We start from the raw sequence: 72089 nt of genomic DNA, 5'->3' as shown, positions 1-72089 counted from the left end.
CAAAAACAAAACGGCATGGCTGTGCGTTCAGGTCAGGAACAGTTACTGTGCAGATTTAAATGGATTATACACCAAATTAAAAGTGCAATGGTTAAAAGCTGAATTAAATATACAGGAAGATAACAAGCGGTGACTGGATTTATGCTGCATCGTGTTGGAGGAGACATTGAACACTGGTTGTGTCGTTGGAACGGTGGAATGCAATTCGGCTCCATTTCAATATCGAGGAAAACGTTCAAAACGCACTCGTTGACTGAGCCCCATATAACGCAGTTCAATTTCATTGATATTTACCAGGTCAGAAGTCTCCACTTGCTCCGTCATGTTATCGATCTCGTAAAGCAGACGATTCATACCGGGAACTCGTGTAATCTGTCTACTTCTACCAGTAAGTGGTCTACGTCATCAAATATTGACTATTCTGCCACGTCATCGCCTAAGTATGTTGTTTCTTTAAATTAATTTGTATTTTATTCATATCTTTAGTTATGCTAATTTTTGATAGCAATGAAAAACAAAAATCAAACAAATGCATTTCGTTATATATAATGCTTGTGTGGAAAATCCCGTTCTATAAATAGCGCTAAAATTAGAACGGGGAAGACGCATTCCAGAGAAAAGTAGTCCCGCGTGCTTAGTGCAGATGAACTCCGAACGAAATTTTGACAGAGAAATCAAACGAATTTTTCAACCAATCAGCATCGTTTATAAGTCATCACTTTAAAAGTTATTAAATGATATATGTTACACAGTGAAGATTTACGTTACAAGGTGAAGTAAAATATTTTGCATTGTTTTCTTTACATTTTAATGCAGTATAGCTTTCTGGTGGACAACCTTGAGTTTTTTAGTTTACACTTACAGTGTAAACCATTTTCGGGTATGCTCTTTCTGCTTATTCAGTTAGTTTTTGCATCGAAGTTCAAATGAGGATTTTGATAATTTAGAATTTTCTCAAAACTCTAAATTTATGCACTAAACTGTAGGTACAATGTGAGAAAAATAATCCTTCATTATTTACTCGTGTGGGATAGGGAAATTCCACCTCTGGAACAAGATTCGCTGTCTAGCACTCGGCAAAGCCTCGTCCTAGACTGCGAATCTTGTCCCCTCGGTGGAATTTCCCTATCCCACACTCGTACTAATGAAGGATTCTATTAATCTGGTTCCATTGATTAAAAATCTTCCTGGCAGAGTTTCAGTTTCAGTATTGGATATTTGCTGAGATGAGTTGTTTACATAGGAAATGGGACTACTTAATAATACAAATCAAGAATGGGAACGGCTGCGGGCTGGACAAGACCCGTCAAACAGTCCAACACAGAAACTTGGCCTGGATGTTATAAAACTTTTACTGAACTCAAACTCAGCCATGTTTGTTTTGAGTACAACTCTGAGCAAGCTCCCAGCATACACGAAAAATCTTGAGCATGTACTCCATTTGAGTATGAGAAATATTTTATAAAAGTTTTATAACCTTCACTTTTGAGTATGGGTATGATTTAGAACACGGAGTTTGAGTATGAAAACATGCTCATAAAAGTTTTATAACCACCAGGCCTGGAGTACAGTGGATTTCGAATTAAAAGCAAAAAATTAATAGCTGTGTAAAACTGTGAGAAACTACCCTTTTTGAAAATTTTGCCTTCATTTGCATTGTAAATTATTTTATTTATGGAATTATAATATGCGAATGGTAGAATAAAACTGCAGTACAGAATTTCTAGTTTTCACTTCTCATGTAGTAAATATATTAGAAATTGTATGAGATATTCATTAAAATCATTTATAATATGTTAACTAATTTATAATTGATATTTATTTTTTCAATAATATATAAAAAAAAAATTAAAAGAAAATCAATCATATTGTTCAGAAAACAAACAGCAAGACAACTGTTTCTTCCTTTTTTTTTATTAAAGATGTAATTATATGAATTAGGAATGTCTTTTTAACCATACAATCACCCAATAATCAATAATCGTGTCACAAAATATCACTTGATACCGCCCAATGACTAAGTTTTTTTCGTCAGACCTGAATTCTTTTAAAAACTCATCAATTGTCTTTGTAACCCACCTAACATGGAGCTGAGTCTCAGGTCGACTTTTCTGACTTTCTGGTTGTTAGAAATAAGATGATAAGTCTCTGAAAGTCTGAACTCACAAATTTGTGTTTGTGTGATTTGCATAATTAAGTATTCATGTAAAATAAGGAATGTACAATTTTTACATGTATTATCACTTACCTCCCAGAAATCTGGACCTGTTTATTTGTCCAGTTATGTTTCATACCATCCAAAATCAACTGAAAAGTAGAGAAACAAATGCTGCACATACATGTACAAACAAACATGGTACATGTAATGTAAAGAAAAAACAGTTTTGAATACTACACTCATTATTGGTTTTGTCATTTCATAAAATACATAATCTAATATAAACAATGTGTCATAGTGATGTTTGTGGAATTTTTGTTTGTGTAGATAATTTAAAAAAGATATACGAATGTCTGTACATGGACAATAAAAAACAAGCAATTTTACTATACAGTGTCTGTGTACTGTAAATCCTTCATGTTTCACAGACAATTATTTTTGCAAACTTGCAAGTCTAAAATGCACTTTTTTTTATTTCTTTACATTTTAAATTTCGTCATTTTTCGTTATTTTCCGTAAATACATTTCGCGGGTTTTTGAGCTTATGCATGGGTGCATTTGCGCTTAATATATATACTACTACTGGTCAGTTTTCGGGCAGTGCGAAGTTCGTTACAAGGTCGCTTTTGTATTTCTGTGCCTTAGCCTTCCCTCCCACCCAGCCTATTTTCAGTTTTGAATTCAAATGCTTTCATTTGTGATTTTTCAGTTTTGTCGATTTCATGTTTGCTTATTAAAAGCGATCTTGTAACGAACACAACCAACCTATTCACTTTTTTCGTTATGTTTTATTATTAAATAGTCAAGAAAATATTTATTTTTGGACGAGGGCACTGAGGGAGAAAATAACTAAACATAAGTACATGTATACATTAAGTATCACATTCTATATCCTTGATAAAACAATTGTTGGTCCTACCTCCAAAGCCTGACACTGGTCATGCACTTCCTCGTACCGAAGCGTTTGAAAAAGGTGATTCATGGCTGATGTTAAGAGATGCTCTTTATCCATATAAATGCGCAGTGCTAACAAAATCTGTGCCTCATTGCCATAACCTGTCACCTACAAAAAGCATGGACATCTATAAATACATTGTACTGTACAATTACATGTGAAAAATGTCTAAAACATTGGGTGGACATTTACTGGGCAAAGTTCACATAGCTCACTTCAACAAAGACAACCATAAATGATAGTTACCAACACCAAATACATATTCAATAACATGATTGTATTATTTACACAGTATTTGTATAGAACTGTTGTATAGAAAATGTTCCTAAATTCTACAGAAATTCTACAGTTAATGACCAGCTTGCAATACCTGGGCCATTATTAAATGCTAACTCTTCATGAAATAATACAATCTATACCGAAACATTTCAGGCACACGTTAACTTTACTGCACTTTAGCTGTAAAAAAAGGATGCTGGACAAATTATTGTTTGGTCAGCTCTGGTAACCAGTTTTTATGTTTTATCTATCAATCATTAAGTCTTGTAAAATTTCCAACCTGATTTACAGTTAATGACCAGCAAGTCTCATTATACATAGTCTGAAACATTTCTCTCACATTGATACGGGCATTTGGGTGAGCACTAAAATGTAAGTGACTGTAACTTAAACCTAGTCAATCATCCATAAAATATAGGTCACACTTAACACCCAAAGCATACATGCTGGTCATTATTCCTTGATGAAACTTTCATACAAGTGTGGTGTATATTGTTATTTGAGAGTGTGACATGAACCTCTCCAAAACATCCAGATCCCAAGGACCAAATAAAACTGTAACCACTTCAGCAGATCTTAAGAACCACATAAAACTGTAACCACTTCAACATCCAGATCTTAAGAACCACATAAAACTGTAACCACTTCAACATCCAGATCCTAAGAACCACATAAAACTGTAACCACTTCAACATCCAGATCATAAGAACCACATAAAACTGTAACCACTTCAACATCCAGATCCTAAGAACCAAATAAAACCGTAACCACTTCAACATCCAGATCCTAAGAACCACATAAAACTGTAACCACTTCAACATCCAGATCCTAAGAACCACATAAAACTGTAACCACTTCAACATCCAGATCCTACGAACCACATAAAACTGTAACCACTTCAACATCCAGATCCTAAGAACCACATAAAACTGTAACCACTTCAACATCCAGATCTTAAGAACCACATAAAACTGAAACCACTTCAACATCCAGATCATAAGAACCAAATAAAACTGTAACCACTTCAGCATTCAGATCATAAGAACCAAATAAAACATTTTGTATCTAGAATAGTAGAGTGCATCCTTAAATCTTATTTCCATTCAAGTTTGGTTTGGGTAAAGACTATAACCATTTGGGATTAGAATTGAGTCTAAAAACCAGTATGCCTGCACCAAAGCTGCCATCACCAGAGATAAGCTCTCCCAAACATCATCAATGTGGGCTACAAAGTGACATATATTGACAAAAACTACACCAACTGATGCCACAACCTCAGAATTAAATACAAACCTTCATTACTTTATAGTTGCTTATCAATATCAGACATATCATCAGATGGCTGCAAAACTTGAAAGTCATGCTTTGCACAAGGAAATAACCTACCCTTTTTACAGGTATGTTTTGTGAGGAAACACACCTACCCTTTTTGCAGGCAAGTTTTGTGAGGAAACACACCTATCCTTTTTGCTGGCAAGTTTTGTGAGGAAACACACCTACCCTTTTAGCAGGTATGTTTTGTGAGGAAAAACGCCAACCCGTTTTGCAAGTATGTTTCGTGAGGAAATACACCTACCCATTTTGCAGGTATGTTTCATGAGGAAATACACCTACCCTTTTTGCAGGTAAGTTTTGGCGCTCACATGGACTATCAGGACAGTCCAGCAAACCTAGGAATTCCAACTGCTTCCCTTCAAGTCCAGGAATACAACAACCACTTGAATTAAAGAAGATCCATTCATTATTACACATATTTCCTAGCTATTCTAGTAGTGCAGATGAAACAATGACTATATTTTCAGTTCCTTACCCATCATCTGCCTGCATTTTAGAGCTTGCCAAATTTGTTGCTGAAATATCCAAGGAGGTAAGGTTGGGCAAATTGTCCACTATGTATTTCAAACACTGGCTAGGATGATTGTGGAAGCAAACAGCTTCCTCTGCCCCTGATAAATCTAGGTGTCTAAAGAAAAAATTACTTCATTAAGAACTCCACGCACTCAAAGGAATAACAATCAAATATTTTTTATAAGAAAAATACTAATAATTCTGTTTCAAAAATCAATTATGTAAACTTTTACCTGAGTTTCTTGGCTTTGCAAATATTTTTCAATGCCTCCTGCATATTTCCAATGTTCACACAACTTAAGTCTAGAGACAGTAAATTTTTCAATTCCTCAAGGCAGTCCATGAGTTCAATGTCAAAAACACAGGATGATAAATCTAGATATGTCAAATTTTTTAATGGACACAAAATGGCAGCCAACACAGTGTGACCGCTACTTGCATCATCTTGGTCATCATTTTCAAAATATGCATCCCTTATCACCAGTTTCCTCAGATTGGGACATTTAAAGACATAGTCAAGACAATACTTATCATCAAAGTCTTCAGCTTCTGGAGTATAATTACAATCCATTAAATGTCCTTTACCAATCAAATCCTGCACCAGCCCATAAGCATCACCAATAATAAGTGATAAAAGGGTGTCACTGAGTTTGTTAATTATTCTCACACAACTTTCATCAAGATTGCAATGTGACAAGTCTAATTCTCGGATTGGATGTCCACAAAGAGATTTCAATGAGTTAGCATCTACTGCACACCAAGACAAATTAACTCTGGTTATTCTTGTCAAAGACGAATCTCTCAAAATTGACAACCATGACATATCCTTTCGGTATTCTTCATACATGGACTGAAATAATTTATCACATAAGCTGGGATGCTGCAAGGAGATGCCTTCCTTCAGTCTGTAGCCATCAGAGAATTTGTCGGCAAATGAATCGAGGTTTTTTACGACTACCTTCAAGCACAGATCCTCCAAAGATTCTGGATTGTTCTCAGGCCAAGGGCTAGCCATCTTGATTTTAATTCTACATCTGATAAAAATGAAAAAAAAATTATATTCTTATAAAGCAAATTATGTATTCAACTCATGGACTACTCAATAGGCAAGAACATTTTTGATGATTAACTAGCTCAGCAAGAAAATGGAAGATTATTTCTCTCTCCCAGGACCCTCTCTCTTTCTCATACACTCAACATATGTTCTGAACAGGATCAATGGTTTTAAGCTTCAAAATCCAAAATGAAGGGTGATATATGAAAGACTTCTACTTATGGGTTCTATTTGCTATGTGTTTGCATTTGTACAAAGTTACATCCATATTTTGCAGCATATGAAAAAAATCAAATGCATAGTATTGCTTATAATCAATTCTTTTTATCACCTCTAAATTGTTGATAGTTACACATAACATGCTTACCTAGATTTACAGGTATCTTATATACGAACGCAACTTTGATATTTCACCGGCAGTCTAGTACAACTTACAAAATTATTTATCATATCATCAAGCAGACAACTCAGCAGAAATTAGGAAATTACGTTGTAGTACGAGTGAAATCTGTCCACACACTTGTGTTTACATGTATTTACACTGTTGCTCATGGTATGCATCCTTGACATTTCATTGTTTTGATATTTCCTCCAAATGCAATTCAGTGATACAGCTGATGACCTTCATGTATAATAAAAATTTCCTCACTGTTGTTTTTTGGGGGTTTTTTTTTTTCATCATTTGGACCATTTCAAGATGGTAGATTCTTTTGTTCAATATTTTCTCAAATATGATTACTTTAATTGCCATCTTACTGATTAGAGTCTGGGATATTATGATCTACTGCTGGAGGAAGTTTTTTAGAGACCCAAATCCACAAGTCTTCCGGAAGATCATAAGAGAGCACATGTATGTTACTCACATGTAATTGCCAACCTTATGTACATGTACTATCAAACTGTGGGACGTGATCCAGAAATTTACAAGTGGCTAATGTAGAGTTTACATCCTTTTAAGCTATCCAAACCTCTATTAAGATTCATCTTGAACCTCGATAAGACCCAAACAAAGATTACAAGTTAATCTGCATCATGAGAAGAAACAAGAGGCCCATGGGCCAAAATGCTCACCTGAGGATAACAGCCTATTAACATGACTAATCATGGCAGAGCTGTTTGAAAGAAGAAGATTGTTAAGATTTATTATATATTCCCATGTAAAACTTTGTTCCTGTATTGTGGTCTCATCAAACCTCCAGGGGCCACAAACTGACATTGCACTACCTCAGGATGATTGCATATGAATATGACTTATCAAGTTCCTGTTGTTCTTGAGAAGATTTTCCCCCCAAAATATCCACATGTAAAACAGATCCACTACTTTGACCCCACCCCAAGAGCCACAATTGACTACTCTGACCCCAAACTACCCCGAGAGCCACGACTGACTACTTTGACCCCACCCCGAGAGCCACAACTGAAACACTTTGTCCCCACCCCACCCCGAGAGCCACGATTGACTACTTTGACCCCATCTTACCCCGAGAGCCACGACTGACTACTTTGACCCCACCCTACCCAGAGAGCCATGATTGACTACTTTGACCCCACCCCGAGAGCCACGACTGACTACTTTGACCCTACCCCGAGAGCCACGATTGAAACACTTTTGAATCTACATTTTTAAAGGAAGCTTTCACATAAGTTATGTCTTTTCTGGCCTAATGGTTCTTGACAAGATTCTTAAAAGATGTCATCATATTTTCAATATTTCTTGATTATCTCCCCTTTGAAAAATTTTGAATTCCCTTTACCCAAGGTTGCTTTATTGGCTAAAATTGGTCCTTTGGTTCTGAAGAAGAAGCCAGAAATGTGTAAAGTTTAGAGATAGACAGACAGATGCCAGACAACAGGTGATTATAAAAGCTCAGATAAGCTAATGAGTAATCATGGCCTTGCTGTTCATGAGAAAAAGGTTTTTACAGTTTTTTCTTGTACATTCTAATATAGAAATTTATTCCCCTAGTGTGCCACCCACCCAGTCATGATTTAAGCAAATTTGAATCTGTATTACCTGAGGATCCTACCCTCTGGGACCATGATTTGTTCAATTTTGAATTTACATTCTGTAAGAAAGCTTTTTACATAAGTTTTATATTTTCTGGTCCAGTGGTTCTTGAGAAGAATATTTTTAAAAGATGCCACCATATTTTCATTACTATAGTATTTCTTAATCATTTCCCCTTTGAAAGGGAGGTAATACTTTACCCAATGATGCTTTATAGAAAATTTGGTTGAAATTGGCAAAATGGTTCTGGAGAAGATGATGAAAATGTGAAAAGATTATGGACAGATGGACAGACAAAAGTTGCCAGATCAGAGAAGCAGGTGATCTAAAATTATAAATGTTACCCAGAAATACATATACTCCATCAGGGCTGACCAATTCAAATCAACCTGGGCTTGATGAACATTATTAATTTTGTAGATAAAAATATATCAAACAAGAGGCCCATTGACCACATCGCTCTCCTGAGTCACCTTGGACGATATTTAAAGATTTTCTCTATGTGTATTTACATGTAAAACTTTTATCCCTATTGTGGCCCCAACCTACCCCCTGGGGCCATGATTTTTACAAACTTGAACCTGCACTATGTCAGAAAGCTTTCATGTAAATGTAAAATTTTCTGGCATAGGGGTTCTTGAGAAGATTTTATTTCAGGTTACATTTGATGTGAATCATTTAGGGCTGAAAAGATTCACCAAAATATGTTCAATTCATTGCCTCGACTCTCGGTTCGATACGTTTATAACAAATGAGTTCAGTGAAATACATCAGGCTCAAACTGTACTTATTGATTTTACCTGCATGAGGAACAATATACACTGAGTGGCCAAAAGTATTGCAACAAACATGGCTGACGTCATCACAATTTTACTCGCTTCAAATTTTATTTTTATTGCTGACGCGTAACAAAGTAAGCTTGGGTCGTGATGTCAGGTATGCGAATTAACTAGGGTATGAATTATATGGGGAACCGTTTGTAATTCAAAGTAGCAGACGATTTCCGGTAAGGTATCGAATGAAAACAATGTCGAAGAATGAGAGAGAATTGTCAAAGGACCTAAAGGAAAGGATTGTAATTCTAAATTCAAAGGGATTTAATGACAACAAAATTAGTGAATCATTGGGAATCCATCGAAGCACTGTTGGACGAGTTTTGAAAACATTCCGTCAAAAAGAAAGTGTTAAAAACGATACCCGGAGAGGAAGGCCCCGAGTGATAGATGGGAGGGGTGATCGGAAACTTTATCGCTTTCTGAAAACTAACAGAAGACAATTTCTTCAAGACATTACATCAACTTTTAAAAGGAATGAAGGTACAAATGTGTCCATGAGAACTGTTCGTCGTAAGTTACACCAGGAAGGATACAGGAGGGGCAAAATTCAGAAAACGCTTACAATCGCTAAAGTCAACAAACAACGCCGAATTTTGTGGTTCCGAGGAAAAGACATTGGAAACCTGAACAGTGGTAGAAAGTTATTTTCTCAGATGAAACACAGGTAGTCATTGGACTAAATAACTCTGTAAGTTTGTGGAGAAAATCGTCCGAGAAGAGGAAACCTTACCATCTGAACCAACGCAAAACGCCCGTGAGAGTAAGTTGTATGTTTTAGGGGTGTATTACCTATTATGGTATTGGTGTTCATGTACCTGTTGATAGAAATCTAAACTCAGCAAGGTATATTGAATTGCTGGATAATCACTTATGGCCCGTTGTTAGCAAAAATTTTGGAAATCAGCAATTTATTTTCCAAGACGATAATTCCACCCCCACTCCTCTAGACAGACCAATACTTGGAAACAAGAAAACGGTATTCCAAAATTCAACTGGCCTGCACAGTCCCCGGACCTTAATGTCATTGAAAATGTCTGGCGTTGTATCAAAATCAAACTGTCCCGTGAGTTTGATGATTTTAAAAACCGGGATGACCTAATGGCTGCAGTGACAAAAATTTGGAATGACCTCTCTCAGACATATATCCGTAGCTTCCATGCTTCAATATCTTCAAGACTACAACAAGTTATTATTCAGAAAGACTTTGCAACAAAATACTAGAAAAAAATGGTAAACAAATAATGTTTTTTTCATTGAAAGTTGGTTTTTTCCAAGCAGCTGTTATTTACATTGTGATGACGTCAGCCATGTTTGTTGCAATACTTTTGGCCACTCAGTGTAGCATTCGATAATGGTCAGACTGTTGCAGGGTTCCAAATTACCGCTCGCCCACTCGCATTGGCAACTAAACTTTGCTTGTGGGCAACCAAAATTTCTGTTCTCGTTGCCCACTTGGCGACAGTAATTGTCCGATCAACTTTTTTTCCCCCGACCGATCCGAGTTGTATTATGAAGTTCAATTTCCGGTTGAGGTTTTGCCACTGGGCGAGACATTCCTGGGGTATCGACCCTTCCAAAATGTATTTAAACCAGAAGTTGAACAACGCAAGGGTTACTTCATAGGAAAAGAAAGCGTCTGCTTTTACCAAAGTGGAAAGAAGGGGAGAATATGGCTCGATGACGGCGAAAAGGGGATGATGTACTGTGTGTACAAAACATGACACGAAAGGTCCAATCGTTGTGACAGCTTTCCCAAGTTATCAACTTCGTAAAGCTGAAAAATTTTGAAATCACATAAAAAGTCAGAAGAAACGTGTGTTAAAGTTAGACGCCACGAAGATCATAAAGTCCATGAGCTCTGGTATTTTTGCTAGGTTGAAGAAATGAGAGTGGAAATGAAAGAGGTATTTTTAAAAAAGAATTACGGAAAAGGAAACAGAATTTAAATATTGATATTTTAATTTTTTAAATAAATTGCAATGTGACCTGATATTTCTTTTTTCTTGTAAAAAAAAAAAAAACAACCATGTTATTCAATTTCATGATATGTGTGGGCTACTAAAATTTCATGTGAGCTAACAAGATTTCTTATTCAGGGGCCCACTTGGCCCCTAAGATATTCAGTCAAAGTTGGAACCCTGCTGTTGTTAGCCTCAAGTCTGACAAAAACAATGAACTTATTAAATTAAACAGTTTAAACTACAGAGCCAACAGGCATCTTATCATTTGGCGGTTTGGAAACATTTTGCTTTTAAAACTGCGGTGTTATCATTGGTTTGTTCTATAAATTCTATCGTATTGAAAATATTGAATCGTGGCATAAGTATTGCAATATGTACGGTATTGTGAAGGGGCGTATCATTTCAGCCCTAGAATCCTTCAAAAACTTCCATGAATGATTTCAATTTTCAGCAAGTGAAACCATTTAAAACCATTCAATATTCCACAATAAATTGACGATAATCATTGTCATTTCAAATAATACATCCTTTCGCTGTGAAATCCGCCTCCATGACAAACAATGACTTAAGCATGTGCAACACCTCATTTTGTGAGACATCTAGAAATGCCTTACTTTCAGTAAATCACACAAAAATCTAACTTTTTCAGTTTATTTCTTATCACACGCATTGTACTTCTGTGAATGCAGGTTTTCTTCTTCACTTGCGGAAAATAATTCATGGATTGATTTATATAAGTTTTAGAACGATTCACATCACTTGTACCCTGAAATAAAATCAAACCAGAGCTCAACTGATTTTCCACATACCTTATGAAGGCTTGAAAAAAAAAAAACGAGGGGATGGGAAAGACCAAATATAAATAACCCTTTCGTTTCCACAGAAATTAACGCTGTCGATACATCAGGTGCCTGTGGTTAACTCCGATTTTGCTGCGCTCGAGCTTACGGTAGCACCATTGACATATTAGTGTAGCAAAACAATGAATTTTTGTTCAATGTTAAATAAACTTAAATACCAAACTATGTAAATTAGATGTTCGTAGTTTAAAATCCATCTGATGAAACCCAAAATTTCTTCTCCTCTTTCGCCATTCTAGTAACTGGAATTGGAATTATTTCGGAAAATTAAGAATATTTAGAGACGGAAAATATATTTCCGGCAGTGGAAATTAAGGGCAGGGTCTATAAGCCCGTGAACTGATACAATCGGAAGTTCCGTGAACTCAAACACACACAAATTGCATACGTCATACAATTTACTTTCGTTTTTACTAAAGGCCTAGTATTAACTCGTACCCGAGATGCATATTAAAAAATTTTTGTAAGTGGAGGTACAGAATCAACACTAATAAGGATTTGATTGAGTTCACAGGGTTCTAATTAGGATGTGATTGAGTTCATGGGCTTCTAATTAGGATATGGTCCACTTCACCATCGTCGGAAACCCACGGTTGATGGAGAGAGGAACGAAGCGTAATCAACCGTGGGTTTCCGACGATGCACTTCACGGGCCTGTCTCTAACACTAAATAAGATGTGATTGAGTTCACGGGCCTGATTCTAACACTAATTAAATGTGATTGAGTTCACGGGCCTAATTCTAACACTAAGGAAAATGTGATTGAGTTCACGGGCCTGATTCTAAAACTAATCAGGATATGATCCAGTTCACGGGCCTGATTCTAACACTAATTAAAATGTGATCCAGTTTACGGGTCTGATTTTAACACTAACTAGCATGTGATTGAGTTCACGGGCCAGATTCTAACACTAATTAGCATGTGACTGAGTTCACAGGCCTGCTTCTAACACTAATTAGGATATGATCCAGTTCACGTGCCTGATTCTAACACTAATGAAGATGTGATCCAGTTCACGGGCCTGATTCTAACACTAACTAGCACGTGGTTGACTTCACGGGCCTGATTCTAACACTAATTAAATGTGATTGAGTTCACGGGCCTAATTCTAACACTAAGTAAAATGTGATTGAGTTCACGGGCCTGATTCTAACACTAATTAGCATGTGATTGAGTTCACGGGCCTGATTCTAATACTAATTAGCATGTGATTGAGTTCACGGGCCTGCTTCTAACACTAATTAGGATATGATCCAGTTCACGGGCCTGATTCTAACATTAATTAAAATGTGATCCAGTTCACGGGCCTGATTCTAACACTAATTAGCATGTGATTGAGTTCACGAGCCTGCTTCTAACACTAATTAGGATATGATCCAGTTCACGGGCCTGATTCTAACACTAATCAAAATGTGATCCAGTTCACGGGCCTGATTCTAACACTAACTAGCACGTGGTTGACTTCACGGGCCTGATTCTAACACTAATTAAATGTGATTGAGTTCACGGGCCTAATTCTAACACTAAGTAAAATGTGATTGAGTTCACGGGCCTGATTCTAAAACTAATCAGGATATGATCCAGTTCACGGGCTTGATTCTAACACTAATTAAAATGTGATCCAGTTCACGGGCCTGATTCTAACACTAACTAGCATGTGATTGAGTTCACGGGCCTGATTCTAACACTAATTAAATGTGATTGAGTTCACGGGCCTAATTATAACACTAAGTAAAATGTGATTGAGTTCACGGGCCTGATTCTAACACTAATTAGGATATGCTCCAGTTCAGGGGGCTGACTCTAACACTAATTAGGATGTGATTAAGATCACAGGCCTCTAATTAGAATTATAGCATTATTATTTATTTCCACAAATCACATTTTCATACAACTCTTTATAGTGAAATGTTACACACATCTATTTTGATTTAAATCGTATCATTGATTATTCATCTATAACTTAGACTTTTGAAATAGTTTATTATACCCCCCGCAACAAGTTGTGGGGGGGGGGGTATACTGGAATCGGGTTGTCCGTCTGTCTGTCCGTCCGTCCGTCTGTCCGTCCGTCTGTAGACGCAATGGTTTCCGGGCTCTAAAGCATTATCCTTTCCACCTACCGTTACCATATCATATATATGAACTACCCATGGGATGAAGATGTTCCCTATCGATTTTGGGGTCAAAAGGTCAAAGGTCACGCGCACTGGACATCAAAGTAGCAATATGGTTTCCATTTAAATTCTTTAACGGCTTTTTTCATCGCATGGAGATGCTGTGTTCCTAGATACCTTTTGGATCATAATATTGAAGTTTTACCTATATATTTCCAACACCCTTTAGGAGATTGGGGTAAGCGGGGGGTATTCTTAGTGAGCATTGCTCACAGTACCTCTTGTTTTAACAGTTTTTTGTTTTTTTTTACAATAACTATCGGAAAAGACTAACAAAATTTATGTTCCTATCATGCATAAATCTAAATAAATCATTGATTTTGCAAAATCTGATGACATCATAGGAGGGTGAAATTACTTTAAGTTATGTTTAGTGCTGTGTGTATATAAACATGCACTCATATAATTATATCTTCCCTCTTCCAGGGGGAGACATATTGTATTTGTACTTTCTGTCCGTCCTTCCTTCTGTCACAAAATCTTGTGAACGCTTCTCCACCTATATGGCTTATCAGATAGACTTGAAACTTTGTACAATGCTTCATTGTCATTTACAGATGTGAATATTGTTGGGACGGGAGGATCCAATTGTTTTCCTAAGAGTTATAGTGGATCTAAGAGGGGTGGAAGATGTAAAATAGCTTATGAACTCTTCTCCTCCCATATGGCTTATTGGATAGACTTGAAACTTTGTACAATGCTTAATTGTCATTTGTAGATGTGCATATTGTCGGAATGGGAGGATCCAAAGTTTTTCCTAAAAGATATAGTGGATCTAAAAGGGGTGGAGGATGTTAAAATACCTTGTGAACACTTCTCCTATATGGCTTATCTGATAGACTTGAGAATTTGTACAATGCTTCAATGCCATTTGTAGATGTGTAAGTTGTAGGGACAGGAGGATCCAATTGCTATCCTTAAAGTTAAAGTGGATCTGAGGGGTGTAGGGTATAAAATAGTTTGTGAACGCTTCTCCTCCTATATGGCTTATCAGAGTTCATGTCTATCTTCCTGCCCATGCTTTCTCCTTCATACTATTCAATACATTAAGGGGGATGTTTCCTATATTTTACGAATTAATTGGTTGATTGACAACAAACTTGGTACACTTGTACAGCATATATAAGGAGTAGATGACCCCTATTGATTCTTAGGTCACATGGTCAGTCCACTCTTGACATAGGAAGGTATTGTCTGCTCAATATTTTGAATTGGTGATACTACTATCAATTAAATGAGGCACGGGTATAACCCTTTCAATTTTGCAACTTGGGGGCATATGTGTTTTAGAAACATCTCTTGTGTTGTATTATATGAATTACAGGTTTTAGTGTGCTCAGTTTAGAGAATAGCATAAAAGTATTTGATAATTAAATATCTTGCAGATTGGCAGTTTACTCCATGCACCGACAGGAATGATAAACTGTGATATTCGTAAATGGTGAGCATTTATATTTTTAGCTCACTTGAGCCAAAGGCTCAAGTGAGCTTTTCTGATCAAAATTTGCCCGTTGTCTGTCGTCGTCGGCATCATAAACGTTTTACATTTTCGACTTCTTCTCAAGAACCGCTGGATCAATTTCAACCAAACTTCCCACAAAGCATCCTTGAGTAAAGGGCTTTCAAGTTTGTTCAAAAGAAGGGTCATGTCCCTTTCAAAGGGGAGATAATCACAAAAATGCAAATATAGAGTGGGGTCATTCAAAAATCTTCTAATCAAGAGCCACTTGGCCAGAAAAGCTGAAATTTACATGACAGCTTACTGGCATAGTACAAATTCAAGTTTATTAAAATCATGGCCCCTGGGGGTTGGATGGGGCCACAATAGGGGATCAAAGTTTTACATACAAATATATAAGGAAAATGTTTAAAAATCTTCTCAAGAACCACTGATCCAGAAAAACTGATATTTACATGAAAGCTTTCTGACATAATGCAGATTCAAGTTTGTTCAAATCATGGCCCCCGGGTGTTGGATGGGGCCACAATAGGGGATCAAAGTTTTACATACAAATATATAAGGAAAATGTTTAAAAATCTTTTTCTCAAGAACCACTGAGCCAGAAAAGCTGATATTGACATGAAAGCTTCCTGACATATTTCAGATTTCAGTTTGTGAAAATCATGGCTCCCAGAGGTAGGATGGGGTCACATGGGGGATCAAAGTTTTGCATACAAATATATAGGAAAAATCTTTAAATACATATGTATGAGCCAAAGTGACTCAGGTGAGCGATGTGGCCCTTGGGCCTCTTGTTTGTATGTGGTGTGGTAGACAATTTTTAGTTCATCCTAGCTCCTAATTATTCAAATCCATTGTTATTAAATTTGGACCGTTGTATGCTTTACAAAAACTTGAAAAATGAAAGAATATGTTTTGGAGGGATGTAAGTAAATCCTGGAAATGGTTAATATGTCTTTTTGAGAAAAAAAAATCTTCTGAACGTATGGTTAATAGTGTTTTATGGTACAATGAAAACATAAAGGTAAATAGAAAAACTTTATATCTGAAAGAATGGTGTGAAAATAATGTATATACAGTTAACTCAATGTTAGATGAGAATGGAGATATCATGAATTATAATCAATTCATGGAAATGTATAAAGTAAAATCTCATTTTTTGGAATTTTTTGGTTTAAGACAAGCATTGAAGAAAGCAATGAGAGATAATGGAATAAACCAGTTTATAAAAGTTCAAGAACCTACTATTCCCATACATATAGCCCCTTTCATATATTTTAAAAGAAACAAGAAAAAACTGTACCAAATTTTTAATCATAGTGAAGAAAAACCTACAGGTCAAAAGAAGTGGGATATACAATTTGATATCTCTCAAGAAGAGTGGAATACAATTAATAAAAATGTTTTTACTATTACAAAGGATACAAAATTACAGTGGCTACAATATCGTATAAATCAAAAAATTTTAGTCACAAATTTATTTTTGTTCAAAATAAAGAAAATAGACAACGATTTATGTTCGTTTTGTGTAAAAGAAAGGGAATCAATAGAGCATGTTTTGTATGACTGTGAAAATGTTGTTTTATTTTGCAAGAATGTGCAGTCATGGTTTAGGGATTTTTTTTCCAGTAAATATTGTTGTTGATAAAAAAAAAAACCTTTTTGCTGGGTAGCTCAGAAAATGAAATGATCAATTTGATTAATTATTATTTAAAGTACTTTGTGTATGGTTGCAAATGTAGAGGCAATCCGCCTTTGTTAAATAACTTTATTACCACTTGGACAGATGTGTACAAAGTAGAAAGGCAGTTAGCATGTAAAAATGATTATGTAGATGTTTTTGAGAAGAAATGGAATACATTTCATAAATTAAAAGATTTATAGATTTTAGATCATCCAGAATATATAATATGTAATTGTATATATTAATTAGCCTATGTATATCATCGGAAGTTATTATCAATGTCATAACAGTACATTTGTTATACATTTAAAACCTTTAGTTTGTGACAACCTATTAGATTAATATTATTTTGTATAGTGTACATATGATAAGCCAGAGTAATTTCATTCCTTTCTAATTCTCTTCCTTTTTTCCTATCTTTGAATGAATGCCTATTAGAGTGGATGTGTGAGTAAATGGTAGATAAAATACCCTGTACCCCCTAGTCAGGTGGGTTTGTAAGGGCATGATGTTAAAACCCTGACTGTCATAATGTGAATAAATGTTGTATGAACCTAAAAAAAAAAAAAAAAAAAAAAAAATCCATTGGCCAGGGGTTGTGGGGAAAACATGATATACATCTACATCCTTACTTCTGAAAACAATGTCCACTTCAAAACCATGTATGAACAAGACAACAGTATTTTTCCAGTGAGGAAGAAGACCATGAAAGACACCACCAGTTTATAAAAAAAATCCGTTCAATAAATATATTAAACTTTACTGCTTTGGGGAAAGTATATTGATATATTGGTAAGAAAGTAATTTTCTAAAGAATCAGCAGCTCACATTTTGATTACTTTGATATGATAGGAATTAGTCAATATATATTTTGGGTATGGATCCAAAATACACATCTTTATGAAGTTGAATGAACATGTTTGCTCAATTTTTACACAAGTAGTGCATCACATAACATATTAAAGCTTTCTAATCCGACTTTTATTTTTAGGAACTGGGACACGTTCTAAATATACTCAGGGACAGAATGATGTGCAGCAAGGCTCGTCATGGGTAGAGATACTCCCATTTAATATTGATACTTTTCATATCCAAGCATGTATATGGCTAGGTTGTATAATGTTTGTTATAATTATCTAAATTATGTCCTTCCTTCCATCTATTGTTCTGTGTGTTGATTTCTCACCACTCTGCAAGAAAGGGCATTCATGTCTATTTCATAGACGATCCTACATGTAGTTGCAATTGAATCATAAATTATTCCCAAAGAGTTCATGATTTCATCATGTTTTGAATATAATATTTTTTCAATATCTATTTTAGATTTTACCAAATACAGAACACTGCAAGGCTTGCAAAATGAAGACCTCAGTAAAAAAAATTCTAAATTATCCACTGTAAGGCTACTTACCAGTAATTCATATCTAGAACTTAAACATATCATCCTTGAAACAATAAAAACTAATTTAATATAGTATATTTATGTATGTTATGCTTTTTCAACCTTTAAATTTTTTAAAGACAGTATAGTTTATTATGATTGCACAATATTTAAAGTTTAAATTTTCATAGAATTTTGTTTGCTATCCAGAATGGCAGCTCACTACCTGCCCCTAGTGATGCTAAAAGAGGCCGTTGTTCTCATTTGTTCCAAAACAGGAATGGCATATGAGGAGGCCAACAGAAGATGCACCTCCACTGACCTCCACTGAGTGTGCACTCACAAAACGAATAAATTATTATTATTTCTTTTGTTTGTAATTGTATATTGTCAACAAGGTCAAAGGCACTTGATCCGATGCCAAACTTTTGCATTTCTTTTGCTTTGTGGTAAATTTTCTTCAGCAACATTAACATTGTTTAAATTGTTTTCTTTGGAGAGTATACATGTACACATGGATCATTTGTATATTAGAATTATAGCATTGTTTAATTCAACTCATTCTTATCCTAGAGAGGTTATTATATACTGCAGGCAACGACTTGTAAAGGGTATACTGTTTTAACTCACGTGCAAGGCAAGGCAGTATTATGAAACTCTGTAGTTGATAAGGACATATATCACATATCGATATGCATATTTACAGGAAACTCTGATGTATTTTAAATCTGAACGTTAATTTAAAAGTGGGGAGAAATAGCATTGGATGAAAAAAGACACATATGAAGAAAATTATTCCATACGTAAATACTTTTTAGCTCACCTGAGCTGAAAGCTGAAGTGAGCTTTTCTGATCGCCTGTTGTTCATTGTCTGTCCGTGATTAAACATTTTATATTTTCTCCAGAAGCAATGGGCCAATAATAACCAAACTTAGCCAAAAGTATCCTTGGGTAAAGGGCTTTCGAGTTTGTTCAAATGAAGGGCCATGCCCTCTTCAAAGGGGAGATGACCACAAAAATAGGGTGGGTCATTTAATTTTTTTTTTTATCAAGAACCACTGGGCCAGAAGAGCTAAAATGTACATGAAAGCTTCTTGACATAGTACAGATTCAAGTTTATTGAAATCATGGCCTCCAGGGGTTGTATGGGGCCACAATAGAGAATCAAAGTTTTACATACAATTATTCAGGAAAAATCTTTCAATATGAGCCAAGGTGGCTCAGGTGAGCGATGTGGCCCATGGGCCTCTTGTTCAACATATAGAATAAATACATGTAGTTATGTTGTATTTCCCATGGAACATTGAAACGTTTAATGCGTTTACCAATTAATCACTGAAAGAAAGATAAAATTGTTGTTTCATATGTTTTATGAAAACTTAAATTTTTTTTCATTTCTTTTCATGAAAGACCCCTTAATTACCCAGTAATATATAATCAATTCTTAACAGATTATGTAAATTTGATTTATATTAAGGATGTTTGATCTGATTACCCATCATTATCAATCTGTCTAATATAGCCATCATGTGTTACTATTGCTACGCAATCTTGTACATGAGGTAGAATGCGAGCCAGCTCTTTCATAAGTACATGCATCTGGAAAATATATTTCAATGTCAAAGGTTACAACAATGTGATAATGTAATCATTGTATGTCTAAGGTCTTGATAATAAAACTGTTATGTGTTCAACTTTTTCTTCTTAATTAAAATCAAGACTAAGTACCAGAGGAAATTGTGGAAAAAAATGTCTGTCAAATACGTCAAGCTCTTACATGTAGTAGTTGCAGATTCAACTATTTATAGGGATACTGAGTTATGATGCACACAAAAATGGGTCTGGCACAAAAATGTTGATTTAGCTCAAGATGACTGGTAAAGTCTATAACACAGAGAGACCGGGTATTTATTCAATTGTGATTGATTGATTGAATATTGTTAAACGTCCCTCTCGAGAATATTTCACTCACATTGAGACGTCACCACTGCCGGTGAAGGGCTGTAAAATTTAGGCCTATGCTCAGCGCTTATAGCCATTGAGCAGGGAGGGATCTTTATTGTCCCACACCTGCTGTGACACAGGACCTCTGTTTTTGCGGTCTCATCCGAAGGACCGCCCCATTTAATCGCCTCTTACGACAAGCAAGGGGGTACTGAGGATCTATTCTAACCCGAATCCCCACGAGACTATTCAATTGTGCCTGATGATTAAACTAATAATAAACATGTATGGAAAATTTATTATCAGTGAAATACGATACTGTTGTACAGAGACAAAGTTGCATTTTATAGGTTAAGACTGTGTAAGGCTCTACAGGGACTAGGTTAGGATCTACAGGGACTGGGTTATACTCTACAGGGACTAGGTTATGCTCTACAGGGACTAGGTTATGCTCTACAGGGACTGGGTTATGCTCTACAGGGACTAGGTTATGCTCTACAGGGATTAGGTTATACTTTACAGGGACTAGGTTATACTCTAAAGGGACTAGGTTATACTTTACAGGGACTAGGTTATACTTTACAGGGACTAGGTTATACTTTACAGGGACTAGGTTGTGCTCTATAGGGACTAGGTTATGCTCTACAGGGACTAGGTTATACTCTACAGGGACTAGGTTATACTTTACAGGGACTAGGTTATACTCTACAGGGACTAGGTTATACTTTACAGGGATTAGGTTATGCTCTACAGGGACTAGGTTATACTTTACAGGGACTAGGTTATGCTCTACAGGGACTAGGTTATGCTCTACAGAGACTAGGTTATACTTTACAGGGACTAGGTTATACTTTACAGGGACTAGGTTATGCTCTACAGGGACTAGGTTATGCTCTACAGGGACTAGATTATACTTTACAGGGACTAGGTTATGCTCTACAGGGACTAGGTTATACTTTACAGGGACTAGGTTATGCTCTACAGAGACTAGGTTATGCTCTACAGGGACTAGGTTATACTTTACAGGGACTAGGTTATGCTCTACAGGGACTAGGTTATACTCTATAGGGACTAGGTTATACTCTACAGGGACTAGGTTATACTTTACAGGGACTAGGTTATGCTCTACAGGGACTAGGTTATGCTCTACAGGGACTAATCTATGCTCTACAAGGACTGGGTTAGGGTTTACAAGGATTGGATTAGATGCACGTGAACTGGATCATATCCTAATTAGTATTAGAGTCAGGCCCGTGAACTCAATCACATTTTTGATTAGTGTTAGAATCAGGCCCGTGAACTGAATCATATCCTAATTAGTGTTAGAAGCAGGCCCGTTAACTGGATCATATTCTAATTAGCGTTAGAGTTAGGCCCGTGAACTCAATCACATCCTAATTAGTGTTAGAGTCAGGCCCGTGAACTGGGTCATATCCTAATTAGAGGCCCGTGAACTGAATCACATCTTAATCAGTGTTAGAATCAGGCCCGTGAACTCAATCACATGCTAATTAGTGTTAGAGTCAGGCCCGTGAACTGGATCATATCCTAATTAGAGGCCCGTGAACTGAATCACATCTTAATCAGTGTTAGAATTAGGCCCGTGAACTGGATCATATCCTAATTAGAGACCAGTGCACTGAATCACATCCTAATTAGTGTTAGAATGAGGCCCGTGAACTCAATCACATCCTAATTAGTGTTAGAATTAGGCCCGTGAACTCAATCACATCCTAATTAGAGGCCCGTGAACTGAATCACATCTTAATTAGTGTTAGAATCAGGTCCGTGAACTGGATCATATCCTAATTAGTGTTAGAATCAGGCCCGTGTACTCAATCACATCCTAATTAGTGTTAGAATTGGGTCCGTGAACTGGGTCACATCCTAATTAGTGTTAGAGTCAACCCCGTGAACTGGGTCATATCCTAATTAGAGGCCAGTGAACTGAATCACATCTTAATTAGTGTTAGAATCAGGTCCGTGAACTGGATCATATCCTAATTAGTGTTAGAATCAGGTTCGTGTACTCAATCACATCCTAATTAGTGTTAGAATCGGGTCCGTGAACTGGATCACATCCTAATTAGTGTTAGAATCAGGCCCGTGAACTGAATCACATCCTAATTAGTGTTAGAGTCAAGCCTGTGAACTGAATCACATCCTAATTAGTGTTAGAAGCAATCCCGTGAACTCAATCACATCCTAATTAGTGTTAGAGTCAGGCCCGTGAACTGGATCATATCCTAATTAGAGGCCCGTGAACTGAATCTTATCCTAATTAGTATTAAAGTCAGGCCCGGAAACTGAATCACATTTTAATTCGTGTTAGAATCAGGCCCGTGAACAGAGTACAGCATCATATATAGGAAAACGAAAGTAGAAGGTATGACGTATGCAATTTGTGTGTGTTTGAGTGCACAGAGTTTCCGGTCGGATCAGTTCACGGGCTTATAGCCTTTCCCGAAATGAAGATCCCAGGGGCGGATTCAGGGATTTTTGAAAGGGGCTCTACCAGACCTGGGGTCAATTACTTTAAAATGTAATGCATTAAATTACAATTACATTGGAATTTTCACCATTACAATTACCATTACTTTCATTCATATAAGTAATTAATTTTAAAAATTACAATTACTTTGCTAAAGTAATGAATTACATTACACATTCCAACAAAGAACATTTATGAACATAATTTATTTGAAGTTATAACTTTTAAATCAGATTGTGAATAAGTATATTTGTTATTTTTAAAAAACTTTACCTAAAGTCCTTCAATTGATTTCATAACTTTTTATTAAAAATTTCCATTAAAAAATCAATTGAATTATTCATAAATGACCATTGAATGAACACATTAAAAAAGGGAAATATGTCTTTATTTTTTTTATCTTAAAGAATGTATTTTTATTGTATCATGTTTTAAAAATTATTAATCACTTTCATTGAAAAGAAAAACTTAAATTATTTCATGAAATAAGAAATGACATGTAATTGAAAAGTAATGGTCATTACTGGCATTTCTATGAAAGTAATGCATTACATTACAATTACTTGTAATTCAAAAATGGGTGCATTACACATTACACCCCATTACTTTTTTTTAATAAAATGTAATGATTACAATGCATTACCATTACACATTACCATTACCCCAGGTCTGGGCTCTACCATCAGCTTTGGTTTTCAACGGAGGTCCACCCTCGAAATGCGTTACTTTTACCTTTTCTAGCAACTTTTTTTTAACGAAAAGGGATTCCGATCTCGCAACCCCACCCCCTCTGGATCCGCCACTGAATCCCAGAGAGAGAGAGAGGAGAGAGAGAGAGAGAGAGAGAGAGAGAGAGAGAGAGAGAGAGAGAGAGAGAGAGAGAGAGAGAGAGAGAGAGCGCATACACTGCCCATGGAACCTTGTTTGATCTCACGACCTGCGGAACAAAATCTCAGTCCTGGCAGCGTGCGACCAGCACTGATCATCTTGGCAAGTAAAAAAAAAAAACTTGCTTCGATCACAGGTGCTTGTGGACAGGACTTCCGGTACCCCCCTTCTTGTATTTTTAAATGTTTAATTCCTTGGGTATTTCGGACGTATTTTTGATAAAATATGTAACTTCAGAGTTTATGTATTTCAATGTAAATACACAAATTTCGCATAGAAACCGTTTTCAAAAATGTCATATCTCCGATCATAATATATGAACATATATTATTATCAGTCAAGAAGGGGGGGGGGGGTTGGGTTACCGGAAGTCCTGTCCACAAGCACCTGTGGCTTCGATTACTATGGAATTCTCGCCACGCTGTCAATGAGAAAGGAAATGGGATACAGTCATTTGACGTAAATTTAAGAAGATCACACACTAGAATACACACTGCTTTGAAATATTTTATAAAGCACAACTTAGATTGCAGTGAACTATTTGCCAAGACGGTCGAGCAGTATAGCGCGGCTGGTCGCATATAGTTCTAGGAGATTTGGTTCCGCAACGGACATGGGCGAAAGTGGGTATCCAAATCATAGTGAAGGCAATAGCAAGTGATTTTTTTTCTTCTCATGTAGGTCTAAGATTTTGAATGAAAGGTGAAGATAACGAACATTGATCAATCTCATAAATCCTACTATCAATACAAAATAGGGAGTTGGGCAAACACGGACCCCTAGATACACCTGAGGTGGGATCAGGTGCCTAGGAGGAGTAAGCATTCCTCGTCGACCGGTCACACCAGCCGTGAGCCCAATATCCAGATCATGTAAACGGGTTTATCCGCATTCAAAATCAGTGTGCCAAGAACGACCTAACAATCGGTATGAAACACGTCAGACAGGATTTGACCCAATGCTAGGTTGTATAGGCAAACTAGATTGTTATAACGACTATAGAATTTGTGAAATGCTGACTTTAAACGAGACTGTTGAAACCCCTGCACTATCAACTTGTTTGTCAGTAGCCTGCCTCGATTAAAAAACTGATCATACGCAGAACAAGCTCTTGGGCATCGAATCAGTTGTGAGATAAAAACAACATACGTGTGAATAAATTGTCTCATAAGAATGTAAAGACATGTCAGCTAATAAAGAGGCACAATTCGTGCCCATAGGAATTCCAGCAGAAGACTACGTAGGTATTGTCAATCTCTACCTAAAGTTATTGAGGTATTGTAAATGAGGAACTCCAGTATCTTTTTAGTATCAAATCAAGAGTATCGTACTTGTGCGCAGAATCAGTGATATTTAACATCGTAATTTTTGGATGACTGAACCAGATATGATTTTTTTTCCCAACTTTCATTTCTAGTGATATAAGGCAGTTGTCTATAATATCAAAAAGTCTAGTCTTTAATTTATCGTGAGGAATGGTGGTGTAAAATTTTGATGCTGTTGATTTTGGAAAGGTTTTCTCAAATCAGATTTACTGAAACTTAGTGAAAGTCCTTTGGAATTTTTGAGAATCCACGTTTGATTTACACCACTTCTCAGATACGATGCAACACATTCCGCCTGACGTTTCTCCTTTACAGCAGTTAATATATTTTGTGTGAGGAGTAAAGATGGGGGAGGAGGGGGGCTAGAACATCTACTGGATCCTGCAAATTCATCTCAGTTTGTGAGGGTTTTCAGGCATGCAGAATCGGGGCAGTTTAAAAAAAACCAAAAAGACAAAATATATACACACCATTTTCTGTTACTTACATATGCAAACAGAGATATATTTGGTGAGTGCCTCCCTCCCCCTTTCTTGTATAGTAGCAGTGAAGGGTCGAAGTTATGAATTGAATTCATGGATTCAAAGGGTCGCCATTCCCTACGATTTAAGAAATTGAAGGTTAGTTTGCTGGTGGTTTTTTTTAGAGGTAGTGCCGAGTTGTAACTCACTAACCCCCCCCCCCCCTCCCCACTGCACAAATTAGGATTTTGAAGACCACCTATTTTATTTTTATTTTGCTTGTCAAGAATTTTAGACAGTAACTGATGTGAAATCGTCTTTATCGGTAATTAATTTTTATTCATTCGTTCCATTGACTGAGATATAAAATGTGTTCAAAGCTGAATCGTGGTTTTGAAGAATTTCGTCAAGTATGTGAGGGAACAGGCCTTAGATAAGCTTACCAAATGTGGACTTAAAAGCCAGGTTCGTTTACAATACAGTTGTAATCACGAACGTTCCAAAGAAAGACAATGTTATAATTACAAGCTTTACCTGATTGTCAGCTCTAACCATCTAGAACCAAACCGAAGACCATATAGGAGAATTCTCTTCAAGGTGGTCTATATCTATAGGCGGTGCAAGGTGTGTTCGTAATGAAAAATATTTGGATGCAATGATAAAGAGTCAATGAACAAGTAAAAAAAGGCGAAGACAGAAAAGCCAGTGAAAACGGTAGCATGCCATACATCGGATACACACCCAAAATTTATATATATTGTATCAGTCTACACAAATGATGTTTAAGGGGCGGGTCTAGAAAATTTTCAAAGGTGGATGTAACAACAACAACCCCCCTCCCCCCGACAAATCAAAGACCCCAAGATCGCACAAAATTACAATTGTTGTTAAAAATATTCAACCAAAGGGGAGGGATATAATGTTTTAAACAAACAGTTCTCCCTTTTTTCCAATAGAATATTATTTTGGAAAGGGTCTTCTCGAACTCAATTCACTTCACTCTGTTCAAGACGAGCTACATTTTTTTTTTCTCGCTAGCGGATCAAATTCGACATTCCATTTTATTTGTATGAATTATTCACTTTGGCTAATTCACACCTATAAAGTTATTTCAGGTTTATATAGATTGAATTAAGAAGTACCAAATCTTTCTACGAAGAACTTGCTGAATCAATCTGACTACAGTACAGACCTATATTATTATATATAATAATATAGGTCTGTACTTTAGTCAGATTGTTGCTGAATGCATTTTGCAACTTTGATACATGTATATAAAACTTTTGATTCTAGATTTTCAAAGGAATTATAAAATCTAGAAGTTCTTCAGAAAAAAAAAATAAAAATGAAAGTGTTCCCGACTTTCATTTCTTCTAATGTTTAGAAGTCCGTGTCCGCGTGACAAATCATGGTCTGGACAGATAATTCTCACAGTCAGGTGTCTTCTATGCTAAACAATCTGTCCATTACAATAAAATTATGTTCTGGAACACAATAGTGTTTGTCCAAGTATGAACTAGCGTCTAAGGTATCCCTCCATTATAAAACGATGGCCCAGATATATGCAGTGGTGTATTTAGGGAGGGGGGGGGGTCTGCCCCACCTCTATAAATTAACAAATTTAACATAAATCATGGTCTCTTATTTAGAAAAAAATGACAAAGAAGGAAAAAAATTGTCCACTCTTAGAGAAATACATGACAAGACTTTGATTTATGTTTACTTTTATTTGGAAAATGTATATCTTATTTTAACACCCCCCCCCCCACCTTGTGTCATTTACTAATTTCACCTCATTGAAAATGACAGAATATAATAAAATTGACTACATAGGAGACAAATTTCAAGCCCTATAAAATCTTTAATATCTAGGACCCCAGACTTTCTGCCTCATGAAGTTGCCCCCCCCCCCCTTCAATTCCTGGATCCGCCCAATATGGGCTTAGCACACCTGAGCCAAATGCTCAAGTGAACTTTTCTTATTAGAATTTATCCGTTGTCTGTTGGCATCGTAAACCTTTCACATTTTCATCTTCGTGCATTGATGTGACCTGTAAAGTGTCGTAACTTTAAGTCTCTTGCAAATTAAAAAAAAAAAACCGATATTCCTCAAGTGAGTTGTGGCCCCTGGGCCTATTGCCAACTCCATTCTTATGTTGACTTTGGCCAAATAACCTTGATCAGGGTCATGACACACTGTGTGCAAATAAGCAACCTGTGCAAAGAGTGAGTTTCTCAGTCTCTCACTCTTGGGGCTCGGTGGTTTCTTTAACCAGACTGTCACAACACTGAACCAAGGTCCTGTGCCCAGGGCCAATGAAAATGTCCCTCACGTCTCTACATCAGTGTAAAATTCTCGAATAGGGTGTAAAATGACATTACAAACATATCTAAGATATCTCTCTCTCTTGCAGCCCAGGCAAAAGTTGAGACAAAAACAGTACTTGATTCTTAAACATCACCAAGATACTACTTAATGCCTTGTTCCTGCTGCATATGTTGTAAGTGAGAGGGGAAAAAAAGTTTATAATCAACAGAAACAACATAACGAAAAGAATAGCATTTAATCTTCCAACTAATACTTTCCACATAGCTTGTAGGTGGTGGTTGTGACTGTGGTGGGGTAGAGACCTAAATGGATCTTCTTATTCTTCTAAGTTGAAGGTGAAGGTCTTGGTCATCTTGATTACAATATTATAAAATGGTTGTGAATGTTACTCATTTTTAACGATGCCATATTGTGAAGGGATGTTCCAGGTACACAAACACTGTATCAACAATTTATTTCAATAATCAATACAGGTGACCACTGGTTGCAGGTGGCATAAATATGACATTTTATACATGTGTAATGAATATCAGAATAACAAAATATTTCAACATAAAAAGATTAAATACCACATATTAAAGACTAAAATGTGCTAGTACTCTATGAGAAAGAAAAGACTCATGATTTGAAATACTTCGGAAAAAAAATTATAATAAAAAAAAATCATCATAGCGGTATGGAATTGGAATGATGGACATTTTCATAAATTCAGTTTCGTATGCTTTAAATCAAGAGATGCAGAGATTTCCTTTAATATCACATTGTTTCCCCGTCTTTCTCTTTCCAGATTGGATCATCACAGTCATGTTTGATTACATACACACTCTAATCCTGGTTTAATGTATTGCTGTGTTTGACTGTTCGTGTGAGTGTGTGTGACATCATACATTCTTCCTGTCTGTTAGAACTCTGATGATGCAGCCAGAGCCTCCTACAGCATACACCTGTGAGGGATAACATTATAATTCACCTCAAATAAAACATATAACCATTTAAAACTATTCCAAAAGTAATAAAAAAAATGTATAACATTGTACTAAGTGGCACAATAAAAATTTAGTACATTTTATAGTGTGTCTTTCATCCCGTCCACAAAAATTAATTAACATCTGCTGGTTATGATGGCATTTTCCTAAATCTTTTCTTCATATAAATCAGAATGTTGAAATTAATTATACTATCAGAGCCAACATGAAAAACCTTAGAATAACATTATCATTAATCTGAACATGTGTTCTACAAACCTTTTCATGCCATGTTAAGAGGGCCGCACTACTTCCTTCTGAGGGAAATTCAAATCCTCTATAAATATATTTCATAAGAATGTCCAATGCATTGCTGTCAAGTGTACTAACTCCCTTCTCAATTTCACTGGTTTTAAATGCAGTCAGCACTCGAACTACCAGCTGCACTATCTTATCCTGAAAGTATACAAAAAAGTTGACCAAATGTTACTAAGACTGCTCATGATTTTTTTGATGTTTAAACAAAATTGTTCAATTTATAGATAATCTACCATATGTATCCAGCACTGAAGAATTTTTTTACTTTCTTGTACTCATAACATTTACAGTATACACACATGTAAGCTACTGCAGTATATTGAATTCCTAATACTCCAACTGAATTAACACAAGGTAAACAATACCCAGTTAAAATATAGACGCCCTCTGATATTGTTATTTTTTTCAATTTCATAAATAGGGTGCATGTTTGAATGTATAATTTAAGAAATAAATTTCATTTTTGCAAAATACATGTGGGTATGAATTGCAATGCTTCAAGCCAGCATACTTCAAGAAGCATGTTAGCACTTCATGAAAAGTATGCCTGCATGAAGCATAGCAGTTCATTTTTTCATGTATTTTTAAACAAATGAAATTTATTTCTTATATATTTCTCTTGGAATTCCCAGCCGTTATAATAGACATACACATATGTTATTTATCAAGATTCATATGTCCATTGGTAACAAATGCAGCACATTCATGAGGAAATGTCTCTCATTACAATCTGTAGAAGTATCAAAGGCAAAAAACATTAGAAATGTAAATATTCTCCTTTGAATGATATATGGTGACCATTCTTCAAGGAACATCAGACAATCATGCAGTCAACATCTATAAAGACACTGAAAGTATGGTCAACCTTAACTTTTCATGATGAATTGAGTAAACATGTTAACACATGCCTTAAATGCGGGCTTTGTCTTCATATACATGTACAGACACTTAATTTTGAATTACATAACTAAGATGTGGGTGAATCACATGAGTAAAAGATAAAGGATCTTTGTAAAGCTTCCTTTTCTCATAATTTACTGAGGTTTAAAGTCAATGGATAGATGCACTTATTCTTTATATAAAATAAGTCCTTCAAAAGTATACCAGAGCACTTGTGATTTTATGCTCTCACAAACTGAAAATGACTGGAGACTATGCCAAATTAAGTATGTACATGTGTTGTACTTGTATAATATAAGGAATCTGAAGTACTGGCAAATAAGTAAATTAATGCCAATTATAAAACTTGAAAATCTTATTGAAATAAAAATTGATGCGAGATCAGCTGTGCACAACGTACAAAGTTCATGGTCACTGATAGACAAAAAGTCTACAGAAAATTGTTTCTGTCTCTAGCACTTAGAATTATTATGGACCAAATTGTCTACAGAATGCACCCAAGGAAATAAAAGTTTAGCAGAGTCCAAAACGGTACTGTCAAGGGTTAATAAGATTGTAAAAAATCCCTTTAAATTCAGTCAATCTCCAAAGCAGACATGATGAAGTTGTCAGTTTATTTTAATTATGGTGTATGGATATACGTGGTGATCTACAAATAATAATGAAACTAACTCGCGTATGTTCTGCAGCATTTCAAATTACAAAGTGAAAATAATTTTACTAATCCAGATTTTCTATATAGGTAAATCAATTAATAGAATAGTTTCATATTGAAATAGTTAATATGTGAGACAGCTTACTGGTACATGTATATAATACAGAGTATTTTGATTTGTCACAAAATGAATGAATGCTGTGAAGCTGACTGGATTGAGATTTCCCAGAGCTCCAGATAATTTTTTACCACAAAGAGTATTTACCCCCTGATTTTCAAATCAATGAGTATTTTGCTTTTCAGAAAAATTCAAAAGTGTACTTTGTTAATTTACTGATTATCTTTGCTCTTTTGCACAGATGTCACCAGATAAACGATACTTCTTCCGTTAAACTTGAACTTAAAGTTTATACTAAAAGACCGCTCCAGCTACATGTATTTACGGGGAAAAGCCTTTGTAGTTCTTTTTATTAAAACTTTTCATTGTCATTGGGAATTTGATATTTATCATTGATGCATTAAATTTGAATATGTCAGACACTCAGTCACATGATTATGATCCAATTCTGTATATCATTCGTCCACGATTGATAATACAAGTTTTTTGTTCTGTACTTTCGACCGCACACTAACTTTTTAAGAACGAAAGTATAACAAGTAGGCCTATATGATAGTGTTTTGAGTTAACTCTTCCAATTTTTCAAAATTGTGATTGTCATCAAAACGTATTTCATAGCGGTAAATATCATGGATAACCTCAATTCATATAAATAGATAACTCATATTTAGATCATACTACATGAATCACAAATATGCGGACTAATACGCATTACTTTGGGAGTGTAAAGCGTATTTACATTTGCTAATGCGTAATTGTACGCATGATTTTCAACTTAAATGCGTATTTGGTAAAATTTAAGGAGTATTTACTCTGATACGCACCTTATCTGGAGCTCTGTTTCCAATGGTAAAAACAATTGTGTAATGTTAAATATAGCTCACTAACAAATGTTAAAAAACCCAGTCTAACACACCTCTCCTGGGCATTCAAGGGAATCAAAAATAATGACTGAAAGCCGATTTGTCAAAAAACACTACATATTCTATTATCCTGCACTATTTGATCCACATTATAGCATGCAGATTATAGTCCTTGAACATGATTACACTTTTTCAATAAACTGAAATCAATATTTTGATATTTCAGTAGAAGTGTATTCACTTAATTCATTTTTGGTTTAGAAGATACTACCGTAGACCAGTTGTCCTTAGAACTTCAGTTATTGATTCCACACACTACATACAACCACATGACCCAAGTCCATCTATCACTTCCAATAAATGCACAGTCAGGTTATATACAATCATTTTCATACCAGCATTACTTACTTTCATTCTTTTATCTTTGCCGCCCTGCAGGGGGTTTTGTAAGACAGCTTTTAGTGCGTCAACATTTTTAGCTTTTAGGTGTTAAAGAAAATAAAGTCCAACAAAGAGTGGTGGCAAATCAAAAATTTCTGTTTAAAGTAGATGAAAAGAAATGAAATCATCACACATGTATATACATTTTTCATGAATTACAACGAATTGTGTTGTATTTTATACTGGATTACAGACATACTGAAAGTACTTTGAAACACTAATGGTTTGGTTCTTAGCATGCAAATATGGGGAAGTTTCTAGTATGGCGGTCCCCAATAGCACACAACTGTGCACAAGCAGTTATTTCCTTTGCCATTGCTAAGTGGACTGTAAATACACCGTTGCTTGCATTTTCACCTCGGATGCTGAGACGTGAAACTCGCCAATGTTTCATGAAATAAAATTGATTAGAAAGCCTAGAGGCGTTCGAGTTAACATTCTATATAGATAAAAAAAATTATATCAATAAAAGCAAGGATGTTGAAGGCAGCCCCATTTCAAAGTGTCCATGGGCTAAAATATCAATAAAAACGGGTTTTTAAAAGTTTTTTTTTTTCAATGCCATACTTGCTCAATATTTTTTGCAAAATAGGAAGAATCATTATTCTTTCTCACTCCCAAATGAGTTTCAGTTTGCTCACAAGTTTGCGAAACTAACTTTTAAATCCTGTAGACATTCGGTCCGCAGTCATTTCATTTCCTAAAGATCACAACAAATTCCTATAGAGCACCAAAATTACAGTTGTAGCACATGAAAACTGCAATTGCTGAAGATGCAAGAATTTTACTGCTGAAAACTGTGCAAATATTACAGCTGTTTTCATCAATCTAAAAGAACAATTAAAGCCTCTAAGAGTTTGCAGAAAAGTAAAAATGTGTCCATGTAGAAAATGGCCTCCTAGTCACTTAGAAATTACAAAAACTATAATCAACAGCAATTAAATGGGATCACTACTGGTAACAAAACTTGGATCTATATTTTTAACCTGATACTAAACGCAACAACAAGGTTTGGAAACTGACCAAAAGATGCACGAAGATGAAAGTGAAAGTACACATTGAGTTAATTGTGTTCTATCCCCCCTTGTTAAAAAATGGAGTACTCTGATTCAAATAATTTATCATTAAATTGTAGAACATTTTATCATAGCAAAGGGTGGGTAGAAACAACCCAATGTGACACAGATGTTTATATGACTTGGTCAAATTTCCTTTAGACAAGTCGGTCTATCGCTCTTTCCATCAATGTAGACCCGACAAGATTGTTTTTACAGACGTTGTCTATTGGTACACCATTAATTTCGCAAACTGCTTTCATCAACATCAGTGATGTGGATATTCAGGAGAATATTTAAAATAACGCACACATGAAAATTTTCTAAACAACGGATTCTATCTACTTTGGAGCATAAACTGAATGTCTTTTAGAATTCTGTTTTTATTTCTAATTACAGTTTTTTAAACTTCAGTTTACACAAAGAATTCAAATATGGGTTTTACTTTAATTTTGTTGTTTTAATAATTTAACCAATTGTGAAACCACTTCAGTTTAGCACCATATTTTGGGAACCGATATAATAAAAGTGTTTCCAAATATTTACGTACATGAATCAGTACAATAAAATTTGCATGCTAGATTTATACTATTCTCTTGAGAGAAGTGGAAAGGCATAGCCTACATCCACTTCTCTTCGTAAACCTTTATGTTTCGATTATGGAAAATGAGTAAATGCTGGAACCGATGACGGTTCAAACTTCGACCGACGTTTCGACTCAAATGTAGCTGGATTTACTTAACAAACATGTTATATCCACAACTTTAACATTAATGAATGCAACTGACATAAAGAAATTAACACTTACTAGCTGTTAATCCATTTTCACATGTTCCCAGTCCCGGGTTTGAGTGATGTGCTAATTTGTATTGTCGCTAGAAAAAAATTGAACATCCTGAGTTGGATAATTTGAAAAAATTAATAAACATGCATTCTGGTTCTCGAAAACCTTTTTTTGGTTTAATAAAAAAGATTATTCTTGTTGATATCAATAGGAAAACATGTTTGAATATTAAAAAATGAAATGTCAAAAAAATTTACGAGAAGCAAAATGCGTGTTTACTTTTTTTCCACTTTATCAGACTTTGGGTGTTCATTTCTTTTCTACCGCTAATAGAGAATTCAAACCTGGGACTGGAAACTGGATCAACAGGGTGTAAGTGTTAATTTCCTTGTGACAGATACATGCATTAATGTTAAACAGGTTGGGAACACTTCCCCTATAGCGAGATATTCTCGCTAAATCGCGATTATCCCTCTTTAGCGAGAGAGAGTAAACATTACCATAAACAGGCGTTTTGGCGTCTTTATTGAAAATAATGGCGAATCCCGTGTAACGCTGAATAAGTGCGACACATACTCAACATGATGCGAATTGTTCCTATGAAATTGACAACATAGTCAAGAAACTGCATATCAAAGTTTCTGCGTAAGAGGGAAGCAGTCTGAAATCCAATACACATCGTGAGTGTTTTTGTTTTGATTGATATATTTGCAGAAGTATCAGACAGTTTAGCACTTTTTCTTCTTTTCACGTGAAACATGAAGAGATGTACTCCACGGGTGTTTTTCTTTGTTGTACAGGATATATTTACTCACACTAGAGAGGGATAATCACGTTTTAGCAAAAATATCTCGGGGTCCCAACTTCGACTGAATACCTTAGGGGCCAAGTGGGCCCCTGAATAAGAAATACTGTTAGCCCACATGAAATTTCAGTAGCCCACACATATCATGAAATTGAATACCATGGTTTCTTTACAAGAAAAAAGAAATATCAGGTCACGTTGCAATTTATTTAAAATATAAAATATCAATATTCAAATTCTGTTTCCTTCTCCGTAATTCTTTCGAATACCTCTCATTTCCACTCTCAATCCGTCAACCTAGCAAAAATATTAGAGTTCATTGACTTTATTATCTTCGCGGCGTCTGACTTTAACACACGTTTCTTCCGGCTTTTTATGTGATTTCAAAATTTCTCAGCTTTACGATGCTGTCAAGTTTATAACTTGGGCAAGCTGTCACAACGATTGGACCTTTCGTGTCATGTTTTGTACACACATCACGTCATCCCCTTTTCGCCGTCATCGAACCATATTCTCCCCTTCTTTCCACTTTGGTAAAAGCAGACGTTTTCGTTTTGTTTGAAGTAACCCTAGCGTTGTTCAACTTCTGGTTTAAGTACATTTTGGAAGATTTGATACCACAGGAATGTCTCGCCAAGTGGCAAAACCTCAACCAGAAATTGAACTTCAATTATAATAGGACTCGGATCGGTCGGAAAGAAAAATGTTGATCGGACAATTACGGTCGCCAAGTGGGCAATGAGAACGGAAATTTTGGGTGCCCACAAGCAAAGTTTAGTTGCCAATGCGAGTGGGCGAGCGGTAATTTGGAACCCTGTATCTCGCTATAGGGGAAGTGTTCCCAACTTGTTAAAGTTGTGGAAATGGCTTGTCTGTTAAGTAAATCCAAGCATATTTGAGTTGAAACGTCAATCAAAGTGTAAACCGTCACCGGTTCCAGCAATTACATGTTATTCAGCATCAAAACGGGATGGTTTGCAAAGAGAAGTGGGTGTAGGCTATGCCTGTCCACCTCTAAAGAAAATAGATCTATACATGCACATTGTAAAATGATAACAGACTTGAAATAAATAAACGTTGTTGCACTTTACGATTTACAGAAATGTGTGGATTCTGTTGCTGTTATTTAAGCTGTTGTTTGACGTGTAAAAGGATTGCAAACATAGGCATGCAATCTCACGGAAGAAAGTTTATAAAAGGATACATTGGTTCAAATAGTTGACAACTTCGTTTTCGTTGGGGCCAACTTCAGAAACATCTGTGTCTTCATTATCTTGGAAGTTTTCTTCATCATATTCATCCACATTTACCTTTCTAAACTTGCTAGCACCCGTATTTTTTGACATTGTGCTTTTTGGAGTTTCCTTCTGCACCAACACCCCGGAAGTTCTTCTTTCTTTCCGGCTTACCACTTTCCTAAATATATGCGTATTACATGATAAGTCGTTCCATAAATAAGTCAAGATGAAATAGGAGTTAGTAAATACGTACATTGCTTAATTTTTTTCCCTATTTTATTGAATTATTTACAAGATTATTCTTATGCCCCCTAGTTGCAGAAGAAATGAAATTAAAATGAAATTTTCATTTGAAAATTTCATTCTAAGAAGAAGAAGAGGGATCGATATAAAACTGTATTTTAGATACACACACATACATCGTATATGATAAATTTTTTATATAAAAACGTCCGTCTGGGCACTAATCCGGATTATGTTTCATCTCAGGTTCGTATTATAACCACCCGATATTTTGGGAATGTGGTAATATAAGCGCCCTCTATCGTCGCCGTAGTATTTGTCAACATGGTAAAATTTTCGCATCTGTAATAATCCGTTATCATCGAAGCTGATAAATGTTATTTTGAGATACATCGTCTTTTTTCAAATAAATAAATCCCTATTCTTTCAGTTACACCACAAAATTTCTCATTTTATCCTTAATGTTGCACATAATGTCCGTTTTATATCGACTGGTTGTGCATCGAAATAGTACAGACGAGAAATATCGTGTTGGATCATACCAAAAATATACTTTTGAAGTGATACTATGATGTGATAAATGAAATATAACCTGGGTAGATGTAAATCATTGTTTTTTGGAAAGTTAGGACAATTTTATAGTTGTTTCCAGATCTATTTACCCGAATTTCCTCGTAATGAAACTGTAACCCTTTCCCTGTAAATGCAGTTGAGAAGACATAGCATTCATTATTTTATAGACAAATAAAGAAACCTTCGTGATTTTTTTTCAGGCAAAGGTTAAGGCAAAGGATCTCCGTGGCAAGAAGAAGGAGGATCTTACCAAACAGTTGGATGAACTTAAAAATGTAAGAATTGAAACGGTTTATAATCTGAAAATGCAAGTTAGGTATCAAATACAACTCCTCAGGATATCCGTAATGGTGCAAATACGGGAGTGATTCACTCCCGCAACATTTTCAATCACTAAACATTTGCTGACTTTCTTTTTGTAAATATAATGATATTCTATGTTTCTTAGTCAATATATATAAATTTACAACCTGCAACTTACAATTTGTGTAGCTCTATTCTACCGTTTTCAACAATTTCGATATATTCCAATTTCTCGATTCATATTTGTGCACCATGTTTGATGTATTGAAGTTTCAACTTCCGATTGTCAAGTTATTTGCATATGTCATATAAGGTAGTATTTACATCAATGGACAAGTACGGAGGAGAAAGCTATTTCGTCGGTACTTAAAAGGTTTAGATTTAATGTCAAGTTAAAAATGAACAGCAGAGTGTAAATTCTTCCTGCAACCATATGATTTTCCTTTCTTTGTCGGATTGGCTCTTTGAAAGTATCTACATTTTCGCTCAGATAGTTAAATAAGTCAATGTTTAGGTTTTTCAGTAGATCCACCGACCAGATCTCGCGATAACAAGGAGACGAAGAATTTTGCATGCTGTACATGATATTTAATGAAAAACACCTTTATTAATAAGCATGCCCAAGCACAGAGTTGGTACTCCTTTTGATGTAAACAACATTTGGGACTAACACACGGAGCTTTATTATTGCTTATTCATAAAAATTATTTTGCACCATTATGGAGATCCTATGGAATTGTAGCCCTATCCAGAAAACTTCAGAATAAAAAAATCGGATAGGGCTACATTATTGCAGCTATAGGTTGTGTTGCCTTAAATGAATAAATGGTCATATTTCCCATAAAATTGATGCAAATAAAAAAAAAACTTAAATGGATTCTTAAATTGATGTATTATTATTTAACAAGATGTCTTGTATAAACATATTCTCTTTTCCATTTTGTTTTACAAAACATGTTCTGTGTTTCATTATCGTAAGCCATCTATGGAACTTTCTATTTTCTTTATTATATGAACTTGTCGATTCCACATCACTTTTCATACCTTGTAAATTGGCATCTTTAACTTTAACATTGTAAACATCAACTGTACCTCTATCATAGCTGAAATATTGCTGAAACAGCATAAAACACTTAACAATAAACCTTCCTTGGGACCTGTACCTGATTTACTATAGAAATCGTGATGTTATGTTGCATCTGCCAGCCTTGTCGGCATGTTGACTATTGTTCGGGAAGTCTCGAAAAATTTTATTTACCGTGGAGGGAAGTTTTCGATATCACCAAAAACAAACTGTAAAAGAATGTGTGCATGCAATTTTAGAAATATTTGGGAATGTACATAATTTTCGCATTGCATCAAAGTATGTGCACATGGCCCGTCCCCTTCCCAGGCCCTGCTACAGAGAATGAAAATCACTGAAAGTGTAATAATTTCAAAGTTGCATTTTAAATGTCAGGTTTTAAAATTTGTCAAATATTTATACTAATGAATTTTCAATTTTATCAGTGTCTTTCTAAATTAACCAGGGATACCCAGTGGACTGGTGCATTTATGAAACCACTACATTTAAATATTGGATTTCTGTTCAGAGATTGTGTAAATTAATTTTTTCAGGAACTGGGTACCTTGAGAGTTGCAAAGGTTACTGGTGGTGCAGCATCCAAACTGTCAAAAATGTAAGTTAATAAGTTATCATTTTCTACTGCTACATGTATTTTTACAGAATAAAAGACCTGTGCTGTACTTTTTCCATTTTTTTTTATTGGAGTAAAACATTGTGCACATGTGTTGGAACAAGTATTGAACAAGCACAAGACACTGCATCAATTAAGCCGGCAGACTGTGATCATCACAAATCTGTGACATACGATGCAAAGAGAAATTTTTATTCAATTACTACATCCTTCCTGTGTGGAAGCATGCTCTCATTGATGAAAAACAGATACCATTATGGCATTTCTGAAAAATGCAGCAGTGGAAATGATCCCATATGCAGTGGATTCTGATTTCAGCTGGGGATTGTTTTTAGTGAATTTTGAATGTCATTTATTGGTATGGAACATATTGGGTAAGAGAAATCAAAATTTTAATATCATAGTCACTGCACCCCTAGGACCTTAGGAGTGGGGTAAAAACCAGCAACAAGAAAGATAATTTTGTTTTAAAAATTGAATAACCAGTCAGCAAATGTTTTTCATGTAACACTAACATGGTGGCCGAGGAGAAGGAAAGTGAATCCTGTGGAAGTAGTAACAATAGAAAATAATTATTATACTAGCAAGAGCTGTGCATATCTATGGAAAATGAAATCAAAAGTGTGGGATTTAATATAAAAATCAAGTAGAAAGCTCTGTTAGAAATGAATCCTTGATATGACGCAGACTGTGCAGTTTGTAGTGGGTGCGACAAGGAGTATACTGTAAATAATAAGTTGCATCTCTGATCAAAACTACGAACTATTGACTGATTTCGATAAACTAGATTGAAATTGTATAATAAATGAGTGTTCATTACTTTATTGTAAATACCCAGGGTCATATGTGAATGAGTGCATTTATAGACACTACCTCAAGTGGAAAGTGTTGCAATAGGAACAAATAAATGATGCCTTGTTTTCTAAAGTCCTGGACAGCAAATTCATACATTTTATTCTAGCATACAGAGATGCAGACTGAATGCATGCCAATTAAAATGGGTTGCAGACAAACTTAAATACTTTTTTCAATTTTTTTTTATCAGAGTAAAACAAATTGTGCATGTGTTGGAACAAGTATTGAACAAGCACAAGACACTGCATCAATTAAGCCGGCAGACTGTGATCATCACAAATCTGTGACATACGATGCAAAGAGAAATTTTTATTCAATTATTACATCCTTCCTTTGTGGAAGCATGCTCTCATTGATGAAAAACAGATACCATTAAGGCATTTCTGGAAAATGCAGCAGTGGAAATGATCCCATATGCAGTGGATTCTGATTTCAGCTGGGGATTGTTTTTAGTGAATTTTAGTGTCATTTATTGGTATGGAACATTTTGGGTAATAGGAATTAAAATTTGAATATCATAGTCACTGCACCCCTAGGACCTTAGGAGTGGGGTAAAAACCTTGAAAGAATTCTTTAAAAATCTTTTATGTATGTGTAGTCATGATTGAGGATGCTTCTACCAAAATTGAGAAATTTGTTGTCCCCGGATGAGAGGGTGTGGAGCTAGGTTTAGACTTACTGATGTAATGATTAGCGTTAACAATCAATTAGCGGTTGTCCTAAGTACAGCAATTGAATTACCAGTCAGCAAATCCTTTTCATGTAACACTAACATGGTGGCCGAGAAGAAGGAAAGTGAATCCTGTGAAAGTGGTAACAATAAAAAAAAATTACTAGCAAGAGCTTTGCATATCTATGGAAAATGAAATCAAAAGTTTGGGATTATAAAAATCAAGTAGAAGGGCCCTGATAGAAATGAATTCTTGCATCTCTGATCAAAACTACGAACTATTGACTGATTTTGATAAACTAGATTGAAATTGTGTAATAATTACTTTATTGTAAATACCCAGGGCCATATGTGAATGAGTGCATTTATAGATACTACCTCAAGTGGAAAGTGCCGCAACAGGAACAAATAAATGATGGCAGATGCCTTGTTTTCTAAAGTCCTGGACAGCAAATTCATACATTTTATTCTAGCATACAGAGACACAGACTGAAATGTCATAGTAAAATGGGTTTTAGACATAAACTTGTGATTGAAATTTCTGGTCCCTGGGTCAAAACTTCTTATTTTCTCTTAAATTTTGTACCCCTGATAAGGAAATTTTGTGTAATTTGTAGAAATAATCAAAATACAAAGGAACTATTTAATGTTGGTAGCTCAGGCTACTTCCTGAGGTGCACTCCGGCTGTTTACACACGTGAAAAACACGTGGATTTGAGGGTAGTCTTGTTTGTGGATTATTTTTTTCCGTCTCGGGTAGCATACCCGGTAGAACATTTCCAAATGTGTTATTTGGCATCAATTTTGCAAACTGATTTTCCCCCCTCTAAAGTAATATATAATGAAAATAATTACCGGTGATACCTTGAATTGGTCCCATATGACGTGTGTTCAAGTATATATATATATATATATATATATTTATTTTTTATTTTTTATTTTTTTTTTTTTTATTTTTTTGCTTTAATACAAGTACTTGGGATTGATTTTGTGATGGTGATTCCATGCTTTCTTGTTGCAGATGGATGATGAGATATTTTTTTACTTGAAAAATACCAATTGTGGTTTATTTCTTAAATGCATAATATACCATAATATAGCCTGTGTTATGGACAATGTCTTAAGCTATGTAGGAAAATTACATCCTGATAATTTTTATTTCAGTCGTGTAGTGAGAAAATCTATTGCTCGAGTTCTGACAGTGATCCACCAGACACAGAAGGAGAACCTTAGGAAATACTACAGATCTAAGCGTCTAAAGCCTACAGACCTCCGCAAGAAGAAGACTAGGGCAATGAGGAGGGCCCTGACACCATTCGAAAAGTCCATCAAGTCACGGAAACAACAGCGCAAAGAAAGACTCTACCCTATGAGAAAATTTGCTGTCAAACAATAAATCTTGTGAAGAGCTAACAAATGGTTTGTTTTGTTTTAGGAAGGACTCTGTCTCAAGTCCGCTATAATCTTATTGCAACTAGTGTGCAGAATCAAAATATGTTATTTCCAAGCAAATGAAACATAGAAAGACATGAAAGCATGCCCAAAAAAAACCCCAGAATTTACATTGAAATAGGAAAAGAAGAATGAAATTGTTTTATAAATAATTGTATTGACAGGTGGTCCTATGGTGTAGATGTTCATATATCAATGCCAAAGGGGATCTCTTTTATCCCATTTAGATAGAGTTCCAGACAATGTTTGGAAAGAGGCCATACTTATGCCACCTAGTCAAAACCGTGGTGGTTGGTGCATAATAGGGAGCTACAGGTCCACCAGTGTGGAAAAACCATTGATTTCCAGCACATTTTTCTGCGCACGGTTGGGGTCTTGTATCATAGAATTCTTGCAGCACATTCTCGGAATTTTAACTTTTAAAAAATGCCATGCTTATTTTCCCATTACACATGTAAGCAAACTTCAAACATTCATGAAAGCCTAGTTCGAACCTCGACTGTATTTCATTATTCTATTCCTCTAGACGTAAAATACCTATAAACTCTTGGTGATATAAGTGTGGTCCGTGCCTTCCACTCCGTTTTCAATAGCAAAATGTAAACGTAGTGGTGGGGATGGGGACTAAAGGAAAGCTGTGCATTAAATATTCAAACTATTCGAAATGATTTGTCAATAAATGTTTGCGGAAATCACAGCTGCGGATCCGTAGCTCTCGTGGCTATGTCAATAAACGGAATAATTGGAAGCTGGGTTTTCGAGTCGCATGGCGGTATAATATGCATGTTAAGAATTTTTTTAATATGAGACGGTGATGCTAAAATGTAACGATGTAAAGCCTCAATCGTGCATTTATTTTAAATCGAAGGTTTTTGTAAGGGGTGGATCTGAAGCTCTCTGGTCTGCCCCATTATTTTCACCGAGATCTGAAGCTAGAGAAATCATAAAAGAAAAATAAATTGAAACATGTTAGCATGGAATTCAACGTGGTTCGATTTAGCTGGTACCGCAGTAACTACAGCAAAAGGAATTATTTTTCTTTCGGAGAACGGCAGCTAGCTCACGGGTAGTCGGGAAATATTATGCAGCCATTGATTCACACTATTGTAAAGATACTTAAAATCTAACAATTTGTTGAAATTACATTAACTACCGAAATGTGCATCTTCCAAAAACTGAAATGATATGCAAAATAAAATTAACCTAAACTCAAATAATTGAAGATATCTTTAATTATTTGAAGAATTCATCTGATGCGCACAATAATTCAAAAGCAGGTCTCTTCAAATAATTATGATATCTTCAATTCTGAATTATTGTGTGTATTGAATTATTGATAGCATTAATTGTTCTGTTTAATTGATGCGTGAATATTTGCTTTCCTCAAATAAATTAATGATTTCAACAATTGAATTGATGAGAGCATTAATTTATTTGATTCGCATGCCATAATTGAATTGATGTTATCTTTAATTACTTGAGTTTATGCTAATCATGAATATGGGAATCATTTTAATAAAAACCAAACCTGAATGTCTTTCACAGAAATTAAATATAAAGAAATATTTCAACACTGAAACAAAGTGTTTGATCATTTTCCATTGTTTGATATATGGAGCGCCAAATTAACATAAACTCAAATGATTGAAGATATCTTTAATTATTTGAAGATATCATCAATTCATTTGATACGATCAACAATTTAATTAAAGATCTCTTCAAATAATTAATGATATCTTCAATTCTGAATTATTGTGCGCATTAATTGAATTGATGATAGCATTAATTCTTCAGCTGAATTGATGCGCGCTTTAATTGAATTAATGATCTCTTCAAATGAATCAGGGCCGTAAATTACATGGAGGCGGAGGAGGCAGCTGCCTCCAACTTTTGAGCCAAAAAAATTTAAAGTTCATTAGAATTTATGTTGTTTCCAATAACTAAGAACATGATACCTCCCTTAAAAAGCATTCCAAATATTTCTTTTAGAATGAGTTAGTCAAGTAACATCTTAGAAGGCCCTAGAATCAAGGATTTTGCACGAAACGTGTTCAGTGTGCACAAAATGTGCTCAGCGTCTGGGGGCCTGGGCGGCCCCCAGACCCCCGCCTAATTTCCTGCCTCCTCCAAATTGAAGGTTAATTTACGGCCCTGTGAATTAATGATATCAACAATTGAATTGAGGTGCTGAAAGAATTATTGCTCTCTTCAGATGAATTAAAGATATCACTAATTCAAATGATGAGAGCAATAATTGATATAATGCGCGCATTATATCATTTGATGAGAGCAATAATTGAATTGATGCGCGCATTAATTCATTTGATGAGAGCAATAATTGATTAATGCGCGCATTAATTCAATTATTACTCTCATCATTTGAATTAGTGATATCTTTAATTCATCTGAAGAGAGCAATAATTCTTTTAGAGAGAGCAACTATATAAGTAAGGGATACAAAACGAAGATGGTCTATTATGTCAGATACGGGACTGGCACGAGCCGCGTAGCGGCGAGTGATCAGTCCCGTATCTGACACAATAGACCATCGAGTCTTGTATCTTACTTAAAACATTGTTCTATCTAAAAACAAATGCATTTAAACTCACACAAAAAACCCACGTACAAATAATCATTGGTATAGACAAATATATTTACACCTTTCGTTTCTGATTTGTTTTTAATAATTTTGATATATTAGGAATTCATAAACTTTAATGGCACACGAGGTCAAATCTTGTCTTAAATTCACAAAAAACTGTTAGCTCATCATTTCAATTGTCATAATACGGTACTCCTCAAAACAGGGTTTTGTTCATGGAAAGCGATTCGAACGCTTCTATTGTCTGAAGACTGTACTCAACAAAACATGTTGGTTTTTTTGGGGGTGAATGAGGGGACGTAAAGGGTGTTCGGAAAGAATGTTTTAGATAAAACAAAACATTGATTTCCTACGTTCCTTTCTGGGAACCTTCATAATATGATACTGACACGTAGGCTTATAACTGGTATAAAAACAGAAGCCGCATCCCTCTTTTAGCATTTAGTCCGGGTGCCTTGAAGAAATGGACTCAGATGATGACTACCCTCTTACTCAAAATAAATTTCGCGATACCACTACGGATTTAGCAGACGAGAATTCTGATGCTATTTTGAATGATATTCTGGATTTAGAGGAAGAAAGAAGGAAGAAACCAAATTTTAAATTGAACTTTGACCTTAAAAGTGACTGTTTTTCTGATATATCAGATGCAGACAATGACCTTAGTTCAGGCCTCACAGGAAATAGAGAAAGTGGACAATTTCGAGCGATTTGCATTGCCTTTACAGGAACACGATGTACAAGACTTTGTTTTGAACTCCAAACCTGTCAATACCATTAACAAGACACGTTGGGCAGTGAGTGTCTTTAATTCTTGGAAAAACGCGCGGAAATGGCACGGCGAACTTCTGACTATGTCTAATGAACATTTGAATTCGGCATTGAAATTCTTTATTCTTGAAGTACGAAATAAGGCAGGAAAAGAGTACTATCCGAATACAGTGTATGAAATAATCATATCACTGCAGCATCATTTGAGAGCAAATAAAAGATTCGTCAGGTCATCTGCGATTCACAACTACAAACGCACCTCCGATGAACAATTACAGAGTGTTAGTGATTTAATTCAGAAACCGTCCACAGTGTCCCCGCCGGAGCCGAAAAAAGTGAAGCTCAATGAAAGTGTTTCCTTTAGATCGAGAAAAGAAATAAACATCACTGCCGGGGATGTAACAGTGAATTTGCGACTTTAATGTGCATGTGTTTAAATGAATGATTGTGATATGGATTTATAACTGTGGTGCCTTAACGATTTCATATCCGGATTATTCATGAAACACTCATTTCGTATAATTTACTGGAATATTTCATGCCTTGAATATTGTATTTGATAAATAATAAATATGTTTTCTCGAACAACAAAGAGAGGTCTTTGTTCCTGGTTTTTACTGTCAGTCCAGTATTTCTCATAATATTGGCCTGCTCTTAATAATACTGGACTATGTTCAGTACAGTATGAAAAATAAAGTACTGTCAAAACAATGAACTGACGTCACAACAATGTTTTAATTAAAGATATCTTCAATTCAACATATCCATAATTGAATTATAATGATCTCTTTAATTGATTTGTTGCTCTCTTTAAATGAATTGATGCGCGCATTAATTCCTTACACAAAAGCATTGTAAATGATTAAAGATATCTTCAATTGAATTAAAGAGATCATCAAATTATTTATACCGAGCTCTAAATTATAATTATTGCGAGCAATATTTCTACGAAATTGATGCTCTCCTCAATTGAATTGAAGAGAGCAATAATTGAATTAATGCGCGCATCAGATATATTATTGCTCTCATTAATTCAATTGATGTACGCATTAATTCAATTGATTAGAGCAATAATTGAATTGAAGCGCGCATTAATTCAGTTGATGAGAGCAATAATTGGTTTAATGCGCGCATTAATTCAATTAAAGAAAGCAATAATTGAATTGATGATATCTTCAATTATTTGAGTTTATGTTAATGTGGCGCTCCATATTGATATGCCTATTATTTTCTCCAGATTATTTAAGAAACGTTACCAAATGGAAATCTGCCGACAATAACGAGATAGCAGCCTTCAAGAATACACGTGGCAACATTTTAATTTTAAACTCCTGTTATCTAAGGAAAATATCGATATGCTCCTTGTTCACCATATCAACTCCTGAAGAACATAGTATGATATACCATATGGAAAATTCAAACCGCATCTTAAATCATACTGGAAAAAATTTAGAACTACAGGACGCCGATTACGAAATGCGGAACTCAAAAAAGATCAAGAAATCTGACGGATCACCAAGAGACACATATATGTAACCTACAAAAATACAAAACGTAAATTTAGGAAGCTGCATCGACTTGCACAAAAAGATTGGAATCATACAATTTTTTTTTTATGAATTTGAGAAAGCCGTCGAAATTGACTTACAAATGTATTGAGTATAAATTTTTTAAGTATTTTTAAAGCAAGTTTCTGTGTGCATGAGGTTCATATTTCTATCTTGAAAGGACACCTGTACAATGAACTGAAATGTCAAAGACTTGAAATTGTGAATTTCTCCGAGGAGAAAGATGGTTGAAGCACAGGCAATTGCATCGCTTGGGGTCGAATTTACTATAGTAAAGTTGACCCCAAGCGATGTAATTGCCTGTGGGTTGAAGCAGATCTATTGATACATGAATGTGTCTATAGATATATATCTTTGTATTGGTGATGTGTGTTTTTTTTACTAGATATTTTTTTCCCTCTCACCCGTTGTTATATGTATGTTATAATCTATTAATTCTATCGTGGTGCAGTTTTCGAAAGGTGGTCATACATGTACCTTGGGAAGGTAATTGTGAATAATACAGTGATATATATGGTACCTGTAATTTCGGGGTATTGGAAATCATTGATAAGGAAAATGTAATGGCTAATTCCCCTTATTTCACCACAAAAGACTTCTAGAGAGATTATGCTTTTTTTTGCAACAGTCTATCGCCAATACATGTACAAGCATCACGTCATGTTTTAGTTTCTCACTGTGTCATTCTCTGGGGACCATTAAGACCCAGGAATCTATTTGTTGTGCTACGGAGATCAAAGAGGGGAATATTGTTGTGGAATCGTCTGTTTTTCTGTCTTTCTACAACTTTATGATGAAATAATCATAGATCGATGCCAAGATCATAATTTTAATGTATGCACATTCTGGTGCATTGAGCTATATAGGACTTCTGATGTCCACCGTTTCTTGAGTCATTGTTTGAAGTTGAAGCTTATAGCAGATAACAAATAATGTTTTCAATTTTCATTTAAAAGAAATCTAAAAAATTAGAACGTCTACCAGAGTCATTAATGCATGCTTTATTAGATATTCAAATCATGCATCAAATCACAGTTTGGACTCTAGAATATCTTATTTGCAAACAAAACACCTTTTTTATCATTCCGGGAAAAAAAATCACACAAAAAATCATATAGAATAATTGAGAGCAATTTAAATTTAGTGTATTGAGCCATTAAATACAAGTTTAGTGTAATAAGTCATACAATTTTATTGTAATGAGCCAACACACGTATTTTACAGGAGGAATAAAACTGACTTAGATTTAGATATAACTATCAGCAACACATGTACTATTGTATTTCTATCAAATATGATAGCCTCGCCGGAGAGCCCGGTAGGTTCATTTGTCAGCTGATGATCTGCAGTTCGTAAGTTCGAGACTAGCAGGTGTTTTATTTTTTTCTCAGATTACATTCTACTAAAACTGCACCCCCCCCCCCCCCCCAACTAAATGAATTAAATTTGACACTTTCCAATTTCAAAATATTGATGTTTCCATTCATGTCATATTTCTCTGGTTTGTTATTCCTCATTAAACTGCTTTCGCATCTCTGATCTGTCATTATAAGAATGGTTGTTTCCGGGAAGCTCTGTCAATTATTTTCATTTATTCAAACCGAACGCTTTGATGTGTCAGATAGATGTTGAATACGATGCTTTGTAGAAAAATTAAAAGATTCATATTCAAGAACCACGATGAAATTTGGCAACAGAGAGGAAACAGCCATCTGAATTAATTTCCGATCATCAGGATGGTCTCCGCCAATCAAAGCACACACTGAGTTACCGCTAGAGGTATTGACGAGTTTATCAAGCATATATATATATATATATATATATATATATATATATATATATATATAACAATACATACGGATTGAAAACAGCTACTCGACTCGGAGTCTCGTTTCTGTAAACACGTTATCGGTAAGTATAAATGTGAAAATGAATTTCATTCATTTTGCAGTGTATACTATAGTATATGAATTTTATCAGAAACCCTATCAAAAATTCATTGTATTAACATAGGTTGCGGGTTTACCAACTGTTTTTTTTACTCGAAAACTCCAAATGAAATTTTGACAGGTGTATGTTGACAATGTACAGTGTATATACTACTGTGTGAAAATTGTTTTTCATTGAATAACAGTTTTTATTTCATCAATTACGTCTTAAAACAAAGCATTGTTTTAACAGTAATGTGTATATCCAGGGGGGGGGGGGGGGTTCCAGGGGGACCGGCCCCTTTTTTCGCCGACCAAAAAAAATTAAGTTATCAATTTTAACGAGACTTTGAGTGAAAATGATAAGAAAGATGGATACTTGCATGTGATCGCATCATTATATCATTTAATTTTAGGATAAATAAGACGAAACACTGATATATATTTACGATATTTCGTCAGATACAAGTATGACTAAAGAATTCTTAAAAAGTATATTAATATAAAAGTTTTGTTCAAGAAGCTGACAATTTGAAAGTGGAAAAGAAGTGCCAGGAAATGCTCAGATACAGGATTTTGCACCATATACCCTAGAGATTCTGGGGACCTAGGCGGTAAGATGTAATGGGTCTTCGCTCGTCTCAACGGTCACACCGTATACATATTAATCAGATTTCAGTATGGCTATGACAATGACTAGAACTTGGGGGGGGGGGGGGGGTGAATAATAAATAATCAAAGCATTTTTATGTTTAAAACTATCTTAAGATCTCCCTAAGATGTTATGAACACAAGCAAAAGGTGTGAATGGGGTGGGTTAGAGATTGTGAAAAAATACCGAAAAAGATCAAGTGCTACCCCCCCCCCCCCTTCTCAAATTCCTGGATCCGCCTATGTACTCATTACTGCATAGGTCAATTGTGTCAGATAATTGTATTCTGAAATCTTACGTACATCATTCAAAAGTTTAAATTGTTCTTTATAAAATGTGACATCTATTAGACATTTTTATGCTTTCTTACAAAAATTAACTTGTTCGATTAATTGTGGTATTTGCTTTTTATCCACGCGAAGAAGTTCTGGTCTTTAAAGTTCTGGTTAGGTAAACATTTCAATGTCGTTTTCAAATTATTTTGGTTCCAGTCAGCACTAACTACACAGAACCAAATGTAAACAGTTAAATTATAAATTCGAATTCACTTCAGAGATTGTGGCAGAATTGGGGTCCGAAACCGCCGCCATTAAGAATTTAGAAAAACAGTATAAATTATGAAATTATGAAATACCAGAAATAAAACATCAAAGACAACTACGTGCACCGAGCAATCACATGAAAAACATTTAAAGTACATTGATGGTTTTTCTTTTATTAGAAAAAAATACTGGAGGGGAAAAAAGATTCTGACGATGATTTTCACTTATAAATTTTTTTAACAAGAGTCCAGATCCATCAGGGGCTCAGTGTTAACTTAAAAAAATGAAACACCAGCTCATCCACTTAGTTAGAACCAGTGCTGCAAGTAGGTTTTGTCCTCTTCTTTATTGTCTCAGCTGGGTTGTCTAATCTCTGTCTTTTGTGAGAGGGCCGTTTCTAAAAAGATCAATTTAGTAAATGGGCATGGTCTTTTACATAATTTCAAAAGTTTGCGTACTCTTATCCCAATACTTACGTTTTCTGCTTTAGGTTCCTTATGAGACTGAGCTGCCGCTGATTCACTCCCCTTCTTTGACATCTGTTTATAACACACACACATATAAATACAGTCATTGTTAATATATTCAGTTTCATTGAAAATTGATAGTATACACTTATAAATTATGTGATAAACTTGAAAGTGTACTTAGTGATTTGAAAAAAAAACCCCACGTAACAGGAGGCCCATGGGCGACATTGCTCACCTGAGTCACCTTGAGTCATATTTAAAGATTTTCCTACATATTCCCATGTAAAAGTTTGATCCCTATTGTGGCCCCACCCTACCCCCAGGCACCATGATTTTTACAAACTTGAATCTACACTATGTAACGATGCTTTCATGTAAATAAAAAAAAATCTGGCCCAGTGGTTTTAAGAAGATTTTAAAAGATTGTCCTTATATGATTGTATTCAAAACTTTGATCCCCTATTGTGGCCCCACTCTACTCCCAGGGACCATGATTTTATAAACTTGAATTTCCAATATATCAGAGAGCTTTCACGTAAATATAAACTTTTGTGGACCAGTGGTTATTGAGAAGATTTTAAAAGATGTTCCCTATATATTTGTATGTAAAACTTTGATCCCCTATTGTGGCCCCATCCTACCCCGGGTGCCACTGTTTAAACAAACTTGAATCTGCACTATGTCAAGAAGCTTTCATGTAAATTTGTTCTTTCCAGGCCTAGTGGTTCTTGAGAAGAAGAGTTTTAAAAATGTCCCTATATATTTGAATGTAAATCTTTTATCCCCTATTGTGGCCCCATCCTACCCCCGGGGCCATGGTTTTAAGTAACTTGAATCTGCACTATATCAGGAAGCTTTCATATGAATTTCAGCTTATCTGGTCCAATGGTTCTTGAAAACAAGATATTTAGGTCACCTGAGTAAATTCAGGTGACCTTTTGCAATTGGTTGTCGTCCGTCGTGCGTTAACAATTTTAACTTCTTCTTGATAACAACTATTCCAATTCTTTTCAAATTTGATATGAAGCATCCTTGCGACAAGGGGGACATAAATTGTAAATTTCAGGACTCCTGCACCTCTGGGGCCCTAGGGGCGGGACAAAAACTGTCCAAAATTTACCAATTTTCTAAAATATTCTCTAGAACTGCACATGTTTAAGAAAAACTAAATGCATTATAACATGTAGAGAAGGAAGATTTTTAATAGAATAATAACTTCCATAATCCCCGGGGTAGGGTTTTGACCCCAGAGCAGGGCCAAACTTAGTATATAGTGTTTATGTGTAAAACATTAAATTAACATCTTCTTTAGTGCTTTTGATACTAAATTGAAAGTAAATGGATATTTAGAAGGAATAGTAGTCCTTACCAAAATTGTAAATTGCATGATCCTAGGGCTAAGGGTTTGATTTCAGGGTGGTGTCAAAATTATAAATTTAATGATTTGAAGGACTTATTTTAGTTTGCTGATACTGTATTTAAAATCTAAATGCATACTTAGTAATGACAAAAAAAAAGATGTACAAAAATGGTGAATTTCACACCCCAGGGTTTTGACTCTAGGATTGGTCCAAATTATTCATATCTTTTACATATATTATATTTGATGCACCTAATCCTGCACGTTAATCAAAATGCCGATGATGACGATGATGATGATGTGAAGCCTTTCATCAGTGTATACACTTTTGAGGGTAGTGAAGTTTTAAGAACACATCTTGTTTTATGTTATTGTTGAACATTAGAATTTAACTTAGATATTCAGAACAGAATTGTTTTTTTTTTTTAGATTTCGTAGCATTTGGGAGTAGTGATACTTTTTCATTAGTACCCAGGTGACCGATAATGCCTGTTGGACTCTTGTTAAATGACCCCACCCTATTTATGTGATTATCTCCCCTTTAAAGGGGGCATAACCCTTCATTTGGAATAAACTGGAATCCCCTTCACCCAAGGATGCTCTGTACCAAGATTGGTTGAAATTGGCCCATGCAGTGGTTCTGGAGAAGAACATGAAAATGTGAAAAGTTTACGCCTATGACGACGGACAACGGACAAATTTTGATCAGAAAAGCTCACTTGAGCCTTCGGATCATGTGAGCTAAAAACCGAACATGACATTTCACACAATTTGAAGTGCACTTTTCAGAATTTACTGGGGCTAGGGACACAAAACTAAATAATATTAATTTCATTGATAGATGACATCATGTACATTGTCGGGCATATTAAAAACAGCAGATGAATCTCTGCAATGAAGCTGAAGGTAATAACATGCCACAAAATTGATTCCCCATAATTCATCACTCCTACTTTTTTATATCCTCATTCTCCCACCCCTATATCATTTAGCCAAAAACAATGTTTTCTGGGGAAATTCCTACCCATATAGTAAGTCCAACTGGCAACGGAGATAATTTTCAATGACTCCATTTACATGAATTCATCATACGTATAATATACAGCGTATATCTTACAATTTATGTGTAGAAAAACCTTCTATGGTAATATTCTATACAGTTGGGATGATGTGCATTATGCATATATAGAATATCTTTATAGAAATTGCTCCAATGGATTCTATGTAGTAAACATTTCAAAGATATCCTAGTTTCAGGGGGGGGGGGGGGGGGGGGGGGGTGTCACCGGTATAAACTTTGAATACCTAGATTGAATAAATGTATATATGTAATCCTGAAAACATGGTACAAGAAAAAAAAAAACACGTTCATATTCTACGTATCTGTTTCATATTGAGGAATATAGTTTGGCGAAAAATGTCACGGGGAGACATGTTTTCTTGGGAGGTGGCTATATCTATAGCAGTAGTATTACATGCAGTAGTTACTTACGGATTCTCGTATAGATGTCAGCATTGCTGAAACATTTTGCTCTATATAATTGGACCACATGGGCAGATCCTAAAAGATTAAACCATCTGTTACTTAACATGTATAGAACATATTTTTTTAGAACATACATTTTTATTTTCCAATCAAGGGCCCTCAAGGGGCAGCATGAAAATACATACAAATAATGTACATATAAGTATGTACCCCTACCCCTGGGATCATTAAATTTACAATTTTGGTAAGGGACTATCTGCTCTTACTAAATATCCATTTAACTTCAATATATTACCATTAGCACTGAAGAAGATGTTACTTATATATATGTATATGCATAAAATTAGGATAGATCAAACCATCAAAATAAAAGAAGAAAAAAAGAATTAGACAACAACAGACCTTTGGATGACTTTTGCCATGCTCGCCACTAGAGGCGCCTGGCCGTGGGTGAATCTGAGGACTGCGTCTATGAGTGTACACACAACAAATATCAATAGAATAGTTAAATCTAATTCAGTTTCCTACTTCCTATCGACATAACTATTTCGTTCCGATTTCCATAATGATCATGATCCACCCCCAAACTAATTATCTTACAGCATACACAGATGTATATACACGTACCTGTATTGTACATGAATCTATATAATTTACCTTCGTTCGTCGAGGTCGAGTTTTTCGACGCCTTTTACAATTCTGTGTGGCAACCTACAGGATATAGAAATAACATTGAAATTTCAATATTTTATGAAACTCTATAAAAAAAAATTACAACCTTCCTTCAACATAATTATTGTAGTAAATGATCGAACCTCGTCTGGCGGACAGTGACAGGTTCTGAAAAGCCGATGTGGCCTTCTTCGATAGCTGCGTCATCAGATTTCTGAAAAGGGAAAACATTATTCAGTACACATTAATGTGTTTAAATCATGGACTTGGGAAATAGGTCGTGATCAAAACCGAGACTTTCGGTAAAATTTTACTCCTGGGTGTGTGATGCTCAAAGGTATTTCATTAATTTATCACGGGAGTGAACTGTTATAGACATTTATGAATCAAGACTGGTTATTAATTGTCTACAGGTATTCCAAAGACAAATTAACCTTGAATATTTTGGTTTAAAACATAACAAAAAGGAAATTTCTTAGCGATATATATCTTTCACATTGTGGAATATTTACCCTCTTGTTTCCTGAATTCGTCATCTTTGTGGAAGATATTTCCCCAATATATACAAGTATCGCCACACCGTAAAATGCGTTTGTTTCCTCCGAATGGATGCGTTGGAAACTAGCTGTAACTCTGCAACGTCATAATTGATAACGGTCATTATGTAAACGTCATAATCCATCACATCAGCCAATAGGAATGTTTCCCAACACATGCAAATAGACGTTATAAAATATTTTCCTGATTTGATAAACAAAATTTTAAAAAATTTCGCGCTTCGTGAAAACTATAACTATGTGAAAGGTTTCGCCGTTCTTGCACTGTTCTTGAACACCTCTTGTTGTGTAAATACACAAAAGAATATACAACTTTAACACGAGATCTTTTCCTTATATAAAGTTACACACTACTATGATCGGACTAAATCAAATAAATTATCCACCGAACAAACTTTTCAAAATCTGTTAGATTTATTAAGACACCACAGAGTCGTCCATTTCTGCTTCATACTTAGATATTTTATTGAAAGTAGATCTATACTAAAGGGACTGATTCACGATTTCCCCCAAAATTTTGTTTTTCACTTTTAATAATCAAAATCTATTGTCTAATGATTTACTGTGTTTAAAAGATTTCACATCAGAATTAAGGTTATACATCATCACAGAACCTCATGTTAGAGAGTTTATTATTTGTTTTGTAATAAAGATTGCGGCATGTTATTGTTTACGAAATTTTCAAAAGAAATGGATATCCATCTAAGTTTATATCTTTCACATTTCAAGCATTCTTTGGGTAAAATGTGTCATCTAAAAGTTAAAATTTGTGACTATGCAAAATTATTATGCTTTATATTACAAAATTAACATTTCACTGGTTTGTTGAAAAGACTCGAGTCTTTGTTTACATTACGCAGATCTTTAAGTACTTTTACACCCTAAAGAATAAATAACAGCCATTTATAAAATAATCAGGCAATTTCCATACACCAAAGTCACAATGAAGACTCTTGATGATCGTCTTAAAACATATTTAGTAAGATATTTAAAGAAAAACTAACATATAACGATAGATCGGCGAATATCAATATCGGACATCGCGGGGACATATGTCCCGGACTACATTTACACCCACCCCACTCCCGATGAACTTTTTTTTAAAAATGAAAATCTCTATCAAAGTACATTGAACATAAATGACGTCTCGGTCAAATGTAATTAACTCGGGATTTTAAAAATAAATTATTCGATGGTTTGTATTTTTGCTTCTATTAATTATGTAATGAATTAATTCCAATTTGTTAATCACCGACAATGCTCCAATTTCTATATTGGATCAAGTCATATGCATATTAACACAATATGATGGAAGTAATTATGTTAAACAGCGTATTTGCCAGAGAGAGAGAGAGAGAGAGAGAGAGAGAGAGAGAGAGAGAGAGAGAGCACATCGGTAATTATTGAATATCCTATTACATGTAGTTGCACATGTATGTATTTCATTTACTGAATATATTAATTCGCATTCAAAACAGAATTGTCTGCAAGTACGCATTATTTAAACATAGAATTTAAGAATATTTTAATGAAGAAAGAAGACTAAAAGAAAAGATTTCAAAACCAGGTTTCTCAAAAACATCATACAGTGTATATATAGTGTTTGGTATCGTTGGAATGGCTCAAAATGCTGAAAAACAATACAAAGGTATGGGGGGGGGGGGGGGGGGATATTGACATTTTTTCTTTTCTTAAAATTCCACCTTATCATGATTTAGCCTGCGGCACATTTTCACATCTCCTGCAAGGCACCCTGGCCAGAACAAAGTTCATAGAAGCTGTGTGTATTCGTAAATAACACACACCGATGGTGTATGGGGGTGTATAAAACTCGTGCCGTGTACTGTAACATCCTCGGCGGACGAATATGCACGTACCTTCACGGTACTAGTCCGTTTGGTACATATACTACAAATTGTCCCTGACGTTAATGAATGCGCTGAGACAAGGCATATTTTTGGCATCACGGTACATTACTGTCGTGGGAGACAATAAACATTGGAATATATTGTCGCTGGTCGCGATAGATGGGAAGGAGGGGGGTTAAGATAACTATAAGTATCTCTGTAGAGAATATTTAGCTGTGGTTAAATGCTGAATTGTTTAATGCGAATGAATATTTCCAATACCAGATCGCATTATTGTTAATCTCATTATATGATTACATGTTTGACTTGTTTCATTTTATATATTGATAAATTTCAATTTAAAATATCTATAATATGAAAATATCATTATTTTAACAAACCACTATCTAGCGCTTTAAGTGTATGCATCTTTTGTTTTTACTTTCTTAGTAACATGCATGTTCAGGGACTAGTGCCATCTCTCTCTCTCTCTCTCTCTCTCTCTCTCTCTCTCTCTCTCTCTCTCTCTCGCACTCAATATCTTTTAAGTAACCAGTACGAAATTATTTGATCATTAAAGATATATGATGGCATTGATCAATAAGAAAGAAAAATATTGCATACATTTGAGCGGTCCTACTAAACAGAGTACGATAGAGTACTTTAGAGTACGCTAGTAAAATTTCATAATTTTTAAATGCAATTTAACTGCTGTTCGTAGATGTTCTTACTTTAGTTTAACCTAATAAATGTATATCTGGAATATATTGTGTTTGTTTTCATTATTGTAGGAATTATTGAAAGTTAAAGTTTACCGTTTGATTCCGATCCCGATCAAATTTAATACTTTTTCAAAACAAACTACTAATAATCGGGATCGGGATGCCGTAAATCTTCAATACATTTAATGTTTTCTGGTCAAAATATCGCTAAAATACCAAATACTTTTGACAAATATTGCACTTTTATTTTATAATCATCTTTATTTAAGTGGTATACATACAAATAAACAATTGAATTGCATTAAATATTGAAATTTTACTAGCGTACTCTAAAGTACTCTATCGTACTCTGTTTAGTAGTACACTACATTTGAGTATATAATCTAGATAAGATTTGTAAGAATATAATATGTAGATAAATAAAAATCCAAACTTACATGTAGTTCAAGAAGTTTCATTCCTACATGTAGATCAGTACCTGATGCTACATGTACATCTAACAATGGTGAGGGTTTGTGTCGGTACATATTGTAGGAGTCATGTAACAACTATATCTACATATATACAGGTTTCACACCTCCAGTTTACAATCCTTTGAATTGGAGATCAGATCTCCGTAAGAAAACAAAAATAAACACCTGTTGATCTGACAAATTTTGAAAACACAAAAATAGACGTACAAATATTCCGGTTCTAATGATATTAGTCTTTGATTATTATTAAGAAATAAAACCCACATGAAATGTGCGTAAATATATGCATTTCATGTTTCTAAAAGTGTGATTATGACCGGAACTAAACTTACGCGGACCGGAACTTAAATGATAACCCGGAACGAAAATATAGGTATTTAGCGTTCCTAAATCATGCGACACCGGACGACAATATGTACCGTCACACACACTTTGAATAAGATCATTTCGATTTGCTGACCAATCAACAAAGAGGGGAATAGTATTTAACGTTTCCAAGATTATCCACAAGTTGTGCAACTCGGTTTTATATCAATATTTTCTCGTAATTACGAGAAAATTTTCTCATAATTACGAGATCTTTTCTCGTAATTACGAGATAATCATCTCGTAATTACGAGATCTTTTCTCGTAATAACGAGATCTTTTCTCGTATTTACGAGATAATGGAATGTGAATGAATTTTTTTTTACATGAATACTAATAGGCTTTCGTAGATCTATCATGATATCTAAGAATGGTTGTTTCCTTGACGCTCTGTCTTATTTTCATTTATTCACACCGAACGCTTTGATGTGTCAGATAGATGTTGAAATAAATAACAGTTGAATACGATTCTTTGTAGAAAAATTAAAAGATTCATATGAAGAACCACGATGGAATTTGACAACGGAGAGGAAACAGCCATCTGAGTTAATTTTGGGTCATCAGGACGGTCTCCGTCAATCAACGCACACACTGAGTTACCGCTAGAGGTGAGGTATTGACGAGTTTATCGAGTATATGTATAACAATACATACGGACTGAAAACAGCTACTCAAGTCTCACTTCTGTAAACACATTAGCGGTAAGTATAAATGTAAAAATGAATTTTATTTATTCTGCAAAGTGTATATATATATATATGAATTTTATCAGAAACCCTATCAAAAATTCATTGTATTAACGTATTTCGCTGCCCTTTAGAGGTCGACTTTGAAGTCGTTCATCTCCGACAGATTGAGAAAATACGGGAAATTGCATTGTTTAGGCCTAGATCTACCCAAAGTAAGTCTTCAAATATCAGAAAATGCAATAATTTGCGGCTTTTAACTCTGTGACAATTTCTACTAAATGAAAACTTACCCTTGCATGCAAAGTTGTCACTAATAGTAAATCCAACACAAGAAAATATGTAATCAAGTGCATATTGACAAATCGCGATCCACATGTCAATGTGACTGACGTCATGTGGTAAAATGTGACGTATGGTTTTTTGTTTTGTTTTAATCTATTTTAAAATTTATTCGATCATCATACACTGATATTTACAACAGTGATTAGCGTACAAGTATACAGGCGCGGATTTTTTTTCCGGGGGGGGGGGGGGGGGGGGGGCGAACCTTTTCACAAAATCGAACCCGTGATATAAATCTTGCAAAAAAAGAAATAAGTGGTTTGATAAAGATTTACACAGAATGAGAACAAACTTAATCTCACTTGGAAAACTATATGCTAAATTCCCTAGAGATCCATTCATAAAAGGTAGATACTATAGAAATTACAGATTGTATAACAAATCCAGGAAAACTAAATATAAACTATTTATGAACTCAATGCTACATAAACTTGATATGATGAAATCTAACAACCCTAAACATTACTGGAAACTGGTAAATGATATCAAGGGATCAACAAAAACTGGGAACTCTTCATGCTCACAAATTGATTCTGAGACTTGGGTCAACCATTTTAGAAATTTGCACTCTAATACTGATAACACATTTCAGAATAGACTTAATGAGCTAGAACATATTCTACAGGGAAAAGAAAAGAAAGCCATTTTTAATGAACTTGATTTTGAAATTAAAGATAAAGAAATAATAAATGCACTTGCAAAGCTCAAGTTAGGTAAAGCAGTTGGGCTTGATCTAATTTCAAATGAAATGCTAAAATGTAGTCAAAATTACTTAATCCCATGTTTGAGAAAACTATTCAATACCTGTTTTAAAAATGGGGTTTACCCAAAGATATGGGCCGATGGCTATATCTCTCCAATTTATAAATCCGATGACCCCAACGACCCAGCAAACTACAGAGGCATAACTATAACAAGTTGCATTGGTAAATTATTTAACTCTATACTTAATAACAGATTAGATTTGTACTTGTGGAAGAATAATCTAATTCATAATTCCCAAATAGGATTTAAAAACATGCACAAACTGCCGATCATGTCTTTATCTTAAAAACCTTGATAGATAAATATTGCAATACCAAAGAAGGTATAGGCTTTATACATGTTCCATTGACTTTCGTAAGGCTTTTGATAGTGTAATACACACTGGTTTGAAACTAAAACTGTTGAATATGAATATTGGCAGTTATTTTTACAACATTATCAAGGATAATATGTACAGGAATTCTAAAGCACGTGTTAGAATCGGAGATAGTCTTACTGATCCATTTTTGATTAACCTTGGTGTAAGACAGGGGGACAATTTAAGTCCCTCTCTGTTCAAAATCTTCATTAATGACTTTCCATTATATCTCGAAAAATGTATAGATACTGTATCACTTCAAAAAGAAAATTTAAATTGTTTAATGTATGCAGACGATATAGTAATAATGTCAACATCAGCAGAGCGTTTACAACAGAGAATAGATATTTTAGAAACATACTGTAATGATTGGTGTTTGAATGTCAATGTTAAGAAAACAAAAGTTATTGTCTTTAACAAGGCTGGGAGAATACTGCAGTGTAAATTTAAATTTCAGAACAAACATATTAAATGTACACCTTATTATAAATACTTGGGTACCTTTTTTTCTGCATCTGGCAGTTTTAGTACCGCTAAATCTGAACCTCAAAGGATTTTATAAATTGAAAAAAGACTTTTTATGTTTAGCACCAGGAATTAAAACAAGTACTCATCTCTTTGACCACACAATAAAACCAATTTTATTATATAATTCTGAAATAAATATGGGGTGGATACATAGGTTCATGGAATAAATTAAAATCACCATTTGATCCAGACAAACTTTTTAAATCACTTCACTGTGAGAAGCTTCATAATAAATATTCTAAATGTATTCTGGGTGTACATAAGAAAAGTACAAATTTTGCTGTACTATCAGAATTGGGGAGATTTCCTCTACATGATATTTTGAAATCAATCATTTGTTATTGGTACAGGCTTGAAAACCAAAATGAATTTAAACTACTTAAGGATGCTTATCTATGTAGTAAACCTTTACATTTAAACAGCAAACTGTCATGGTACTCACTAGAAGAAAAGGCTTTAGAATATATTAAGATTGGATATCCGTTAAGAGATTTTAGTCAGTATAGATTTAAGAAAATTGTAAAGAAATTACTCTTTGATAAATACACTGAAACCTGGTACAATAATCGAAATAAATTAATTGATGGGAAACTGTGCACTTATTTTAAGCTTAAGGAGCACTTTGGTTTAATTGATATTAGACGATCTATTTGTAGGTTACGGATATCAGCTCATAAATTAATGATTGAAGTTGGTAGATATTCTGGTATTACTAGGAAAAAACGAATATGTAACAAATGCAACTCCGGTTTATTAGGTGATGAGATCCATTTTTTGATTAAATGGGAAAAGTTTGCTGATGAAAGAAAATCTTTTTGTGGTGCTATAGAAAAAAACAGTTAAAAAGTTTACCAAACTCAATGATGAACAAAAAATTCATTTACATACTATGTTCTGAAGAGCCATCCATTTTAAATATAACTGGAAAATTTATTTTGAACAATATATGACACTGTATTTGTATATAACTATGTGTTATGTAATCACTTCTTTCTTTACTTGTATATGTATATGTTCATGTACATTATTTGTATGTATTTTCATGCTGCCCCTTGAGGGCCCTTGATTGGAAATAAATATAGTTAGTTATAACTCATTTTTCTTATAAATCGTTATATTGTAAATTTTTTTATCTTTGCAAATTCCAGGGGGGGGGGTGGGGGGTTCCGGACCCCCCCACCCCCACCCCTCTAGATCTGCTCATGAGTATAGATGCTAATACTGACAACGAGAAAACAGTATGTGTATCAAACCGAAGTATCTTATTGTACACGTTGACTTTCTATTCCATAGAAGGCTGAAAACAATGCTGCGATGTAAATTTAGAGAGAGATAAAAATAGTTTCGGCTTCTGGTTGTCAAGGGTGTGTGTCCCCATACCAAATCAGATTATACAAAAATAACCTGCGTTCCTCAATTGGAATTTGACCAATCAGAGACAAGAATACCATAAGAATTAATATTATATATATATATAATAACTGGCAATGTAAACAGTTAAATAATACATTCGAACCCACGTCGGAGATTGTGGCAAAAACCGCCGCCATTAAGAATTTTGAAAAACAGTATTTATGAAATTATGAAATACCAGAAATAAAACATCAAAGACAACTACGTGCACCGAGCAATCACGTGAAAAACATTTAAAGTACATTGATGGTTTTTCTTTTATTAGAAAAAAATACTGGAGGGGAAAAAAGATTCTGACGATGATTTTCACTTATAAATTTTTTTAACAAGAGTTCAGATCCATCAGGGGCTCAGTGTTAACTTAGAAAAATGAAGCACCAGCTCATCCACTAAGTTAGAACCAGTGCTGCAAGCAGGTTTTGTCCTCTTCAATGTTGTTTCATCCGCGTTGTTGAATCTCCTTCTTTTGCGAGAGGGCCGTTTCTAAAAAGATCAATTTAGTAAATAGGCATGGTCTTTTACATCAATTTCAAAAGTTTGCGTATTCTTATCCCAATACTTACGTTTTCTGCTTTAGGTTCCTTATGAGACTGAGCTGCTGCTGATTCAGTCCCCTTCTTTGACATCTGTTTATAACACACACACATATAAATACAGTCATTGTAAATATATTCAGTTTAACTGAAATTTTAATAGTATACACATATAAATTATGTGATAAATTTGAAAGTGTACTTAGTGATTTGGAAAAAAAAACCCACCACGTAACAAGAGGCCTATGTGCGACATTGCTCACCTGAGTCACCTTGGCCCATATTTAAAGATTTTCCTACATATTCGCATGTAAAAGTTTGATCCATATTGTGGCCCCACCCTACCCCCACATCGTCGCAAACCACGGTTTTGAGTCCACTCACGCTCGATGGAGAGAATCGAATAGAAGCACCCGTGGGTAACCGACGATGCCTACCCCCAGGCACCATGATTTTTACAAACTTGAATCTACACTATGTATAACGATCCTTTCATGTAAATAAAAAAAAATTCTGGCCCAGTGGTTCTAAGAAGCTTGAATTTGCACTATGTCAGAGAGCTTTCACGTAAATATAAACTATTCTGGACCAGTGGTTATTGAGAAGAAGATTTTAAAAGATGTTCCCTATATATTTGTATGTAAAACTTTGATCCCCTATTGTGGCCCCATCCTACCCCGGGTGCCACTGTTTTAACAAACTTGAATCTGCACTATGTCAAGAAGCTTTCATGTAAATTTGTTCTTTCCAGGCCTAGTTCTTGAGAAAAAGAGTTTTAAAAATGTCCCTATATATTTGCATGTAAATCTTTTATCCCCTATTGTGGCCCCATCCTACCCCCGGGGGCCATGGTTTTCAGTAACTTGAATCTGCACCATGTCAGGAAGCTTTCATATGAATTTCATCTTATCTCCGTCGTGCGTTAACAATTTTAACTTCTTCCTGATAACTAGTATTCCAATTCTTTTCAAATTTGATATGAAGCATCCTTGGGACAAGGGGGTATAAATTGTAAATTGCAGGACTCCTGCACCTCTGGGGCCCTAGGGGCGGGACAAAAACTATCCAAAATTGACCAATTTTAAAAAATATTCTCTAGAACTGCATATGTTTAAGAAAAACTAAATGCATAACGATGTAGAGAATGAAGATTTTTACTAGAATAATAAATTTCATGATCCCCGGGGTAGGGGTTTTGACTCCAGAGCAGGGCCAAACTTAGGAAATACTGTTTATGTGTAAAACATTGAATTAACATCTTCTTTAGTGCTTTTGATTCTAAATTGAAACTAAATGGATATTCAGAAGGAGTAGGTAGTCCTTTACCAAAATTGTAAATTGCACGATCCTAGGGCTAAGGGTTTGGTTTCAGGGTGGTGTCAAAATTATAATTTAATGATTTGAAGGACTTATTTAAGTTTGCTGATACTGTATTTAAAATCTAAATGCATACTTAGGAATGGCAGAAAAAGATGTACAAATGGTGAATTTCACAACCCAGGGTTTTGACTCTAGGATTGGTCCAAATTAGTCGAATCTTTTAATGTTAATACACATATTATATTTTGTAAAGCCTTTCATCAGTGTATACACTTTTGAGGGCAGTGAAGTTTTTAAGAACACATCTTGTGTTATACTGTTGCTGAATATTAGAGTTTAGCTTGTTAAAAACAGCAGATGAATCTCTGCAGTGAAGCTGAAGGTAATAACATGCCACAGAATTGATTCCCCATAATTCATCACTCCTACTTTTTTATATCCTCATTCTCCCACCCCTATGCCATTTAGCCAAAACAATGTTTTCTGGGGAAATTCCTACCCATATAGTCAGTCCAACTGGCCACGGAGATGATTATGCAAATTCTCTGATTCGCTTAAATTGAATGATCCAATTTACATGAATCCATGATATGTACAAGTAAAGCTTTTTTAAAAAGCTTGCCGTCTTTAGCAGCAACTCTATAGAGCGAAGTTGAATTATGTCCCTTGTCTTCATTATTGAATTGAGCTAAAATAAATAATCTCACGGACATCATGCCTACAAAGCTGTGTCCTGACTCCCATTGTAAAAGTTTGTATTTATGAAGGGTATATGTACTGGAAATCAAAATCACTGTTCCCTGTATTAGCACTGATTAAAGCCTCTGTATCAAATGAAATTGAGATTTTCAGTGTGTATATCAAAATATTTTTTTTAAAACAAAGTTATGAAACAAAACAAACTAAAAAGATTTAAATTGCTCAAAGTTGCATGAAAATTATTCTTGCATATTGTACAGTACAACTGCTTTAGAAATGAACCAGGATAAAGACCTGAGAATATTGTAATAGTTTTGCCAAAAATTATATCATAAAATACATATCAGAAATCAAGAGTGAATTCATCAAAATTCTAAGTTAAATTGAATAAAAATTCTTGTGATTCAACGTTACTTCACAGACATAAATACCATTGTGTCTCTGACTTAAATCATGAAAAAACGTCACTCTATGATATGTAAGAAAAAATATGAAACAATCACACATAATTAACTATACTTCTGGAAGTCCCTGAAAATGCATAAATTAGACTCGTTTACCTAAATTGTAATAACAGGAGGATGGATTATTCTTTTGCATGCTTTAAAAAAACAGTGATCCTCATTTTGAAGTCAAGCCTTATTTATTCTTATGCAATTCTTAGCTTAAGGTATCATTAAAACTGTTTTGTAAGGATTAGCCCTACCGAATAGACAATTCCCAAAACACAAGCAATAAAAAAAAAACAAAAAAACAAAAAACGGCGAGTTTTTCTGTTTGTATGCAAAAATGAAAACATTGCTGTAAATGAAGTAACCATAGAAATGCTTTGTATTAGTTGCTTTTAAAAAAGTAACGTGTCAATTTCATGAATTGCATTTTTCTTTTGTTCGTTTTGTCGATTTTTTTAAGATTGAAAATCTTGAAAAATTGTTAAGTCGTACGAAAATTAGAACACCAGAAAATTATCTCCCTTGCCTTGAAGAGCATTTCAACCAATGAAATAATTGAAAAATTTTCACTTCATGCACTTTCTACCAATGAAAAAAGAGAGGAAGTGCAAAGTCCGAAGACTGTAAAACACTTCAACTCTGTATATCGTCTTCCAAGGAAGACGGTAATAAGATATACAGCGTACATGTATATGTTACAATTCATGTGTAGAAAACCTTCTATCCTTCTATGGTCATATTCTATACAGTTGGGGAGATGTTTATTATGCATGTGTAAAGAATCTTTATAGAAATTTCTCCAATGGATTCTATATAGTAAACATTTCAAAGAAGAAGATATCCCAGTGTTTTGTTTGTGTGTGTGTGTGTGGGGGGGGGGGGGGGTCACCGGTATAAACTTTGAATACCTAGATTGAATAAATGTATATACTATGTAATCCTGAAGACAAGGTAAAAGTAAACAACAAAAAAAAAAACATGTTCATATCTACGCATCTGCTCCACATGGAGGAATATAGTTTGGCGAAAATGTCACGGGGAGACATCTTTTCTTGAGAGGGGGTTACATGTATATCTATAGCGGTAGTATTACATGCAGTAGTTACTTACGGATTCTCGTATAGATGCCAGCATTGCTGAGACATTTTGCTTTATAATGGACCACATGGGCAGATCCTAAAAGATTGAACCGTCTGTGACTTAACATATATATGCATAAAACTAGGATAGATCAAATCATCAAAATAAAAGAATAAAGAATTAGAAAACGACAGACCTTTGGATGACTTTTGCTATGCTCGCCACTAGAGGCGCCTGTCCGTCGGCGAATCTGAGACTGCGTCTATGAGTGTATACACAACAAATATCAATAGAATAGTTAAATCTAATCCAGTTTCCTACTTCCTATCAACATAACTATTTCGTTCCAATTTCCATAATGATCATGATCCACCCCAAACTAATTTTCTTACAGCATACACAGATGTACATACACGTCCCTGTATTGTACAAGAACAGGGTTTTATCCAGCATTTAGATGTTACTACCCATTTTATATTTAAGGGGAATATTTGAGAAATCCAGTCATGAGCTTCCAGGGGATGGGGATGAGGGACATCCATGGAATATAATATCCACAGATTATAACAGCCATATAAATTGATTGATTACTCATTTTATCTATATTGTAAGTCTGACAATTATATAAAATCACTTAGAATTTTAAAATTTTTTATTTTGGTTGAAAATTCTTCTACAATTTTGTTTCTACAAATGAAGGGTTTTATTTATCTGTGGAAGGGGAAATATCCATTTGTTGCCAAAGGGGAAAGGAACTTTTTACCGGTAGTCAAAACAATCTAGATAAATCCCAGATGAATCTATATAATTTACCTTCGTTCGTCGAGATCGAGTTTTTCGACGCCTTTTGCAATTTTGTGTGGCAACCTACATGATATAGAAATAACATAAAATTTCAATATTTTATGAAACTCTATAAAAAAAAAATTAAAACCTTCCTTCAACATAATTATTGTAGTAAATGATTGAACCTCGTCTGGCGACAGAGACAGGTTCTGAAAAGCCGATGTGGCCTCTTCGATAGATGCGTCTTCAGATTTCTGAAAAGGAAAAACATTCTTCAGTACACATTAATGTGTTTAAATCATGGACTTGGAAATAGGTCGTGATCAAAACCGAGACTTTCGGTAGTGAGAGAAAAAAGGAGTAAAATTTTACTCCTGGGTGTGTGATGCTCCAAAGGTATTTCATTAATTTATCACGGGAGTGAACCGTTATAGACAATTTATGAATCAAGACTGGTTATTCATTGTCTACAGGTATTCCAAAGACAAATTAACCTTGAGTATTTTGGTTAAAACATAAAAAAAGGAAATTTCTTAGCGATATATATCTTTCACATCGTGGAATACTAGTATTTACCCTCTTGTTTCCTGAATTCGTCATCTTTGTGGAAGATATTTCTCTAATATATACAAGTATCACACACCGTAAATGCGTTTGTTTCCTCCAAATGGATGCGTTGGAAACTAGCTGTAACTCTGCAACGTCATGATTGATAACGTCATAATCCATCATATCAGCCAATAGGAAATGTTTCCCCAACACATGCAAATAGACGTTATAAGATATTTTCCTAATCAGATAAACAAAATTTAAAAATCTTTAGCGCCTCGTGAAAACTATAACAGTGTGGAAGGTTTCGCCGTTCTTGCACTGTTCTTGAACACATCTTGTTGTGTAAATACACAAAAGAATATACAACTTTATACGACATCTTCTTATCGCAAGCTCTTTTACTATTTATTCGAAAAATAAGATATCTCTTTCACTTAGAGAGATATCTCTTTTACTTTAAGAGATATCTCTTTCACTTAAAGAGATATCTCTTTCACTCTGAGAGATATCTCTTAGTTTGAGAGATATCTCCTTCACTTAAAGAAATATCTCTCTAAAAATTCCTAGAGAGATATCTCTCAAAGTATAAGAGATATCTCTTTAATCGTAGAAAAAGAGATATCTCTCAAAGAGAAAGAGATATCTCTTTCCAATATTTTTATTAATTTGAATACTTAAGGAATTCTCACTAAAACGGAAGCCTGCCAAAGCAAATCTTATCATGATGGCTGGGGTGTTGCTAAAACGCGGAACGGAAGACGGAAAATATATTATGCAATTTAATGTTATGAGGAGGTCAACATTTTGCAAAATCAAAAGGCTTATTATGAACAAGGGATGCAGAAATTACAGAGAGAACAGGGAGTTATCCTCAAAATCTACCATTTCATATTGATATCTCATACTAATGCATTATGATGTAATTTTACACGGTGTATTTTGTGAATGAATGTACCAACAGGCGCTTGCTTAATAATTTGCATAGTAAGTTTTAATAAAAATATTAAGCAAGCGCCTGTTGGCACCGTCTTTTCCCCCGGCTTTGTCACTCCTCCCCCAGATTTTGACTGTATGTTGTTTCACAAATGAATAAAAAATAAATAAGATAACATACTGAAAAAGACTTGAATTATAATTGAACCCCTGTCAAATCATATTACTTTATTCTGGCTGGTATCGTAAGAAAAGACTTTATGAGCCCATCCCATGAATAAAAGGTACACCCCCCCCCCCCCCCCCCCCCCCCCGAAATCAACATTGTAAAGGATAAAATAATTTCTTGAACAATTTCCCCCAAACATAGCCTTTTTAAATCGAACGTGCTTTTAATTGAACTACATATGTTTAAGATAACTGAATTTGAATTTGAATTTAGTTCTACACCTGGTACAATATATATTTATGTATCACATCAAATTTTAAAGCGAATGAGCCCGGTGAAGAAAAAAAGTTTTGCCTCATTTGGGATGAATCTATGTGAAAGTTCGTACATTTACCGATATCCTGCGGATTATGTTGAAACTGAAGAGATACAGCGGGAAAGAAAGATTGAAACAAAACCAATGTTAACTAGGGTGAAGTTTACGACAAATAGTAAGAGGAATTAACAGCTTTTTTTTTTTTAATAATATATGAAATAGCTAAAAAGCTAACACAGAATTTATTCTTGAATGGAATTAAAAGTCATCTCATTATTGATCCAAATGTTAAGCTATACTAGTATTTAGTTTAAAAATTAACTGCCAGAAGTTCTCCCTATTTAGGATTGGAGTGCTGCGGTTACTAAGTCTCCTGTTAGTTAAAAAATAATAAACCAAACATAAGATGTTTAATTTGTTTACTAAATAAGATCATGAATTATTATTTATTGTTTTATACATATCACACTCCCTGTTGTAAGTACACACACACACAGTATTATGTGTAAATACATGTACATGTGCGTTAATGACGTTTTACCACGGGGGGGGGGGGGGTATAAACCACGTGTGTTCTTTTCATTCTCCACCCATAGGTGTCACTGCTCGCTAATACCTTTGTCAAAGCCGAATTTTCAAAATTCTTGTAAAATGCCTTGTAAATTCTTATTATAACGTTTAACTAAATTAGCTTACTCAATTTATGATGCAAAATTTTAAGATAAAGTTGTTTTATCGCTTGTAAACAATTCCCAAATTGTTGATTGTAATCAAAGTGAATCCCCCCCCCACACTTATTTTTACCGTTATCTTATCTACATTTATCATTTACAGGGTTCGAAATTAACTTTTTCAAGCACTAGTCCGTATGGACTAGTCACTATTGTTGTTCACTAGTCCGCAAAGCATTTCACTAGTCCGTCCAGTATATCATTAAATGATCATTTTATTCAATAGTATTTAATGAAACCAAACACATCACAGTTGCAAGCAATTCATTTTCTGACACCTTCAGAAGAAAAAGACCACCATACTTTATTTTGCATTCAAGATCTTCAGAAGCATACAGTAACCTCCGAGTTAATCCTTTTATAAACGTCCATAAGTGCGTTCGAGATCGACGTTCCCATTGTTTTCGTGCTCAGTTCTTACAGTCACAGGAGTTCAAAATTTTATCAATAAAGTCAATAAAATTCACTCGATTTACCAAGCCATGAGCTATAGTGTTACAAACTCCTGTGTTTGAGTCGTGAATGACGAGAACATGTGCGCACAAACGTGCTTGTTCTTAGATCACACTACTTGCAGTTCTTGTACCTCGAATCCGTTCTCGTGATGCGTACTCGGAGTTCGGAATCGGCAGGAATTTGTGCTCGTTCGAAGAATGGCGGTCTTGAACGCACTCCATTTGTTTGAAAGATCAGGATGTCATAGTCACGCAGACACTTAATCATGCAGGTAATCGACCATAAGTTCAAACATCTAAGAGACTCAGACAAATCTTGCTAAAATCTTAACGAATTCAAGATTGATTTCCGGATTTTCACTAGTCCGTACGGACTAGTGCTATAGAGAGTTTACTAGTCCGACACGTGTTTTACTAGTCTCGGACTTACGGACATGAGGTAATTTCGAACCCTGATTTTAATTCTTAAATTCCGTTCCATTTTCCGTTCCGCGTTTTAGCAAAACCCTGATGGCTGCAATCCCGTGGGAAGATTTTGCTTTTACCGCATGTGAAATGTTTACAGGTAACAAGAAACAAAGACAATAAATTGATGATATATGCAAGCTAGACTAGATTTTGCCTCTCGGCAACTTGACAATGTTACCCCAACCACCTCTTCAACCATGTCCCTGTCCCGGGTTTAAATCACAACTCTGTTTACGTCAGCCTGCTTTCTCTTAACTGGTCCCCTATTGTGACAGCTCCCAAGACCAGTTAACGTAAACCCGGGACAGGGGACATGTTGAAAATGGATTAAAAGCAAGTAAGAGTTGATTTCCTTGTGACAGTTTTGTGCATAACTGCTAAATGTTTGGAAAAAAAGTTGTCTATTGCGTAAATCCAGGTACATCTGAGTCGAAACGTCGGTCGAAGCATAAACCGTCACCGACTCCGGCATTTACACGTTTTCCAGAATCAAAATATGAATGCTTGCGAAGAGAAGTCGATGAAGGCTATGCCTCTCGACTTCTCTAAAGAGAATAGCCTTGAGATATATCTCTCAAAGAGAAAGAGATATCTCCCAAGCGTAAAGAGATATCTCATTTGTTTAAAGAGATATCTTTTGGTTAAAGAGATATCTCCCTAGCGTAAAAAGATATCTCTCTAAGTTAGAGAAAAAAATGTTCTGAAACTGGTGTCCGTTGGATTGCGAACAGATACATTACCGATTTTTAAACCTCTACAAAAAAAAATCTGACAGCATTCTTTTCAATTTTTCATATCAATGTAAATAGCATATTTATTAGATATAAGAATAAGCTTAAACTTTTTGCATCATGAAAAAGGGATATGATAAATAATCCAGATTAAAGACTAAAAATCAGCATTTGGACGCGCGGTTTGCAACAGATACGTTACCGCCTATCCAGCTTCAGAAGAAGGGTACAACAAAATTGATGACATGAAGTTGTTTGATTATGCAGGTATATGTATTTTACACCGACTCTATTCGATATGATGGATAATGAATGATTTTTTAAAGGAAAACATGATTAATCAACAGATACGTTACCATCGTTCGTTTCATGGCTGTAATACGGATATTTAGAGTTCGTTTTCATTCTGAACTTCAACTTAGTTACAATATGCTGTATCCGGTTCAACAAATGATGATGTAAACATGATTTTAAAACTTTGTAACTCAGCAGACGGACAGATGGTAAATATAGAATTTTCATTAATTTTCTGAAAATTCATCTTTGTAAAAGCAATGAGTATGACAAATTTTGCTTTTTATCTTTATTATGAATATTGTTAATATGATTACGGTGTGACCGTTGGGGCGAGCGCAGCATATCTGAATACATTTTCAAAAAATTTATATTGAAAACAAGGAAAACTGATTTGGTTCACTGTCAACTGTCTTGCTCT

At 34.9% G+C, this 72089-nt stretch overlaps 4 protein-coding genes and 1 long non-coding RNA gene across 6 annotated transcripts in view; 2 read left to right on the top strand and 3 right to left on the bottom strand.

The window, feature by feature from the left end:
* LOC125679155 (protein zer-1 homolog) overlaps positions 1 to 12403 on the bottom strand; it is a 31177-nt gene extending 18774 nt beyond the window's left edge. The window contains exons 1-6 of the mRNA XM_048918128.2: positions 12118 to 12403; positions 5474 to 6274; positions 5203 to 5355; positions 5007 to 5109; positions 3078 to 3221; positions 2249 to 2307 (exon numbers count right to left, since the gene is read on the bottom strand). Coding sequence (XP_048774085.2) covers positions 2249 to 2307; positions 3078 to 3221; positions 5007 to 5109; positions 5203 to 5355; positions 5474 to 6255 — 1241 coding nt within the window. The 5' untranslated portion in view covers positions 6256 to 6274; positions 12118 to 12403. The remainder of the gene's footprint in view (positions 1 to 2248; positions 2308 to 3077; positions 3222 to 5006; positions 5110 to 5202; positions 5356 to 5473; positions 6275 to 12117) is intronic.
* Positions 12404 to 13545: 1142 nt separating this feature from the next.
* LOC125679156 (uncharacterized) lies at positions 13546 to 19033 on the top strand. The gene is made up of 4 exons (XR_008799920.1): positions 13546 to 15578; positions 18275 to 18336; positions 18607 to 18680; positions 18875 to 19033. It is a non-coding gene; the product is annotated as an uncharacterized LOC125679156 (long non-coding RNA).
* A 9509-nt stretch (positions 19034 to 28542) lies between these two features.
* On the bottom strand, positions 28543 to 36435 carry LOC125680889 (actin-related protein 2/3 complex subunit 5-C-like). Of its 2 annotated transcripts, XM_048920694.2 has the most exons (4): positions 36212 to 36435; positions 32331 to 32401; positions 29348 to 29524; positions 28543 to 29047 (listed from the first exon to the last, which is right to left on the bottom strand). In XM_048920694.2, exons 1-4 carry the CDS (start codon positions 36351 to 36353, stop codon positions 28985 to 28987), a joined length of 453 nt encoding a protein of 150 aa, XP_048776651.1. In that variant the 5' UTR covers positions 36354 to 36435; the 3' UTR covers positions 28543 to 28984. The 2 variants fall into 2 exon arrangements, with proteins under 2 accessions (XP_048776651.1, XP_056009899.1); XM_056153924.1 differs by having other exon boundaries at positions 28543 to 29524; positions 36212 to 36426.
* A 292-nt stretch (positions 36436 to 36727) lies between these two features.
* Positions 36728 to 42003, top strand: LOC125681276 (60S ribosomal protein L35). The gene is made up of 4 exons (XM_048921297.2): positions 36728 to 36815; positions 37262 to 37336; positions 38982 to 39043; positions 41751 to 42003. Exons 1-4 carry the CDS (start codon positions 36813 to 36815, stop codon positions 41980 to 41982), a joined length of 372 nt encoding a protein of 123 aa, XP_048777254.1. The 5' UTR covers positions 36728 to 36812; the 3' UTR covers positions 41983 to 42003.
* Positions 42004 to 50301: 8298 nt separating this feature from the next.
* On the bottom strand, positions 50302 to 71001 carry LOC125679133 (uncharacterized). Its single transcript, XM_056153923.1, has 6 exons — positions 70822 to 71001; positions 67205 to 67273; positions 67047 to 67100; positions 66430 to 66495; positions 50578 to 50640; positions 50302 to 50498 (listed from the first exon to the last, which is right to left on the bottom strand). The coding sequence occupies exons 1-6, from the start codon at positions 70840 to 70842 to the stop codon at positions 50406 to 50408; spliced, it is 366 nt and encodes a 121-aa protein (XP_056009898.1). The 5' UTR covers positions 70843 to 71001; the 3' UTR covers positions 50302 to 50405.
* Between the last annotated feature and the right edge of the window lie 1088 nt (positions 71002 to 72089).

Source organism: Ostrea edulis, chromosome 2 (genome assembly GCF_947568905.1).
Source record: "Ostrea edulis chromosome 2, xbOstEdul1.1, whole genome shotgun sequence".
Taxonomy (NCBI): domain Eukaryota; kingdom Metazoa; phylum Mollusca; class Bivalvia; order Ostreida; family Ostreidae; genus Ostrea; species Ostrea edulis.
This window is presented reverse-complemented; position numbering and strand designations above follow the sequence as displayed.

Coding starts and splice junctions, on each gene's coding strand:
- LOC125681276 (XM_048921297.2), top strand. Junction 37,337..38,981: donor AGTTGGATGAACTTAAAAAT/GTAAGAATTGAA, acceptor TAATTTTTTCAG/GAACTGGGTACCTTGAGAGT. Junction 39,044..41,750: donor GCATCCAAACTGTCAAAAAT/GTAAGTTAATAA, acceptor TTTTTATTTCAG/TCGTGTAGTGAGAAAATCTA.
- LOC125679133 (XM_056153923.1), bottom strand. CDS start 70,842: ATGGTTGAAGAGGTGGTTGGG. Junction 50,641..66,429: donor ATAGCAAAAGTCATCCAAAG/GTCTGTCGTTTT, acceptor TGTTATAAACAG/ATGTCAAAGAAGGGGAGTGA. Junction 50,499..50,577: donor AGGAACCTAAAGCAGAAAAC/GTAAGTATTGGG, acceptor TGATCTTTTTAG/AAACGGCCCTCTCACAAAAG.
- LOC125680889 (XM_056153924.1), bottom strand. CDS start 36,353: ATGTCAAAAAATACGGGTGCTAGCAAGTTTAGAAAGGTAAATGTGGAT. Junction 32,402..36,211: donor TGTCAACTATTTGAACCAAT/GTATCCTTTTAT, acceptor AACACCTAAAAG/CTAAAAATGTTGACGCACTA. Junction 29,525..32,330: donor GCAAAGATAAAAGAATGAAA/GTAAGTAATGCT, acceptor GTATACTTTCAG/GATAAGATAGTGCAGCTGGT.